General features: G+C 36.9%; 4 protein-coding genes across 4 annotated transcripts in view; 2 read left to right on the forward strand and 2 right to left on the reverse strand.

Moving 5' to 3' along the window:
- Positions 1-5,969: 5,969 nt before the first annotated feature.
- dctpp1 (dCTP pyrophosphatase 1) lies at positions 5,970-6,749 on the reverse strand. The gene has a single exon (XM_084096710.1). The coding sequence runs from the start codon at positions 6,664-6,666 to the stop codon at positions 6,115-6,117; it is 552 nt and encodes a 183-aa protein (XP_083952836.1). The 5' UTR covers positions 6,667-6,749; the 3' UTR covers positions 5,970-6,114.
- A 56-nt stretch (positions 6,750-6,805) lies between these two features.
- On the forward strand, positions 6,806-28,218 carry gatb (glutamyl-tRNA(Gln) amidotransferase, subunit B). Its single transcript, XM_084096699.1, has 13 exons — positions 6,806-7,044; positions 8,689-8,839; positions 8,980-9,093; positions 14,218-14,416; positions 14,506-14,628; positions 19,127-19,240; positions 20,217-20,301; positions 23,885-23,929; positions 25,238-25,430; positions 26,468-26,601; positions 27,077-27,155; positions 27,263-27,397; positions 27,570-28,218. Exons 1-13 carry the CDS (start codon positions 6,884-6,886, stop codon positions 27,693-27,695), a joined length of 1,659 nt encoding a protein of 552 aa, XP_083952825.1. The 5' UTR covers positions 6,806-6,883; the 3' UTR covers positions 27,696-28,218.
- A 943-nt stretch (positions 28,219-29,161) lies between these two features.
- On the reverse strand, positions 29,162-56,320 carry fhip1aa (FHF complex subunit HOOK interacting protein 1Aa). The gene is made up of 13 exons (XM_084096687.1): positions 56,080-56,320; positions 46,011-46,140; positions 44,183-44,391; positions 42,243-42,935; positions 39,495-39,653; positions 38,963-39,049; positions 38,710-38,877; positions 37,642-37,721; positions 37,197-37,396; positions 35,454-36,407; positions 34,571-34,749; positions 33,726-33,840; positions 29,162-33,073 (listed from the first exon to the last, which is right to left on the reverse strand). Exons 3-13 carry the CDS (start codon positions 44,285-44,287, stop codon positions 32,871-32,873), a joined length of 2,943 nt encoding a protein of 980 aa, XP_083952813.1. The 5' UTR covers positions 44,288-44,391; positions 46,011-46,140; positions 56,080-56,320; the 3' UTR covers positions 29,162-32,870.
- Positions 56,321-69,041: 12,721 nt separating this feature from the next.
- sh3d19 (SH3 domain containing 19) overlaps positions 69,042-72,089 on the forward strand; it is a 33,547-nt gene continuing 30,499 nt past the window's right edge. The window contains exon 1 of the mRNA XM_084107056.1: positions 69,042-69,198. Coding sequence (XP_083963182.1) covers positions 69,126-69,198 — 73 coding nt within the window. The 5' untranslated portion in view covers positions 69,042-69,125. The remainder of the gene's footprint in view (positions 69,199-72,089) is intronic.

The following is a 72,089-nucleotide window of genomic DNA, read 5'->3' on the forward strand; positions in this document are numbered from 1 at the left end:
GTGTTTTTTTTATGATGTTTATATGCGGCAGTCATCTGTAGGGACTGCCACTTTAATTTCGTTTTGTTGTTTGTTTATTTTGGGAATTAAAGTATTGTATGCCAGTTCCTGCCTCCTTCTTCCCTGAACTTTAAACCTGTTACACTTATCTTCTTCAGTGGTGAACTGAATTAAAGCCTGATCACATAAATCCGTATCTATTCTGTGGCTGCTCAATCATCTGTTTGAATGTATGTGATTCAGGGAAATTGGGAGAAATTTGAGAGAATGAAAAGTCTTCTGTAAGGGGCAGAGGAAGTTAGTGTTTTCATTCCCTGTGGATGCCTCATTCGGGGATAAAAATCAGACTTGATGATATGGTTCAAAATTGTCCCATTTGAGGAAAATTGTTGTGGATTTGGATAAATCTCTAAACACTAGGCCTTTCATCTCCAAATGCAGCTTTTTAAAATCAACATTTCACCAATTTCTAATTCTGAGACTGTTTACAGCTTTCAAGATAGACAGGCCATGAAAACATGTTGAATATTGACCTTTTCATGCAGAAATCAAAGAGTGACAAAGGTGGTGGGTCTTTTCCATACACACACTCAGGTCTGGATGACATCAAATGAAAAACAGATGCTGGGAAAATCACTGTCTGGCTACTAAAGACTGAGTGGCATGAGAAATCACTGAGCGAGGGGAAAAGCAGCAGTACGCCATCCCCTTTGGTGCAGGACGCTGACAGCTCACTCTGCCCCCTACTATGGCAGACACAGAGAGAGAGAGAGATACACAATAGATCAACAATGTCAGGGAGATTCAACTTCTGTTTGTATCTTCTTTATTATGCTTTAGCTGTTTTGATATTGCAATAAAAACAACTTATTTGCTAAGGGTTTAAACAGCAGTCAAAGATAAAAACCTCTGCTAAAACAGACTTTGGTAAATAGACCTCAAATCTTTTAAATCCGCAAACAATGAAAAGCTGCAGATGGCCTTCTTCGACCGCCAGCACTGAGTTTGGATAAGATCAAATATATTGATCACATACTATTCTCAGTAACAGTGCAGTGAGAGAGTGTAGTTCTGAAAAGAAAATGGTTTCCTGTAAAAATGTAATAAATATGAACTCTCTAAGGTACTTAGATAAGGTACTCTCTAATATCTATTTGCCACAGAAGTCTACTTTGCTTGTATCAGACACTTTCTTTAATAGTGTATCTTTCCTGGAGGTCCCTCCCTCAGCACTGCAGTGTTAAGGCATCTTACACTTAGCTCAGGAGATGAAACACTCTACTAATAAGCTGATGAATTGAATCAGGTGTCCAAACCTTTACTAGCTAATTAGAGGTGTACATACCATCAGAAAAACAAACATTACAGGATGATAACCAGAAAGCCAAATGTCATTCCATAATTCTCTGAAGGGTGTTGCAGGGATTATGTATTTTTGTACACTAAAAAATTTACTGTGAAATTTACAGTAACTTACTGGCAATTTTGGTTGCCAGTAAGCCTGTACATTTTAAAAAAGATTACCGTAAATCATCAACTACAATTAAACTGTAAAAATACAGCACACCTGTAAAAGCAGCAAAACAAGAGCAGCTGTGAATTTACAGTTCTTTACTGTAATCTTTACAGAATTAATTAAAACCTGTGTAAACTCATTTCATTTGAGGAAACCGATTATCTTAAATTGGTCAATTGCCATTTGATGGCAAAACAAAACGAAACAAGAGCAGCTGTGAATTTACAGTTCTTTAGTGTAATCCAGTGGTTCTCAATTCCAGTCCTCGTGACCCACTGCTCTGCACATTTTGTATGTCTCCCTTATTTAACACACCTGAACCAGATCATCAGCTCATTAGGAGAGACTCCATGAACTGAACTGAGTGTGTCAGATAAGAGAGACATACAAAATGTGCAGAGCAGTGGGTCACGAGGACTGGAATTGAGAACCACTGCTGTAATCTTTACAGAATGAATTAAAACCTGTAACTCATTTCATTTGAGGAAACCGATTATCATAAATTGGTCAATTGCCATTTGATGTTTATACTGTGATCTTATTTCATTTGAGTCCACTAAAAAAAGAATGTATTTAAATGAGTTAGCAAAACATCAGTTTAACTCAATCCTCTTCCAGATAATTGTTAGTCAACAACAGCACACATGCATGAGACGAAGAACTTAACAAAAAGATCATCAATGCATCAGCAACTACACAGTCACTGCCTTTAAATAAAGCAACATTCATCATATCATCAGTGTTTCTCTGCTCATCCTGAACTGAAGCACAGGCTCTACTCTTCAGCACAATGTGACCAACAAAACTCAACAGGAACGCTTTAAATCCCAACAGATCATTAAACACTAACAGATCTTCACTATATCATTATGTGCAAAAACACATAAAATAACACTTCATTTCAACATTTACTCTCCTGAGCAGTCATTCATATAAATATATATTCACATTTCACATTTATGTTCACATATATACAGAAAATAACTTAATTTGTTTAGTAAATTTGACTTTAAATTTATTTTAGAAGTTATTTTAGCACTTCCTGTTCCATTACCCCAAAGTCAGTGGGGTTTTAGGTTCTTAAGTAAATAACTTAAAAAAGGTCAGTGGTTTACATGAGATCAAGATATTTTCACATTTTATTCTGACATAAAAACATAATTAAAGCCCCCTTGAGATTTCATTAAGGGCGGTTGCTAACATATGAATAAATTGGACTACAGAAGTTTCAGGGGCATTTAACGTCACACACCGAATAGGAAAACTCATCTCCCTTGTTCATTTTCACACCCTCGTTGTGCTTATGGGTCAATGACAAAATAAAGCTTAAAAAAAAAATTTGTTTTTCAAAATTGATGTAATGCATATTTTTGAGCCAGGAATAATGTGTTTAAACAAGTTTCAATTGTTAAATAACATTTCAACATTTTTTTATTAATTTCTTTTCTTTTTTTTTTTGTCAGGTGGTGCAACCAAATATATTATAATTATGCAGTCTAGTGGCCAGTTATTTAGTATCTTTAGCATCCGAGTTTACTTATTTAAAGACAGAATACAGGCATTTTTTCACTTTGACTATTATTCGATAGTTTAAATCAAGAATGTAGATGGTTGTACTACCTGATGATAGTTGAGCCAACATTAATAATTAACATTAATAATTGACAACATTAATAATTACATGGAATATGCTGAATGCTAGATTCTTAATTTCAATTATAAAAACAAAATACAAAAACAAGTGTTTTAGTCAACAGTCTCTATTGAAGTAGTAAATTGATCAAAAACAAATAAATCACATGACATCACATTCGGAACATAGGAACTAGAATAGGTTACAGTGCAATATATGGTTACTGTAGATACACTGTAATCTATTTTGATTGAATAACAACAAAGTCATGTTTTATATTGATACAAAAATAATCATCAGCTTAATTCACCCTAACCCTAAAATCTCAAAAATGCATTTATCAAAATGTTTAAAACATTAAATGCATATCAACTTTAATGGAATACTATGGAAAACTACTAAACAAGATTCATCACCTCATTTTTATTTTTACAGGATATGATTCTCTTGCACTCTCTTGATATTTTAATGCGCTAAACAAAATTTAAATAAATAATTTAAATACAATGCACTTATTGTCTACATACATGTCTTACATTGTACTTATATTTAAAAAATGCCTGCATGTTACATCTGTAATTAATTTCTGTAATGGCATCTATAATTACACTGTTGACCCTTCTCTTACCCCTTAACACCTCAACCCACCCTGAAAGCTATACCAGTAAACATGTCCTTATCTTACCAGTATCCCACCTCAATAGCAGCACAAGTGTTTTGCTAACAATTTTATGTTTGTTTTGTTTTTTGGATACAAAATTATTATCATTAATATAATTGAAAGTGTAAAACATCTTTAACATTTTAGAACAATAATTTAAAAAAAAAAGAATAATAATAGACAATCTTAGTTTAAATGTATTATTTATTTAGCTTAAAAAATGTTTTTTATTTTATTTTATTTATTGCAGTTGCACCACCTGACTTCTGCAACTAATTTTACATTGAACAGGCTTCTACTTGGATGCCTGTTTTAGCTTTTGACTATGCTAGCAAGTTCATATGGGCTGCATCCGAAATTGCATACTTCCCTACTATATAGTGGGCGAAAAACAGTATTTGACAAAATAAGTATGTCCGAATCCACAGTACTCATAAAAGAGAAAATTGAAAAGGGAAGGCAAAAAGTACCTGGATGATCTACTACTTCCAGCGAGATTCTCAAGTGTGCATACGATAAATGCTTTACTATCCCATGAGGTCATGGGAGAGGATTTGTGAAAGGCAGTGAAGCGACGCAACTGATGCTGGTAGGTAGGTCATAATGACAACATGCCGAATGTAGTATACGTCCAGATTACATTCATACTACACACTTTCATACTATATAGAACCTACTTTTTTTAGCAGTTGATAAGTAATTACTTTACCAATTCAAAATAAGTATAAAAGAGTATGCGATTTCGGACGGAGCCAGACTTTTTAAATATAACAAATAAGTTTATGATGAAATAGCATTTTCCTAGTTTTACATTGGTTGTATCACCTGACATGGAGAGTGTACCAACCTACATATACTTGGAAGTAGCTATTTTTATTTAAGTGAACTACAAACCTTTTCAGGATGGGATCCTCTGGATGCTGCATTACCATGCTTACTGCTATTACCTTTCAAATTCAAAATAAAAGACCCATGTTTGCTGTTGTGCCACCCTGACATTTGAGAATTTACAAATTGCCAGACAAAAGTTTTTCAATTATCTCAACAGCTTTAAAACTACTGATATTTATAAAAATGTATGGAAAATGTTTCAAACATATTATGCCAAAGTATTTTATTTTGAATTTCTTATTAAAACACTATCTTAGTTTTCTGTTCATTTGTGCGAACAGTTGCACCATCCGACATTTTGGGGGTTTAAGAAACCAAGACGTAAAATAATATTTCTAATTTTAAAGTGCTGAAAATGAACTCAAACTAAATAGGTTTTATAGAATAAAGTGATACATGTCATGAATTTATCAAATTATTTTATAAGGAAATAATGCACTTGGACACAGAATATACATGTCATATCATTGACCCTTATCATCAAGCTCTTGCGCAGTATTTTAACTCTGAAAATGATTTTTCTGAACTGAATTGACTGAAAATGTTGTCAGAAGCTTTGTGAAGGTGAAAAGTTTATAAAAGTTGTTCATTTGTGAAGATTAACAAAAAATCTAAGAATCACTGTTGGTTTCAGTTTATTTTCTGCAATAATCCAAAAGCCAGTGGAAAGAAACCATATTGGGCTTTTGTTGAGAGAACCAGGGTGATACAAACTTGTGGGTTGGCCTACAAAAATATGCCAACACTGCAGCACTCAATTGGTTTTGGTTGTAATATCAAGTGTGCAGGAGGATGAACGGCATTTATGGATAATTCCAGCAAATGATGACAAGCAGTATAAAAAAAGTGTTACTGAACACAATTTGCAATGTCTGAAACTAAAAATAGCAAATGTTTTTAAATGTTATGTTTTTAACTTTTTTTTTTTAGTAATCTTTGACTTGAAGACCTTGATTTGCCTTTTCAGGCGTGTTTGATCAGGACCTTGAGGGCCAGAATCAAAGAATTATGTATCAGTGCAACTATATGCAGCTGAGCTTGAAAATGCCAGTTCGGATGTTTCCAGAGTGAACAGTTGCACAGAGACCACGTGTGCGGCAAAACAGTTTACTGTGATGCAAAAACACTACACAAGTAACTATATCAGCTGTTGTTTGGTAAAATAAAAACAGAAGAACTTTAAAACGAAGTTGCTTACATGTGCAAACATTGTTTCTTACAGATTCTTGCACACAAAAGCTTAATGTAAAACCAAGGATAGTAGTGCCAAACACAGGAGAAAAAATAAAATCAGCAACTAAGAGCCCAGTGGAATTTTACAGTTTGGAACTTAAGGCACTCAACATCAGTTCCCTCGTATAGTATATATACTGTTCAGTAACGATCGTCTTCTACAGCACGAAATCACCCACATCAGTCCTTGTATTCCGTGTATTTCTTGGCTGATCCATGAACTTTGCTGGCCGGGTACTTGAGTCGATTGAGAGCCATTTTGCGCAGAACAGCTTGAGGTAAATCAACGCGGCATTTCTCGGCCAGTTCAACCAGATAGATCAATACGTCGCTGAGTTCCTGAGCCAGGTGTTCCCGCTCCGGCTCGGTCCAGTCCGGTAGACCTTCCGCCACCTCCCCGCGCCACTGGAACAGCTCCGACACTTCCCCGACCTCTCCGACCAACGCAAGCAGCAGGTTCCTCGGCTGGTGGAATTGGTTCCAGTTCCTCTCGTCCGTGAACTCAGCCTGCATGTGGCGGATATCTTCAAGTGTCGGTTCGGGGGTGAAAGTGAAACGCTCGGCCTGATCGCTCTTGATTTCTCCGTTCCCATTTAAAGCTGGGTGATGACTGGAAGTTTCGCCGTTGTGTTTGGGCATTTTGGATGCGGTCCCGTTTTGTTGAAGTGCCATTGTAACTGAGACGAGCGAAAGGCTAGTACTGAAAATAGAGGGGTGATCACAAATGATCATTCACGTGCAGGACCATGCGTGAATCTCCCGCCACCAACTGCCCCACAGTTATGAGATTTCGCGGTTTGTGAATGCCGTCACAAGAAATCGCCGGAAACGTTGCCGTCAAGCCACTGGCATTGTGGGAGTTGAAGTTTTTTCTTCATTATCCTACGGTACACCAGCGGGTTCCTGGTGGCTCTGTAAAACTACATGCACCAGCTACACAAACACAAGCATGGCAGCCTCCTCTTCAGGATACAGCAGAATGCTCTTTAGCCTGAGAAAATATACTAATAAATCACAAAGTTTGTATCATATTGATACTAATTTCGTGATAAGGACAATATGGACATCCGGATCAAAAAAACAACTTAAGCCCAAAGTACAGACAAAAAGGTAGGCATCAAATACCCCCCAAAATGCTGTCTACTGTAAATAGGAGGTTCATATATTTGGAGACGGAGATACAGGCATTCTGACATTTGTCATCAACATGACACACTGAATTTGAATAGTAGTCTTTCTCTGGTTTAATCGAATTAATGAATGGAGTATAGGTGTGCTGACAGACTGCAAGTCCACACTTGATTGCTGACCTTGACTTTACATGTGTGCTCTGAAAAATTTACAAAATGTAAATCCCATTAACAGATACTACAAAGAAGAACAGATGGTGTTTGATAATAGTGTGTTTGTTAAAAAATAAATAAATAAATAAATAAATAAATATATATATATATACGAAACAAAATAAAACAAACGGATACTAGTAATTAAAATGAATTAAAGTACTGTACTTAGAAATTATTACAGGTGAGTCCATCCTGGCTAGTTCTCACATTTTTTACTCCAATTAATAATTCTTAGGGTAGGTGTATTTTTCTCAATAGCCACATAAAATCTTCAATGCAAAAAATTGGTATTGATCAAATTTAATCAGTAAAACCAGCAAGTCAGTTATAAATATAGCCACATCCTGATATTTATGGAAAAACAGCATTGTCCTGAGAACACAGTTCAACAGTTTATTGTGTAAGCAAAAATATAACAATAATGGAATTTTAGTTTGGGTGACAGAATTTACTAACACATTCTATTTTAAGAGGGCTTTAAACTACACTACCGTTCAAAAGCTTATATTAGTTTATATATATTTTAGAAGAAGTCCCTTATGCTCATCTAAGGTGCATTTATTTGATACAAAATATTAATAACAGCAATATTGTGAAATATTACAATTTAAAATACCTGTTTTCTATTTTAATATATTTGAAAATGTAATTTATTCTTGTGATGACAGTGTTACATGATGCTTCAGAAATCATTCTAATAGGCTGATTTGGTTCTCAAGTAACATTTCTTATTATTATCAATGTTGAAAACATTTGTGCTGTTTATTATTTTTATGAGAACATGATAGATTTTTTTCAAGATTCTCTGATGTATAGAAAGTTCAAAAGAACAGCATTTATTTGAAATATAAATCTTTTGTAATATTAAATGTCTTTACTGTCACTTTTGATCAATTTAATGTGTTGTTGCTGAGTAAAAATATTAATTTCGTTATAAAAAATGTCTTGCTGAGTACTTACACCAAGTTTTTGAACGGTAGTGTAAGTATTTGATACCAACATACAAATCCACTACTATTGGACTTCTGACTCGAAGCATTATAGTAACTGAGATGCACATTTTTACAAGTCCTTTTTATTTTTTATAATTACATATTTTTAATTGCATAAAAAAAAATAAAAAAAATAACTCTCTCTTAACTAGTTTGACCAACTAGCACTTAGCCAAGGGATAATAATCATAAGACTTATGATAATAAGCCTTTTTTATTTATTTATTTAAATTAGACCAGTCTACCTTTTATTTAAACTTTGATTTATATATCTTCATATAAACTCATAATTTAATGGAATTGAGCTACTGATTTTTAAAGCATTATATAATTGTCTTTTAATATCCTATGTATTAAAGTAACTGTATAGTCACCAGTTCTCACCAACTCTTCATCCCTTGTGCTATGTTTTCTAGTCTTCCTCAAATGGTTGGTGTTGTGGGTCTGGAAATCCACGCTCAGATTCAGTCCACATCAAAGCTCTTTTCTGGATCTCATGTTAGATTCTTGGCTCCACCGAACTCGCTTGTCTCATATTTTGATGCTTCGTTACCAGGAACACTGCCAGTAAGTAAATCAATTGAATTAACATAAAAATAAATACAAAATTTGATTCTCAATGATATATTAATATAAATCTACACTATATATGTTGTTTCATTGCATTTATAAATGCTATTGAATGTCTTGTTGCTTCATTTCCTAAGGTGTTGAACAGAAGATGTGTGGAGGCTGCTGTATTGACAGGCCTTGCTTTAAACTGTACCATCAACAGGAAGTCACTGTTCGACAGGAAGCACTACTTTTATGCAGACATGCCTGTGAGTTCCCTTAGCTGCACACACATCTGGGTGCTTAATCAATTTGTCTGTAGTTTTATCTTCGTATTCCAAAGCATAGAAGTGCTGATGATACAAATGCAATAAACAAGAACATCTTTCTTATGCTTCCAACTCTATGTGGTTGTTATTTTTGATTAGCTGCTTTATAGATTCATCGTTTGTCAAAGAGACGTGCACATATATCCAGTACATCTCTTTTCCTGAGCTTTAATGAAGAAGTGATGGCTGTCCATGCTGAACAGGCAGGAAACAGAACAGCTGCCACTAATGTAGATGAATAACAAGTGTCAGCTCTTAAAAGCTTAAAACATTCAAGCTCTGGTTTGAGCAATGTTTCAGCTCTGGTATTCAGACTTGTGAGGCCATATAGTTGTACGAGTGGGGTGGGGGGGGTTCAGTTTTTGTATACATTTAGGAACATAAATATGTTCTTAATACTGTCACCACCAAACAAGCACTACAAACCCACCTCTTGTAAGTATTATCGAGTGCTTTATTTGAAAAATGTTTTCCCTTAAAGGGGTCATATAATGTCATTTTTGTACAAGCTAATATGATTCTTTAGGGTCTAAATTAAAAGTTTGTAATATACTTTAATTAAAAATTCTCATTAGTATTGTAAGAAAACACTCATTTTACCTGGTCAAAAACAGCTCTGTTTTCAGCACGCCGTTTCAGTGCATGTGTCTTTAAATGATAATGAGCTTTGCTCACCCCGCCCCTCTGTTCTGTGCGTACGCCGTTTGTTAACACAATAACACAATAACCATAACGCGTCGTTCATTATAAACGTGGGATTATGAATTATATTGATAACGTCGTACATAGAAAACATGCCATAATGTACCCTGAGTGTAAAAATAGCCACATTCATCGTGAAGCGTGCAAGCTATTTGCAAAGATTAATATAAAGATTAATATAAAGGTCAATAAAACGTTACACTCACTTGTTCTTCTGTAGGTTCAGCAGGAACACGAATAGTTGGTACTGATCCTTTTTTCAGGAGCAGCTTCTTAGCAAAAACAGCTTTATACTGACCCTCGTTTGTAAAGCAGTCTGGTGAAATGATTCGCGCAAACATGACAGCATTGACGTTGATCGTGGGGAATATTCCCTTCGAAAACAAACTCAGCCACTGCGTCTTCAGCTGTACGGATTTAGAAACATCATCAATATGACTGCTGTGTTCGTTATTACACCCAAGAACAGAACACCACAATCGTTAGACGCCATTCTACTCAGCACTCCAGCTATCAACAATGAACGCGCCGGTCGGCGCGTGCTATGATTGACAGCTCGCTCACGAGGGCGCGAGGGCGGGTCTGTGTTTGAAACGCTGCTGTCAATCAGCCATCGTGGGAGGGGCGTCGATGTTGTGACGTCACAATATCGAACAGCTTGATTTGAGACAGGAGGAAACATATAAGAAGATTAAAAAAAAAACACTGGATGGATTTTTATCATTTTATGATGGTTGTGTACAGGCACTGCCAACACACATTTCAGTACAATCAGCTTGTAAAAGTGCATGTACCATTATATGACCCCTTTAAAATTTGGGTTAGAATAGTTTGTAGGAGCACAATTATAAACAGTGAGGCTGTGAAAGCAAACTAGTGAGTAGATGAGTTTTCCTGTTCGGGGTGATGACATTTAATGTCCCTGACATCATCTGTAGTCCCATTTAGGCACCTTTTTTTCCCAGACAAGCAAAAGCTATAAAAAATAATGAGGGGGTATTACTGATTTATTTTCTGCTGTAGAATAAAACATGCAAATTTGTTGAGCTTGTGTAAACCACAGACCTTATTTCAGGCATTTAACCTAAAAGCATAAAAAAATGTTTTTTTAAAAAAAACATTGATTTCAAGATGATGGAAGTGCTAAAATGCTTACTTGTTTTCATGTTTTGGCCTACAAAAAATAAAACCTACAAACAATTAGCTAAAAGTCTACAGTACAATATGCAGTATATACAAATAGATTAGTTGAGATCTTCAAGTGGTGGAAGTTTCTGCATTTCTTACTTCCATGGTAACAACGCCTTCTCTTATTGGTAGATCTCTTTTGAGCAATGTGGGTAATGTAGTTCTCCATTGGGAATTCTGCAACTGAATATGATGTTCTTAAAATGAAATTGTGTAGCTCGTTTTGAAGCTATCTCTGAACAACCCTGGAGCTTAAGATACTCTGTCTGAAAGGTTATATATTTTATCATCATTAAAAACCTAATAATAAATTGGATTTGTTTTCCCCGGAACACGACTGTTGTGCTCTCAAGTCTTTTCAACGATCCTTTGGCTACAGTCCCTTTACAGATTGATTTTTGTTGTATCAGCGCATCATAATTGAAGACCAGATACACCGATATCTCTTGTGTAAAGACACAGTGTTTGAAATTAACTTGTAATTAAATAGCATTATTAGACTAAGTGCAAATGTCATTTTAGTTCCGACACAAAATAACCGCAAGACAAAATATTGAATTCTGTTTTGAATTCATACATACATTTGAACAGTTATACGAGTGATTTGTGAGCCATGTCCTCTTTTCTTGAATTATGCATTGTGTCTACATTACCAAATGGACTGCTAAACCAATTTTAAGCCAAAATAATCGAAGGTAATCAAGGACTTGCTTGAAAAATCAAAATCGAGTTGACATTGAGAAAGCTCAGATATTAAAATGGAGGAGGGAATCTTTGACTTCTGAGGAATCTGTCACTCTTCATTAGTGCTAATTTAATTTCTTAAGTGCTTACATTTGTTTGTTTTTGTGCTAGTGATGAAGTAGTTGATCAGGTACAACACACAGATGGTAATGGATAATTGCTTTTCCCCCTTTCCTTTAGTCTTTTGCATGCCAATAACTATGATACATTTCTAATGGCTTTTTGGTCATGGTGTTGCCATAGCAACAGTTACAAGTGCTCTGTTTTGCTTCACAGCTAAACTGAAGGAGGTTGAAAATGTATCCAGATCACACATATCTGTATGTGGTTTAATTTAGTCATAACCCTAATCCTGGCCTTTTAACCCTATCCAACCCCATATTTGATCCTGATGATGGTTCTTCACAAAAAACTACTGTGATTATACAATATTGATATTTTAAGGTCATTCAATTAGATTTCAAGTCAAGTCTGAAAGAGGTCTGACCCAAAGCACAGTAGTGGCTTTGATGCTATACAGTCACCAAACTATGACAGTCCCCTAAAATACAAAAGGCAATTATATTTTAATGTTTAAAGAAAGACCTCATTTATACTGTGTAAAAAAATATTATAAATACATTACCCTTCAAAAGTTTGGGGTTGATCTGATTTTTGAAATATTTTTGAAAGAAGTCTCTTATGCTTTTATTTAATCTGTGATGGTAAAGCTTATTTTTCAGCATCATTACTCCAGTCTTCAGTGTACATGATCCTTCAGAAATCATTCCAATATGCTGATTTGCTGCTCAAAAAGGATTTCTTTTCATTATCAGTGTTGAAAACAGTTGTGCTGCTTAATATTTTTCTGGAAACCGTGATACTTTTTTTCTCTCGTGATGAATAGAATTATAGAAACTTAAAAAGAACAGCATTTATTTGGTAACAATGTAAAAGTCTTTACTGTCACTTTTGATCCATTTAATGCATCCTTGCTGAATAAAAGTATTAAAGGGGTCCTATTATTAGGCTACCTTTTACGAAGTCTTGATTTTGTTTTTGGGGTGTACTAGAATATGTTTTCATGCTTGATTGTTAAAAAAACTCATTATTTTTCACATATTTTGCATTATACAGCTCCTCTCTCCCCAGTCTGGCTCAAATACGGCAATTTCGACAAAGCCCCTCCTTCCGAAATACGAAATGTGCTGTGATTGGTTAGCTGGCCCAGTGTGTTGTGATTGGCACCGCTTTGCATGTGTTCGAGAAATGTCCCGCCCCTCCATAACTGCGTGTTCTTCTCTAGTGTAAATATTAAGGTTATTTCAAACCTATTTGAGCCCGATTCAGACCCTGACAATGTTAACAAACAAGAGGATTGTCCAGAACGGATTTCATGCACAGACTTTGCAAGCACCGATTTCACAGGATGTTTCAGAGTGGTGTTTTTTGTAATTCTCTTATACATTAAATATAGATGTTTCCACCATTTAATCATGCCATTTGTTGGAAAACTAAGGTGATACAAACATTATTTGATCACAAAACCATGTTTAATTTTCCTGAGAAGCGGTGAAACCTCTTATAAAAGCGAGAGCTTACAAAAGCAACGGAAAACAAGCTGTTCTCCATAAAATGTGCAGCGCACAGTTAAACGTTGGAGTTATAATGTTCAGGAAAAGGATACATTTTTACCACTCTAAGTTCATCAGCCTTAGGAAGGTTAAACAAATGAGTTTTGGAAATGTTGTGGAAAAAACAGTCTCTCTTTGACATAGCGACTTTTCTAATGCAGCTCAACCAGGTCTCGTCCACTTTTTTGCACATTCCGTGGGCGCGGATTATTTAAATGAGTACCATTGTAACTTCATAAAATCTGTAAAATCACATTGTAGTTCAAACGAGCTGTTCGTTGTAGTTCTTGGAAAGTGGATTCTGTTATATAAAATATCTCCCTTTGGAGTGGACTTTGAGCTTTGTAACCTTGTAGATCTTTTTATGCTCAAACAGCAACATTACACACTAATTAAAGTTGAAAAAGTGGAAAAGCATGATAGGACCACTTAAAAAAAAAAAAGAAAAGTAAACGACCCCAAATTTTTTGAACTGTAGTGTATGTGTAAAATATTGTCTAGAAAATATTTATTAGTTTCTATTAAGTTCTATTAAATAACTGTGATTTAATATAATTTTTACCTATAAGTATTTAAAATGCAAAATGAAATTGTAACAATGACAAAATCTATCATTGTTTTATTATATTGTATTTGTTTTTATACATGGCTCTTCTAGGACTCTCCTGCTGTTTGGAAACCCCTGTCTGAAACAGAAGTACATTACTGTAACATATCTATTTAGGTCTAGATAAACTTCTGTGTAGCAATTCAAATGGTCTTGACACATACCGTTGCTTAGTTTTGTAACAGTTTTTTTTTTTATGTGTGCTTTCAGGCAGGCTACCAGATCACTCAGCAGAGGCTTCCCATAGCAGTGGATGGAACACTGGTCTATAGTCTTTTTGAAGGTCGCAGAAGGAATCAAGTGGTAACCAAGAGTGTGAAAATCAAACAGATCCAGCTTGAGCAAGACAGTGGAAAGAGTCTCCATGATAATGAACAGAGCCAGACTCTAATAGATCTCAACAGAGCAGGTGCTGCTTCTTTACTCTTATACAGAAACATAATGACTGTATCTTTGTGGACAGTGTCTGATATGAAGGCTGTGTCTCTCTGTCTGTAGGTGTAGGTCTGATGGAGCTGGTGATGGAGCCTGAGATGTGTTGTGGAGAGGAGGCAGCAGCTGCCGTCAGAGAGCTTCAACTCATCCTGCAGGCTCTGGGCACCTGCCAGGGCAACATGGCTGGTGATTTAATACACCCCCTACAGCTAACATTGATCACAGCCTTTAATGTCTACACACATTTATTCCCATGAATTGGTCTCAGGCACAAATCGCATTGCTTGCACCAATGTTATCTGAGTTAGTAATCCACCCATTACCCATAAGGATGGGCCATATGGCTAAAAATCGATGTCATAATCTTATATCAGATGAACCATAATTTTGACCAAACAGCCCCTGTCACTAGAGTTCTGTTGTAGAAAATATTTAATGCAAGATGTGAAATACAGGAAATCTAAATAAAAAAAAAAACCTAAAACTAAATCGTGCTAATATTAAATTAATATTTTAACAATTTAAAGGGATAGTATGGTAACCAAACAGTTGATGGGGACCCATTGACTTCCATAGTATTCATACTATGGATGTCAATGGGGTACATCAACTGTTTGGTTACCCATATTCTTCAAAATATCTTCTTTTGTGTTCAGCAGAAGAGAGAAATTCATACAGGTTTGGAACAACTTGAGGGTTTCATTTTTCGGTGAACTATCCTTTTAATACATTATTTGCCATGCAAACATTTGTGAGTAGGCAAACGAGTTGTTGAATCAGAACTAATTCACTGAAAAGGACAATTTGAACTAATTCACAGAGATTAATTGAACCTACCGACTTGATTTGGTCCCTGAACTTTAAATTAAAGATTTGCTTTTAATAAGACCGGTAAAGATTGCAAAAGTAGTCCAATGACACAGTGTTTATAAAACATAATGGCTAAAAAAGAATGTTAAAATGATCACAATAATCATAATGCTACTGAATTTTACATCGGCAGCAAAATCATTGCAGATATTCAATATACCGACCAGCCCAGTACATAGTGTGCCATATGTAGGCTTGGGTATCGAGTATCGAGTATCGATTGGAACCGGGACTAGCTTTGCGATTTTCCCGGAATCGTTCAAAAGTTTAAATTTCGATTCCTAGTTTCGATTCCCAGTCTGCCGACCGGAAGAAGACACCGCTGTTAGGGGCTGTTTACACCTGGTCACTTCATGCGTTTTCTCAGATTGGATAGCTATCTGATTAATCAAAACGATTCCATTTACACCTGGTCACATAAATGTGTTTTTGCGAAACGGATTTAAATCCGATCTTCAATTCCCGCGCTATATGCAGATTGTGCACGTCACTGAAAGCAACAGATATGAGCTGCATTTTATTGATAATCAGCTAATTTCAAAATCAAAGACCGCAATAAGAGAGAGTGACAACAGCCCTGGTAAGATCATTTCTTTCTTTACTTTTAATGATGATGATTATGTGTTAAGCGTCTGCGACTTACTTTCACTTTACTTTGCGATAGTTTGCACTTTGGCTTAATGAACAGATGCTCAGCTTCTCATCTGCGGTGACGCGCGTGTTCCAGTATCGTCGTATCTGGCTATTACATTACATAGCCTATAACACGCTCTCACACGTTTATTTATTTATTTTTTTGCATTTTTGGGAGGAGGACAATTTACATATGTGGTTTCAACAACCAGATGCATTTACACTTGTCCAGTTTCGTCTGGAATGCGGCCCAGGCCACCTCCTGAAGTGGTTTGAGCGATCGGATTCATTTTACTCACGTTCCCCTATTAACTCACAGTGCCTCATAAAATGTATTCAGAGCAAACAACCCTGACGTTAAACTTTAAAAACGTACTTATATGATGTTTTCTTATTCTTCGGTATCTTGCAAGTTACAACCATATTCTCTCGTCCTCTGCTCGTTCGTTTGAAAACTGCGCGCGATGCCGGCGAACGTAAAATAAATAAATAAATAAATGATGAAAACACATTTACACATGAGTGTAAACAACCTTATTTAGCCTATTTTACCTGATAGCCCATTTAGGTCAGACTATTTCCTTCAGAAAGACCGTTGGTTAGCTAGCTCATTTAAAATATCCTAAAAAAATTGTTTAAAATAGATTTGATATTTATATTGTACTGTAGTTGAAAACAGCCCTGTGAGAAATTCATAGTAAAGTTCATAAAAAGTAAAAAATTCATAGAATTAAAATTGATCTAAACTTTTTTGACCCTACCTCTTAAAAGAATCGGAATCGAGAATCGTTAAGAACCGGAATCGAAACAAGGAATTGGAATCGGAATCGGAATCGTTCAAATTCAAACGATACCCAACCCTAGCCATATGTCACCAAGATGTATATTAAAGAGCGCATGGTGGAAAGCCACTAACGCTAATTTTTGTGTTCAAACATCCGATAGACACATGTGGACTCGCCAGGCACGGCGTCATGGGTGGGCCTGACGGGCCTAGGCCCACCCACTTTTCAACAGGCCCACCCAAAAAATAACTAAAAAATTATAATTAATATATTCTAATTTTGTCAAGAATTATAAAAAAAAATCGTCAATAAGCTCATAATTTGTACTAAAATAGTCTAAATGTTTAGTTTTAAAAACAATTTTAAAAAGCTGGCTGTCTATTTTGATGTTTCTGCGCAAGTTCAGCAGACAGTTCGGGTTTGTTCCGATCAGAGCTCGTGAGTGGAGAGCGCATTTCTGAATATTCCGCTCAGCTCGTTCATTCCGCAGGGTCGCTCGCTCAACCCAGAAGAATGGCCTGCTGGTTCGAAAATATGTGGAATAAGGGCTGCCTCCGACTAATTTTTTTTTCTAGTCGACTAGTAGTTGTTCATTTAAGCCATTCGTGGACAAATCGCCGCTTTATATTAATTTAATTACTTAAATAGGCTATAGCCTACAGGATAATAAGCGTTATGACCGCACGCATAAAGCTTGCCACAAAGAACCGGTTAAAGTAATGATTATGAATGTGTCTAAATTAGCAAGGAGACATTTAACTGTTTAGTAATAAACTGGTGTTTTCTGTGTCGCTGCAAAGATGAAGTTGACGATGCGGACTCGCCATGAACGCCAGAGAGAAATGCACATTTCATATGGATTATATAATCAGAGAGTAGCCTATAGCCTATTTATTTTGGTTTTAATATTTTCGTTTAAAAGTAGACATTTCAAGCTTTCTGTAATATATAGCCTATATTTCTCAAATCTGTGAGGCACAAGCTGAGTTTCGGCGCCTTCCAGTTCACATGCAATGCAAGTGATCGTGTCGGCGCCTTATTACATTGTCTTATTTATTAAATACGGGCAATTGATTGATAAAACATTGATCAAAATTAAGATACAATTTATACAAAACGAAAATCTTTTAAAAAGAGTTTTCTATAAAACAAAACTTAATGAAGTCGTCAAAATCATGTTTTACCAAAAACAGCGCCGTTGCTAGGAGGGCGCCAGCGCCTCTGCCTCGCGAGTGGATGATAGCCCTGAAGACGCCTAGCAATGATATACCTTTAATGGTAGTATACCTTTAGTTAAGTTATACCTTAAGAGTCTTCGTAGCGTGCTTAGAGACAATGTTATCGGAAAATGCAGCCCAGGTATGATGCGTATGATGCGTAACGGAGATTCCAATTCCTTCTTTGGTCAGAACCATAGAGCGATCGCGGATAGGTCTGTCCTATGCACCGAAACTTTTAACAATGCAACAAAATATTTAAAGAGCATCAAGCTATTAAAATATATATTATGTATACGCACAGATAATATAACAGTAGGCTATATTAGTCAATATTTTTTTATTAGGTTAAGCATTGATTGGATAACGTTTTTTTTTTTTTTTTTTTTTTTATTTAACGTTTTTAATTTAAGGCCCACCCACAATTGGTCTGGCCCATCCAAAACTGGAATCCTGGCGCCGTGCCTGGGACTCGCGTACGTCTTGAATCATGAATATTGCAGAAATGTCTGCTGAATGCCATTCTGACATCTTAAGATGTATTGTTGATGAGAAAATGTTCATACATAAATACATAAAAAAAATACATAAATAGAATGTCTTGGCATTGTAACACATTTTTTCAGGGCTAAATGAATAGCCTATATAGCATAAAAGGATTATAGGTGGCCCCCCGCATCAATGACCCTCTTTTCCCAACCAATTTGTAAACACCTTTCCCCCTTTCCGACTTCACTAGAATGTGTGCTTCGGATGCACTGAGATGTTCTTGTATCTTAATATGAGTAAATCATAGTTTCAGTTACACACTTTAAGTAAGAACATTAAGGAAATGTAGTGTTTGTGTAAGATACACAAATTCAAATAAGAAAATAACTGACCTGTTCCTCAACCGTTTTTAATGTGTCACTGATAAATAAACCTGTTGTCTTCCTGTAATGAAAAATTCAATAGCTCTTGTTTAATCAAAACCCCTTGAAGCAAAATACAGCAAATTGTTTATTTGTTTCAGACTATTCAACGGTGCTCTCCAGAATACAGTATTTCATGCAAATAAATCATTCAAATTCAAATGTATGCACTGTTTGTTAAGCAGGGGTTTTGAGAGCTGTGGATGGTTGAATTGTAATGACTGTTCAGAGTGATTCTCATTTGATCCCTCTTTCTCTCCTCTCACAGAGGGACAACTTAGAGTTGATGCCAATGTATCCGTGCATCGACCTGGAGAGCCTATGGGAGTGAGGACAGAGGTCAAAAACATCAACAGTGTCAGGCACATGGCCAAAGCCATAGGTGAGGATATGTCTAACTGATTCTGAGAAAGAATTTTATGGATATCAAGATCTGCCTGTTGGTTTGGAGAAGGTTTTTCTGGTTTAAGCACAAGCATACAGTAAAATCTCCTCAGTACAGCAAGACGTGTCGAGGGCAAGAAATAGACTTTCAGCCAGTGGGTTTCAGAAATCTTTTAATCATGCTGCATTCATATTCACACACACACACGCACTTTAGAAATAGCTGGAAGTCACTTTTCTTGTGTGGTTGTCACATTTAGCCCAGCATCAGTTGGAGGGAATGAGTGTCTGTGTGTAATTATGCCAGAGCTGAAAGTCAGACTGCAAACTCCAGATAAGAAACACGAACAATAAGCATTTTCACCTCACTCCATCTCTGTCTCGTGTTAAATGCTCTGTCAAGATGTGCACCGTTGAATAAAGGCTGCAGAAGCAATCATCTCTACTGCATTAACACACACACACAATCACAAAGTTGTTTTTGAAACGAGGAGTTTCACTCAAAAGGAAATCTGACTGATTTGATCCAAGAAAATAATGAGTGTTGAAGACCCACATAAACATGCCTGTCAAGGACGAGAAGATTAAATAAAATGAAAGCAATTTTATTCTTTGTCAATGAAAGCAAGAATAAACATTGAAAACATGAAAATATTTAATCGCTGAATGTGACATGATGTTTTACACTGTTCCCCCTGAGAGAAAGTTGTGAAATTTAATTAATATTTATAATGCATTTTGTTTTGATGTCTTGAAAAGTCAGTTATTATACTTGTTTAATACTGCACATTGTCCCAAAACTAAAGGACTACCAGTGGTTTTCTACACTAGTACAATTTCCCCCAAAAGCACATTTAAGCAGTCATGAGGAAAAATGCTGATGTGCAGCCATTTCAAAAGTACTTTAGGGTCTTTTTTTGGCAGAAGGTTGTGGTTAGAGTTTGATTGGTCCTCTCTTGATACATGTTCCATAGACTACGAGATCCAGAGACAGATGGAGGTTCTGCAGAGCGGTGGGACGGTTCTTAATGAGACCCGAGCATTTGACAGCAAATCTGGGTAAGGGGGCCCAGAACAGGCAGATTTCTACAAGAGCTGCATTCTCCTGTGATATCAACTGGAACAGAGCAATGCAATTAGACGATCTGAGTTTTACATGGTTTGAGTCTCAGATTCTATATTGGTTTCTTTTTGAATTTTAAACCCACTGCCACTTTAAATTATTCATGTCAGATTAAATGTTTAGCGTCTCATGGCTGATCACACACATTGAGCTTTACGTTGAACACATTGAGCTTCTGCTTCAGGTTTAGTCAGTGTTTCTGACAGAATTCTGTTTTTGCAAACCAATAAGAATATATTGTAATACAATGCCAAAAAACAATTTATAACCGAAAACTTATTAAAAATCAACACATTTTCATATGAACAACCAGTCATAATGCTGCATATGCATAAAGTTTCAAAAGTTATTGCTTTGATTCGAGCTGGACATCACTTAAAGTCAAGACTTGTGCTTTGGTAGGTACACTACCGTTAAAAAGTTTGGGGTCTGTAAGATTTTTTTGATCAAAATTAATGGTAAATATTTCAAATAAATGCTGAACATTCTATTAATCCTGAATAAATGTTGAAAAAAAGAAAGAAAATCAAGTTTTCATAAAAATATTAAGCAGCACAACTGTGGTTAAAACTAGAAATATTTCCTGAGCACCAAATCAGCACTTTTGAACAAGTCAGGAACCTTAAAGGATCCGTCATACTTATTCAAACCAATAACGTTCATTTGTTCGTGAATCTGGCTACGCTTGTCATGCTGTTTTTTGTGTGCAGCCAGTGAAGACAGCACAATGTTGTCTTGTCATTTTTTTGTGATACACTGTCTTTTATCTCATTTTCAATTCAAACTGCAAACGGTTTTATTTTGTGGCGCTGTAGATTCTGCAGCACTGGCAAATAGTGATTCTGGAAATATTGTGTTTAGTCATGGGCAGCATACTTTTCCCTTGGTCTTTTTCCTGTCCATCTGTGACCAAAGATGAATGTGGTCATTTGACCTCAGTAGTTCTGTCATGTGTTGACTTGTACACATGGCAGCACCAGACACACACACACACTAACTCATGCTCTCTACAGATGACAGAGCAGTATTATTGTGAGCATCTGCCCATGAAATAAAAGCCTCATCTCACAGCTGTGTCCTCCTGCTCTTGGATATGATCTGCTAGCACAAACCACCAATATATAAGAGCTTAGTACACAACCTTCTGTCCTGGCTTACTTTATTCTTATTGGTCAGTCGTGGCAGTCTGTCGTCAAATATCTTTCTAAAATGGCCGCAAAACTATAATATACTTTGGTAATCTCATAATTTCAACAAAATTTTGAATCCATTTATGTTTTATTTGGTTTGTTGTCATTCAATTTACATGATACAGGATAATTATTGTAAAATGCTTGTAACTACAACTTGTAAACCTGTAACTTTCTGAGAGCCTCGACTTGTACCACCTGACCACTGCAACGTCATTCATAATCACTCAAAATGGCAGCAGTTTCAGAATTAAAATGTAGTTATAGTAGTTAGCAGTTATTTAATAATAATTCCTATAATTGACTATTGTTAATGTCTTAATGCAAGATTAATCTGAAAATAAATAAAAGACATACAATACAGTTTAACGTAGCTTGCACAGTTGGATAACTAATGTCAAAAAGGCATTGACATAATGACTGTTACTTGTTATTGTGCTTTTGTCTGTTGATTACTGAAATTACATATTAATTTTGGCATTAATAGTGTTGCCATTAAGTCCTGGTTGTCATCTAGTAATTACTCTAATTATGACACGCTGAGCGCATCACAACTCCTGCATGGTAATAATGACCAGCTGACTGAACATGTAAACTCTAAATTCTCTGTAAGAACCTTCTATCAGAACATACTTTGCTTGTAACTTTTTATTTTATTTTAAGCTACAGTCAGGTCCATAAATATTGGGACATCGACACAATTCTAATCTTTTTGGCTCTATACACCACCACAATGGATTTGAAATGAAACGAACAAGATGTACTTTAACTGCAGACTTTCAGCTTTAATTTGAGGGTATTTACATCCAAATCAGGTGAACGGTGTAGGAATTTCAACAGTTTGTATATGTGACTCCCACTTTTTAAGGGACCAAAAGTAATGGGACAGATTAACAATCATGAATCAAACTTTCACTTTTTAATACTTGGTTGCAAATCCTTTGCAGTCAATTACAGCCTGAAGTCTGGAACACATAGACATCACCAGACGCTGGGTTTCATCCCTGGTGATGCTCTGCCAGGCCTCTACTGCAACTGTCTTCAGTTCCTGTTTGTTCTTGGGGCATTTTCCCTTCAGTTTTGTCTTCAGCAAGTGAAATGCATGCTCAATTGGATTCAGGTCAGGTGATTGACTTGGCCATTGCATAACATTCCACTTCTTTCCCTTAAAAAACTCTTTGGTTGCTTTCGCAGTATGCTTCGGGTCATTGTCCATCTGCACTGTGAAGCGCCGTCCAATGAGTTCTGAAGCATTTGGCTGAATATGAGCAGATAATATTGCCCGAAACACTTCAGAATTCATCCTGCTGCTTTTGTCAGCAGTCACATCATCAATAAATACAAGAGAACCAGTTCCATTGGCAGCCATACATGTCCACGCCATGACACTATCACCACCATGCTTCACTGATGAGGTGGTATGCTTTGGATCATGAGCAGTTCCTTTCCTTCTCCATACTCTTCTCTTCCCATCACTCTGGTACAAGTTGATATTTGTCTCATCTGTCCATAGGATGTTGTTCCAGAACTGTGAAGGCTTTTTAAGATGTTGTTTGGCAAACTCTAATCTGGCCTTCCTGTTTTTGAGGCTCACCAATGGTTTACATCTCTGTATTCACTCTGGTGAAGTCTTCTCTTGATTGTTGACTTTGACACACATACACCTACCTCCTGGAGAGTGTTCTTGATCTGGCCAACTGTTGTGAAGGGTGTTTTCTTCACCAGGGAAAGAATTCTTCGGTCATCCACCACAGTTGTTTTCCGTGGTCTTCCGGGTCTTTTGGTGTTGCTGAGCTCACCGGTGCGTTCTTTCTTTTTAAGAATGTTCCAAACAGTTGATTTGGCCACACCTAATGTTTTTGCGATCTCTCTGATGGGTTTGTTTTGTTTTTTCAACCTAATGATGGCTTGCTTCACTGATAATGACAGCTCTTTGGATTTCATATTGAGAGCTGACAGCAACAGATTCCAAATGCAAATAGCACACTTGAAATGAACTCTGGACCTTTTATCTGCTCCTTGTAAATGGGATAATGAGGGAATAACACACACCTGGCCATGGAACAGCTGAGCAGCCAATTGTCCCATTACTTTTGGTCCCTTAAAAAGTGGGAGGCACATATACAAACTGTTGTAATTCCTACACCGTTCACCTGATTTGGATGTAAATACCCTCAAATTAAAGCTGAAAGTCTGTAATTAAAATTCATTTCAAAATCCATTGTGGTGGTGTATAGAGCCAAAAAGATTTGAATTGTGTCGATGTCCCAATATTTATGGACCTGACTGTATAACTTATTTATTACCATCTCTCTTTCTCTCTCGCCAGTAACACAATTCCGATGAGGGATAAGGAAGGCCTACAGGACTACAGGTGAGTGTAATGCTCCATTGAACCCTGCAGGTAAATGAAATCTGCTCCTGTGGAGTACTACAGGGAGTAAAGATAAAGAAAAACAGGAGAGGACATTGGAAAGAGTGATGGAGTAAAGGGAACCTGGACAGTGCAGGATAAAAGGAAAACAGGTAAAAGGAAAGCAGCAGAAAATACTGTGTTTCTATAGACAACAAGGGAGTAGCATGGAGATGGATGAAAATGAATATGGTGCTGTAGAGGAAAGAGAGTGATTGGGCGAACAAAACAGAGGAGGAAGAGGACAGGAAGACTAGACAAGTGGTGATATGAAGGACTGAATATGCATCAGCTGTGCTCTGATAATGCGGCTGTAGATCCACATAAAGGGGGAGAGAGGGAAGAGTGGGTGGATGTACTAAAGAAATGGAGCAAATCATGCAGTGCCATCTACAGACTGAGACCAAAAATAAACATTTATAAATCATTGAAAGCCACTTTCCATCTACACACATATTTTAACTATATATAAAAAAAAAATATCACGGTTTTCACAAAAAAATACTAAGCAGCACAACACTGTTTTAACACTGATAATAATATCAACAAAAAAAGTTTATTTTGAGCAGCAAATCACCATATTATAATGATTTCTTAAGGATCATGATTAAGGATCATGTGACACTGAAGACTGAAGTAATGGCTACTGAAAATTCTGTTGAATAAATAAAACTTTGAAATATGTTAAAATTAAAAACAGTTAGTTTAAATTGTAATAATATTTCACAATATGACTTTTACTGTATTTTCAATCAAATAAATGCAGTCTTTCAAAAACATTTTAAAAAATATCAGACTCGTACAGTATTTATGATTGGTTAACTATGCAGAAGGAAGTCATTTCTCAGTTTTGCCTTTTCAGCTGCATTCTTTGAGAGAAACAAATGTAAATGTGAATATCCATTCTGATTGGTCATTTTGTTCATCTGAGATGTGTTCTCTGACATTCATGCAACGATCAGAACTCAGCTACAGTACGCTCAGCCTCCATTGCCTCTGATGGTCTGCCACTGGAGAGGACACTCTCAGACACACGGAAGGCTGGACATGTGTGGCCGGTTCAGGTCAAAGAGATATGAGGAGGGTGTGACAGAGAGACAGAGAGGGCTGGAGATTAGGCCTTGAAATGACACACGCTGTCTGAACACTACAAACGCTGGCTTATCTTTGCACCTGATAAGAACACGCTCTTGTGTTCCCCCACATGACCTGCTTGAATCACGCCTTCTGTTGTGTTGTATGTACATACATTCTCTCATTATCTCCCAGGTTCATGCCAGAGCCCAACTTGCCGCCACTGTTTGTTTATGAGAGTGAAGCTTCAGTGCCTGCTGGCGTTGACTCCGCCCAGGTTGTGGTGATTGACAGGCTGAGTGCCCAGTTGCCAGAGCTGCCGTCTGCGAGGAGAACGAGGCTTGTGGAGACGTACGGCATTCTGCGAGAGCACAGCTTGACGCTGGTGGTGAGAAAGTTCACATTCAAGCTGTGCGTGCTTGTTTTATGGCACACATTTCCCATCAGGCACTCTGATTCTTTTAAGATAATTAATTCCAATTGCATTTTTTACTTTGTCAAGTAGTAAGCACTATGATTTAACATTCATATGGTCATGTCTGTGGTGATGAAAACTGAAAAAAATTCCAAAAAAGTTGCAATATTATTTCTTAAAATTGTGAATCATATCATCATATCACAATTGTGACTTTAATTCTCGCAATTGCGTCGTTATTTCTTTTAATTGAGAATTCATATCTCACAATGGCAACTATTTCTTGTAATTGCACATTTTTTCTTAGTAATTGCAACTTTATTTTAACTGTGACTATCTTACAATTGCAACTCATAATTGTTTTTATATCTTACAAGTGTGACTATTTCTCATAATTGTGACTTTATTCCTTGTAATTGCAACAATTTCTTGTAACTGCGACTGCAACAGTTGCAGCTTCTCATAATTGTCAGTTTATCTCACAATGGCAAATATGTATTGTAATTTCGACTTCAGCTTACAATTGCAACTATTTCTTGGAATAGCAACTTTATTCCTTGTAATTGCATATTTATTTGTTTTAACTTCAAGTATTTTTAATCACAGCTTCTCATAATTGTCTTAATTCCTAACAATTGTGACTATTCCTCGTAATTGTGTATTTCTTGTAACTGCGACTATCTCACAATTGTGACTTCTATTTTGTCTTTATTTCTCACAATAGTGACTTTATTTCTCATAATTGCAACTTTATTTCATAATTGTCACTTCATGTCTCACAATGTTACTTAATTTCTTAAAATTGCATACTTGCTTTATCTCACAGTCTTATTTTTTTTTGCTCTGAGTTGGAAACAGGCTTCCATAGTTTTGGGTTAATCTTGTCATTTGTTATACTTTTTTTTTTCTTTTTCATTTCACGTTTTTTCATCACAGATATTTCATATTAAAGGGATACTTCACCGATTAGCATTAAGCTTTGCATTGATATGATAACTATTCTGTTTCAGAATGAGGACGGGCTTATGGACTTCTTTGAGAGTGTTGTTCAGATGACCAAGGTAGAACCGAGGAAGGTGATTGGCTGGGTGATGAATGAGCTGATGGGAAATCTGAATCTTCAGAGTCTGAAAGTCTCTCAGAGGTGAGCCAGCACTGAAAACAATCATTCAACAGCTCCAATACATCCAAAACATTGGAAAAATAAATTAGAATAAATAATTCCAAGAAGTAGGGAGAGAGGAAGTGTGCGTGTGTGCGCCGTAGGCTTTTTTCCAGTCTGTTTGTTATTCCTTCTCTCCAATATTGTTTCCTGTCAGTAAATAATAAATAATGGCGGTTGTGTTCACTCCATGCCTAGGGATATATATACGGGAGTGTTTTTCTGGGACTCCTCCAGCTCAGTGATCAGAAACTGCCTCAATGTTCATCTCTTGTTTTCTTGAGTTCACTAATATGTGAGTGGGGCCAAATTGTAAGAAAGAAGCCATGTTTAACTTATCCAGTAATGAGTTGGTCTCCTTGGTCATATTGTTTTAAAGTAAAGTCTTGCTCACCGAATTATGTATTGTGAGTGTGAAATCTGTTCTTTCTAACTAATCTCTCCCTTTCTTTCTTAGTCCCATCTCTCCATGTGCTCTTGCTGAGCTGATCAATCTTGTGGAATCTGGTCACATCTCATCCTCGACTGCCAAACAAGTAGGAGAGAAAAACAATCCTTAACTTGGCTAATTGACAGACGTACAAGCCATATTATGTGAGGTTCTCCTTAAACCACAGGCCTGTTTTGTATGTGGTGAGCGCAGGTTTTCCAGGAGATGTGGAAGGCTCCAGAGAAGACAGTGGGCCAGATAGTGAAGGAGCAGGATTTGTGGATGATAAATGACAAAGAGGAGCTACGAAAGATCTGTCAGAGGATTGTGGACCGTTACACTGAGGAGGTAAATCCAGACATTAATCCACCTTAAAAACCTAGTTCGTCTTCAACTATTTTCAGCTTGTAGAAATAAAATAAAAACGTATAAAACTATTTATTTATTTGTTTGCTTATAAGATTAACTGCTAGCCAACGATAATCTGTACACTAATTTTTGCAAATGAATTTTGTTGCAGGTTCAGATTATCAGAGGGGGTAATAAGAAAGTACTGAACAAATTAATGGGTGAAGTTCAGAGAGAAACTAAAGGCAGAACTGATCCGGTCCAAGTCAAAGCCATTCTAGAGGAAATGATCTCATGAACTGCCCAGCATGCCTATTTTGTGGGTTAATGCTGTGTTCTGGACAAGCAGCTTAATGGAGCAATGGAACTAACATTTAATAGCCTCTGTACGTTCCAGAAAGGTGTCTCCACTGTAAAATATATTCATCACACATTTTGATAAACAAAGGTGTTTCATGCAATATTACTTTGTGTTGTTTTACTTCTAAGGATTTCAGTATTTAATTAATCACAGCTCATTTAATTCTGGGCTCTGAGACATTTATCACTCAATGATCATCGATTCATTAATAGTCAAGCCTTGTGAGAAAATCTTTTGTGTGTGCACAGAATATTTTTGTGCTGCTTTAAGTTGTTTGCAGCTCTGTATGGATTTTCTATTATAATTGGGTTTTGTGGGATTATTCGTCACTTTTAGAATTTAGCAGGTCAGGCCAAGTTTGCCTGAAACTTCTGGTGTGTAATCACCATTAGCCATTGCTAGCACAGCCGATGTCTGCTGGCATGAGTGATTGAAATAAAAGGAATGTTTTTGTGTACTACTAAGACTTGCTTTTTGTCAGACCCAAAGTATTTAAGACAGCAAAAAAAGTTTTATAACTTGATGGTGGTCTGTATACTTGTGTCATATGATTAACTAGCGCCCTCTGGTGGAGTATGAATTTCATATGCCATTATGTCAAGACCTGTAAGTCAATGCTCAGTTACCATGGTCAACAACATACTTTAAATTTTGAATTCAACTGAATTTGAAATGTATGTGAAATTTGTTCAGTTTATGTTACTTTTTATTTTAATACAAATATCTACCCATGTTAAGAAATGTGCTAAAAAGCAGTATGACTCTTAAGAGACAAGATATTTTAAATAAAGTCGTCTTATCCATTCAATAAAAGTTAATCGTGATGGATAGATAGCCCTTTAGAAAAAGGTTTGATGATAGAGACTATTGCTGCTGCCATTAGTGAAAATGAACTGAGGAAGGACCCAGTTTTAAACAAAAAAACCCCTTCGGCTGAAAGGACTATCTGGGGAACAGGAGTTAAATTGTGTCAACAGTGCATGTGCATACATGAGTATCCATGAGTTAACATTACCAAACATACAGATGCAACTTCACCCAGAGCTGTACATGTAGTAGGCTAATGTTAACAATAAATTACAATACAAACATTTGATGCCACTACCAGCCCTTAAGATTATATTTACAATAGCATTATTTGGGAGTAGGCACCTCATGGACTATTCTATAATGTTTTATTTAGGTATAAAAAACCCTATCTGTTTATTTATATACAGTATATATACAAAAATTACACACCGAGCAACCTAACAAAGGAGAGAATTTATGTGCTGTGATTATATATGCATTATGTATTGGAGCTGTAAAAACAAGTATATTAAACAAGCAGCAGAAAAGGGATGTTCGTATCAGTTAAAGCACGGAAGATTGACAATGTTATTGCCCACTAACTCAAATGACACTTCTGTTAGTGGACAAGATGTCTTTATTCAAGTCATCCTGCTTTACATTTCTGACATAGAAACTATTGCCATTTGAAACTATTGTCATTTGAAGGTGAAAATATGAGCTGGTGACATTTCTACAGATTTAGCATTTCTTTTTACAACCAAGGCATACAGAACTGTACAATTTAAGTAATGCTTACCACCAGTAAAGGCAATTTAATCTAGAATTTCTAATCTATCCCTTGTTCACCCCCCTTACAAAAAAAGTCGCCTTCATTACATAAAACTGCATATAAATATCTTTGGACTGACAAGCTACATTGTGGCCTCCGGATGTTTGGTAATCAGGTTTTGATTGACATAATTTGTACAAGGGGGAAAGCAAAACATCCACCTTCAAAAAATGACCACTGAATATGTTGAAGACATTTAATCAAATATGTCAAAAATATACATTAAAATGTCAAATTTTCTCGTAAAACTATTTAAAGCATAACCACCAATGTTCATGATCACCTGCTTATGGTGTGTTTTGCACTAAAAACAAATGTGCTCAGGGATCAGGTGAACTTCCAGAGTTTCAATATACATACATATAACAAGACCCCTGGAGATAGTAAAAATACTTTCAAATCAAGGCAACTTTTATACTAAAAGACACTTTCTCTTTTGCATATGGGGTGTTTAGATACACTGGAATTATATCATTTGCTTTCTTTTATACATTTAAAATATGTGATGTACAGTATGCATAGTCTCTCTGATTGTGTTTCAGCTAAATTAATGCCATTCATGACCATTGCAAACAAAGTCATGGGGATTCAAGAGAAAGAAAAATAGTTTAAAAAAAAAAGAATGTCTTAAATCATTTTTGTGAAGATTTTATGTAACTCTATAATGGTTTTAATACACTATCGGTCAAAAGTTTGGTGTTGGTACGTTTTTTTTTATTTTGAAAAATTCTCAAAAATGCTGAATTTATTTGATCAAAAATAAAGAAAAAAAATCAGAAGCATTGTGAAATATTATTACAATTGTTTTTTAATTATTTAATTGTTTATTTTAATTACATTTGTAAAATGTAAGTTATTCCTGTGAAGGCAAAGCTGAATTTTCAGCATCATTGCTCCAGACTTCAGCGTCACATGATCATTCAGAAATCATTCTAATATGCTGATTTACTACTCGACAAGTAACATTTATTATTATTATTATCAATGTTAAAAATAGTTGCTCCGCTTAATATTTTTGTGGAAACTGTGATGTATTTTTTCAGGATTATTTGATGAATTGAAAGTTCAAAAGAACAGCATTTATTTAGAATTTATATACTTAAAAATCTTAAAAGTCAATTTTGATTAATTTAATGCAATCTTGCTGAATAAAAGTATATATTTATTTCTAAACAAAAAATCTTACGACCACAAACTTTTGAACGGTACTGAATGTCTTACCTCACTAAAAAAAAGACATCCTGATTTACAAGTAGGCGTGTTGCTACTTTCAAACATGTTTGTTAACAACTTAGTTCCTTTCACATTGTAATAAGTTAATATCAGTGATGCTCTACAAGGAACCAGAACAACTGTTTCTCAAAATCCAGCAATTCTACAGGTCAAGTCAAGTCACCTTCATTTATATAGTGCTTTTAACAATATAGATTGTTTTAAAGCAGCTTTACAGTGATAATAGGAAATTAAAGTAACAGAGATTGTTTTGGCTTTACAGCAGCTCTAGAATAAAGTTATTGTCCAGCTAAAGTTAGTTTTGATTGATTCACTTCCGTTGCAAAGATGATTAGTTATTAACTTAGGGGCCGCTTACACGACACCGTTCTAACAGAAAACACTTAACACGCTCCGGCCCGCTCATTCACACAACAACAGTGCCTGGTGGCTCGAGAATGCAAACCTTGAAATAGGTTCCAAGGTGCAAGTCTTGAAACATAAAAAAAAAAGTTATCTCTGCGCAAACTTTACAAAACGCAAACCTGTGAAAACGCTGACGGCGTGCACATGTGTATTACGTGTTTAGTCAATAGGTATGCACGTTTGAATATATATGTACGCAGGCGTGTAGTCTTTCTTTCCAAATTGACCTCAACAAATTACTTATCTGGCCTTTAAAATTATAATACAGAATTTTGTATTGCATCCACGTAGCCATGTGAACTGGAATTATTTTGACAACTTTTTTTCTGTTAAAGGGAAGGGAAGGCACGGAAAGGAGGTCTTCACATGGGGAGAGACTAGTTGACACTTCAGAACTGCGTTGTCGTAGTGTCCAGGCGCATGTGACATGTCCTTCATCAGATCTAGATATGGCCTGGATTCGGCGGACTGCGGTAAACCTCGGGATAAACAGAGAGACTAATATTAGTGTAGACGCCATTCTTCTTATGATGTAACGAGTACATCAGGATTTATGTGAAGTGTTCCCGGTTCCGGCTGACCTAATCTATGCAGCCTAACATTGAATTATAGAAGTTTATAATGTGTTATGTGTATGCTAGGTCAAAGAGATGTGTTTTTAGTCTAGATTTAAACTGACAGAGTGTGTCTGCTTCCCGAACAATGTTAGGAAGACTGTTCCAGAGTTTTGATGCTCAATAGAAGGATTTACCGCCAGCAGTCGATTTTGATATTCTAGGTATCATCAACTGGCCGGAATTTTGAGATCGCAATAGACGTGAAGGACTATAATGCATTAAGAGCTCGCTCAAGTACTGGGGAACTAAACCATTTAGTGCTTTGCAAGTAATCAGCAATATTAATTTATTAATATTTACTTACTTTAATTTATACCATGTTTAATTGGGAGCCAATGCAGTGTTGATAGAACCGGGCTAATATGGTCATACTTCCTGGTTCTGGTAAGAACTCTAGCTGCTGCGTTTTGGACCAGCTGTAGTTTGTTTATTAAGCGTGCAGGGCAACCACCCATAAGAACATTACAATAATCTAGCCTTGATGTCATGAACGCATTAACTAATTGTTCCGCATTTGTCATTGTGAGCATATGACGCAATTAAGATATATTTTTAAGATGGAAGAATGCGGTTTTACAGATACTAGAAACGTGACTTTCAAATGAAAGATTAGTATCAGGTCACTTGGTCAGTTGTATAAAACGTTGACCAGTGTCCAGGTTTACAAAGTATGTTTACTGTATAGAAAACTGTACAGACATGTTGAAAATTAAGTACTAAAGGAATAGGCACTTTTAGTATAAGGCCATCAGGAGAACAATGCAGCAAGAGACATCAGCATCACTGAACAATCTGCAAAACATTCAGTCGTCAAGTGTTGTTATTAATGTCTAATGCCCTGCCACCTCTTAATGCTCATGGCTGTATGACCGTCACTCTTTGGTTTTGGCCTGAAGTTAGGCAGGCTTTATCATTTAGCATTTATGAAGTGAAGGCACATCAATTTATTGCCTTATGGCAGGACACACTGGTTTTATGAGTGATGATTTGTGCTGTAACTGTATTTGCTGGGAAATGAGGCTTGGTAATGCATAAATAAATGATGGAAGTACAAAAGACTGTTTCACACAGCAGACAAAAACATGCTGAAAGAATCCCCCATCAAAAATATATATTAAAAAATTGTCCAAAAAAATCCCACATTAATTTAGAGGTTTAGTACTTTCAACTAAAATTCATTCAAAATGTCAAAAGTTTCCTGGAAACATTAACAACAAACAAACACAGAATCAAAGGCTACTGGTCTGTTGGAAAATGAGAAAGAATGGAGTGTTCTTGTGCAATGGCTGCCAGTTCTTTTAGGAACTCTGTGAAAAGAACTGTGGCATATACCTCAGTTTTGTTTAGGGGAACCACAGTTTTAGGTTGGATTTGGTTCTTCTTGATTCTGTCTGCTTCAGAGCCATGGAGCCAATCTCCAGTCTGTGGACTCTGAGAGTCTAGATTGAAATGGAAGAAAAACCTAGTCATTGTGCAATATTTAAGCATTTTCATAACGTCTATCATTCAAACCAATAAAAGAATGAGTAACTGAACAAGTCAAATAAAGAAGATGAAGCAGTTTATATTGTCATACAAAAACAGCAGCTATGTACCCCTGAAACTGAGAAAAATAACTTCAATATCAAATAAATTAGATTCAGAGTAAAACAAAATGTGTAAATCAGAGGACAGTTTCTTCCACAGGTCTATATTATATTATATTATATTATATTATATTATATTATATTATATTATATTATATTATATTATATTATATTATATTATATTATATTATATTATATTATATTATATTATATTATATTATATTATATTGGGTAATTTCGATGAAAAAATTTGATGTATGCGATTTTGTTCTCTCAATTTTCATAATTACAGACCCTGTGGACAAACTACAGTACACCTGTTGTGTACAACAGTCTTCTTCAGAAAACATTCTGCTGATACAGGAGCAGACGCTCACGGTGGGTCATGTTTATAAAACACGTACATATTGTTCATTCTTAAAACAGTTTTGTGTTTATTAAACTTTGATACATAGTGTCTTAAATATAAAACAACATGACTAAGAGGATATGAACATTCTCTGACCTCTTAATGAACTCTCTCTGGCCAATAAGCAGTGCTGAGCAGCTGTGAGGAGCTCAGGGAAGTCTTTATTATTCGCGGACCACTGCTCTATCTGGTTCTTCACTGAGGCCAGTACCTACAAAATTCAAAATGGAAAGGCAAGAAGGGAGAGAGAAATTAATGAATAAACAGATTCCACATTCCTACTGATACCATGTATTAATGACCAAGCTTCACTGAGATTTTGAGGGCTACATGCTCATTTTGGAGAGACTTTTCCACTCTTTTACTGACAAAGGGGAAATCTAAAAAATACCATAAGTATTGAGTACAAAACCTTGCACTGACACTGTCATTCTGAGATGTGCCACTGAGTACTGTGCATCTGAATAATATTAGAGTTATAGAGACAAATGCAACATTCACACCACAGCTGAATGTGGTCCAAATCAATTTTTTTTTATCCCCCAAATCCGAGGCAATGTTCACAAGCTCTTAAATGTGCCCCACATTAGACATTGGTCTGAACAGGTGACATTTCTAAACGGACCTGCAAACATAAAACACTCAAAACATCTGGCATGTTAATCTGAATCTGAGAGAAATTTATTGAGCTTGGTTGTGTTGAACCTGATGTTTAGTGACATTCCAGGGACTCATTATTTTCTACATTAAGCATGCAATGACAGTGAATATTGAGTTAGTGTGACTTAAAAAGTGAAAGTGGGCCAAATCCTATTTGAAAATATATTAATTAAAAAACAAATTGTATTTGGGCAACAAATATTGCCTTACTGTCCATGTCAAAACATAGAAGAACAGAGATATGTATGCAAGTAGATCAGATAATGTGTGTACTTCAGTACCTGGTATAGTGAGCGGACGCTGGGCTGGAACACCATGTTTGTGTTGAGAAGGAAGGAGCGCAGCAGAGGCTGAGGATAAGAAGCTAACTGAGCCAGGATGCCGGTCAGAAGCAAGTTCACATGGAGCGCGTTACTCGCCATGTTTTCTAGACGAGACAGCAGTACACTCACAAACGGCCCTAAAAGAGACAAGAAGAGTAGAACTCAAATAAATAGAACAACACAAACCCAAATATCATACAGAATATTAAACTGAAGTTAACACTAAATAATTCCAAAACTCTGCATAGTAGTTTATGGGGGCCAGAACTGAAGTCACACTTCATGAGATATTTTAGAATACTTTAGAATAGAATCAGCAACATCAGTTGCAATCTTTCTTGACTCGTACTTTGATTTAATTGCCATGCAAATGTAAAATGATTGAACAAATGGTGTATAGATGCTAATTGTTGAGTTGAACAGGCCATGTGACATCAGAAGCAGAGTACTGCTGAAATTATAGCATACTGCATACTGTTTTACATGAACAGGCAATATACATTAATGCAGTGTTTCCCAACCCTGTTCCTGGAGGAACACCAACAGTGCACATTTTGGATGTCTCCCTTATCTGACCCATATACAGTATTCTGGTCTTGGAGTCTCTACTAACGAACTGATGAGTTGAATCATTTGTGTTTGATTAGGAAGAGTTGGAAAATGTGTAGTGTTGGTGTGCCTCCAGGAACAGGGTTGGGAAATGCAGTATGCTAGTATTCCATGTCTAATACAACATTTGATTAATTGTTTCAGGTATAGAACAAAAATTTGACTCTGGCTGTATCCGAAATCACCCCATAAGCCTCTCATTATGAGTCCATATCAAAATATGTTTTCTGACCTGTAAAAGGCACAGAATGACCCTTGCTCCCACTGCGAGGTTTGGTCCCAAAAGGAGACAGCAATGTTTCTGCCTCTGGTGTCTCAGGTGAGAAAGAGTTAAAGTCCATCTCATCTTCCTCGTCATTCATGAGGTCTGTAGGACTCTTGAGTTCACTGTCTGCTTTTGCTGGACTACTAGGCTGTGCACCCAGAGTTCTAATCAGTTCCTCATACTGGGCCATGAGGTCCTCCCCTTCTGGACCCATTGACTTGTGGTCTGATTGTGACCCTCTCTTTTGACTGTCCATTTCATTTACTGAGGAGCTCAAGCCATTGCTCATTGAAGATTCTGAATTTGTAGTCTTTTGATCAGTTACTGGTCCATCTAACACCTCCTGCTCTGCTGGTTCAGTAGGTCTGGATGAGACATGATAGTTGCTACCAGAGTCATTGGCATCCTTCTGAGCTACCAGGTCATAAACCATAACATCATTCTGAAACTCAGACTCTTCAATGTAAGAGCCCTTCACAATCATAATAGCAGTTCTCCTTAGTTCTTGAATGTGCTTTGGGGGTTCTTCAGGGATGGGACGAGTCTCCTGATCTTCCTCTGGATGCAATTGTGTTGGACAAGCATCATAGCTATCATCCCACTCTAGCTCCAGCATTCTGGGAGTAGCAGTGAGATCTTTGAGGGGTGGACCGGAGCGATGCATCTGATTTGGGGTTTTCCTGCTGGCAATTGGTTGCCGAGTCCTACCTGCTTCTTCCAAGGTACTACGCTGGTATTCCTCTGGAGGAGGGTTCTCACCGTCGTATGGGGCAGACCACACACGGCATGCTCGCATACAGTGACTGATGCCGTTTTGTGCATCGTACAAGTAGTGCAGGTAACTGACATCCAGGTAGATCTCTGAGCCAATGACACAGGAGTTACCACAGTCGTCCTCCTCTGATAGGACCTCCTCTGATTCTAAAGGAAGATATACAAGCAATTTTAAAACTGTTTTTGACACACATCTCATTACATTTCATGACCTCTTTTTCACAAATACTGATCCTAACAAAAGTAGTTCTCTGGAATTTGTATCAGCTTGTAAACACTTTAATAACAGGCACAGACATTAAGCGGATTACATGTCTGGAATGAAGAAATGAAGTTGATGCAGTGAAGTATGTTGCAGATTTAATCCATAAGACGGAAGTCACTAAGACGTGAATGGCATTTCAGTCTACAAACAGCCCACAGAGCAACTGGAGTCCAGTCATCTGAACCAATTTTGATCAAGTTTGATCTCTGTCAACAAATCTTCAGCACATATTTTATTGGAGACCAACACAAAAAGATGCATGAAATCTTCTTGTCTCACTTTTGACATTGAAACCTGGAAATAATTTGATAAAACAACTTTAACAATTACCACTTCTAATGCTATGCAATAATCTAGGACAGGAGTGTCCACTTCTTGCTCCTGGAGAACTAATGCCATGGACAGTTCAGCTTCAACTTGCCCCAACACACATGCCTGGAACTTTCTAGTCAGCCTGAAGACCTTAAATTAGCTGGTTCAGGTGTATTTAATTGGGGTTGAAGCTAAATCACAGGACAGTGGCCCTCCAAGAGCAAGATTGGACACTAATAACCTAGGTCCTTAAAAGATTTAAAAGTCTTGTTATTACAATTATACATTATGCACACTGCAACCTCAAATGACATAATATGGCAAACAGTTCCACAGGAAGTAATGAAACTACATGATACCTATTGTTCCTGTATGGAAGCCATCAGTGACTTTTGACCACAAGATGGAGTCCAGTTTTCTAAGTGGCGGGGGGATGATATCTGGAGAGCAGCAAGAGGGTGTAAGGGCTAGAAACTTGGCAGCCGATACAGAGTAACAGTCTCTTTCTCTCAGGACTCTACGCTGACTCAACATCATATGGTTACAGGGGATCAGGTACCTGTAGGGGGAGGAGAGAGACAACTTATAGTGCCCCAAGATATGCACTTCTACACCAAAAAGGTAAAGTGATTAACATGTCACAATGAACAACTGATACTGTGAGACTGTGGTTTACAGAACAGAGACTATGGTTAAGTTCACACTGCAGCCTTTGAGAATATTTAAAATACATATGATGAAAATCTTGTCAGAAATAGAACAAATGTGTAAATAAACATGACGAGGCAGCAGAAGTATACTCACTTGAAAATCAACTGGAGCATGACATCCTCACAATATAAGCCAATGAGAGTGCGGAACAGAGCCAGAGATACAGTGCCAAGCTGTAACATAAGCACAGTCCATAAAAACAGCCTAATGAAGACACTGAATGTTTAAAAATAATAAACCTAGTTGATGTAAAACATTATTCCATATTAATCTTGGATAAAACAAAGTTGACTTTCTCGTGGGTAACAGGATGCTTGAGGCTCAGTGCTGTAGGGTGTTTTGTTTGAATACACATGCTGTGAAAACTAATATTTGACTTCAAATATTAGTCTCATGTAGCAGAGTCTGCAATTGGAGAACAATTAAGAGTCTGCAATTGGAGAACCTTTACCTTCATCCCTCTACCCAATATACCAACCACTTCTTACAGGAATAGTTCACCCAAAAATCATCAATTAGTCATCCTCATGTCATTCCAAACTTATTACATTAGACTTTATATGGCACCAATGAAAGAATCAATGAGCGTGAGAACCAATGAAGTTTGTTTTTGTGTGTCACACAATCATGTTTGAGCTTCTGCAATAACTGATGAGATTTGTTCTCGCAAGACTTGAGATTTGTTCTCGCATGTGCTCTATGTATGTGCACTGATCAATTCTTATAAGTGTATAAAAGCATCACGTAAATCTGTTTATTATATATATTGATTGTCTCTTCAGCAGACTTTGATAAAACAGCTTAATTCATATGGATCACTTTTATTATGTCTCATGAAGCCTTTGAAACTTGAAAGTTTTGGTGGAATGAACTTTTAATGGTGGGACAGAAATCTCTCAGGTTTTATTAAAAATATCTTCATTTCAGTTTCAAATATGAACTAAAGTCTTTCGGGTTTGGAACAACAAACATTACAAGTGTGTAATTGACAGAATCTTTATTTTGGGGTGAACTAACTCTTAAATTCTTTCGTAGCCTGTCTTCACCCTTTAATACAGTAGTGTTACTAACAGTTGTTCAGTTGCCCATTTTCAAGTATGAACTGTTTTTTTTAGATCGTTTAATATAAATGGCTGACATTCAGAATAAAATTGTGATTACCTGAAAGGGAGTATTGATGCGGCTGACTAGTGTGTCCAAAATATGTACACTGTCATGGCGATGGAGCAGAATGAAGCTGAGGAAGGTGTGCAGTAATGCAGGTTCAGAAACACTGCGTATAAACAGGTCCAGGTATGCTGTTGTGGTCATCACCTCTTCAAGTGTCAGCTACAGAAGATTAGGTTGCTTGAAATTAAATCTTTTTTATATCAGCTGTCGGATCTAGAAAAAAAATGTCTCATGGCTCACTAACCTTGTGTAATGCCGGTGCTAGAACAGGTACCAGAAAACCATTATGGATGTAGCCAACCAGCTGGTTTCTGATGGAAGGATGGGCCACCTGCACACAAAGCAAAGCTAAACTGAGACACATTCACACTATATAAATGTGTTTTCACTTCCTTTTATCACCTTGGCACATAAAGATAAGGGACCAACAATAATGTTTATTTAAAAGCTCAACCTTTGTCTCCTGACATTAACTTCCTCTGCAGATTTTTAAACATTCTTCCTGAAGTCTTGTGTCTGATTGTAAAATGACTGATCATTTTTGCTATAGACCAGGGGTGTCCAGTACTCTTTCTGTAGGGCTATCTTCAAGCTAATTTTAGCTCTAGCCTAATTAAACACACCAGCTGAATAAGGACTTCAGGATCTCTAGAATTTTCCAGGAAGGTGTGCTGGAGCTAAGCTCTGCAGGAAATAGACCAGGAGCAAGACTGGACACCTCTGCTATGGACAAAAACTCAGTAGTGCAGTAGAAATGAAGTAGCAATAGCACAAACCTGTATGACGGCATTGCAGAACTCCAGGGAGTTAAGAAACTGCACAAGAGCGGGCAGCTGCTGCCAGTCTTCACGGTGCAAACAGTGCCACTCCTCACTTGGTACATCTAACTTGGTAGGCAAAGACGAGTAAAGCCCACTCAGACCTGTAGCCAAAACCTTTAATCAAAACAAATGACGTGTTACTCCTTTTCAATCATCTGCAAACATTCAAATCTTCACCTGGGAACAACCTGCCAGGATTTTCTTCTCCTGGCTTTGAAATCAATGAGAAAACATAACTGGATGAATTATGGATGAGCACTGCTGTGGATGCCAGGTTTATAATGTATGAATATTGAGTAAATGTAATAGCCAAATAACTCAAAATGCAACGTGTGCACATTTGAAGAGAGACAATCATTATGTAACAGCACAACAATCTTTAGTTACAAGCTTCCTGGCTTTATTCACTGGCAGATGCATGTGAGGTCACATAGGGCTGAGAGAGCATGTGAGGCTGAGAGTGCATGTCTGCTGCCAGACTCTATTGAAGTTGAGGGTGATGTCATCTTAGTAAGAAGGGTACTCATCTATGGTGTAACGGATTATGCAATTATCTCTAATTACTTTACATAAGCACATACTGTGCTGCTGGAGGCCCACAGTGACAGATATTCGAAAGAAATTCAGAAACAAATTCAGGCATTCACTAAAGCAGTTTGACTGTCCAGTTGGCTTTATTGACTATGTGTACATTCAGTTCTGGTTTTGTATTTTTTTGTTTTGTTCTGTCACATTTAACATTACTTGGCCCAAATTAATGAGCTGTCTTTATGGATTAAAAAATTTCATACAATACTAATAAAGCGTTCAGTGTATCGGTGATAAAAACAAAATCTATTGGTCTAAAAAGTTACAAATAAAACGAAGAAAAAAAAAAAAAAAGGATTTTTAAAAGTTGCAAGTAAATTTAGGCATCTCAACATGCATATTCATTTTGAAATGTACTAAAGATTACATTTAACAGTGTTATTAAATATTTACCTTTTTTTTTAATTAAGATTAACATTTTAGATTTTTTTTTTTATGTGAGCAGAAGATGATGGCAAAAGTTATCTAAATGAAAAAAAAAAAAAAAAGTACCGCTATATTGTGTATCTTAGGCAACGTTCACACTGTCAGTCCAAATCTGATTATTTGTATATCTGTGTATCTCTAAATGATTGACTGGGCAATCCACACTAGGGCAGTCATGATTATGAAATTTGGGTGACGATTAGGCCTAATTGTCTAAGAAATTATGATTATGAGAATAAATAGTCTATTTTAGGGCTTTGAAGATTTTGATGATGAATTGTCTGTTTTAAGGATTTGTCATACTTTTTTGTGCGCATCGTTTATTAAATAATTGTCACAAATTATTGAATTTAATTGAATCCTTTGTAAGTTATTCAATTCTGTAAATAACTGAAACAAATCACAACAAAGTAGCCAATCACAGAAAATATATATATAATGCATAAACAAAAACTTTTATGTTATATGTGATTACTTGTGATTAATCATTTTGACAGCACTAATTATAATATTTATGCAATAAAATAATATAAATGTAATAACTTTGCTTTTCATTTATTACTTAAAGCCCACTTTAAGTTATTCGATACCACAGCAAAAACTACTAGCCTAGCCTTAAATAAATAATTAATAAAAAAAAATAAAGTCTAACAGTAGCATTCAGGTACAGAAATGGTACAAAACTGTGTTTTGTTTGAGTAACATTAATGACAAAGTGACAGCAGCCTATGAATACCTGCAGCTGTCTAAGACCGACTGCACGGATCAAATATAATGATACACATCCTATTTCTTTCTCAACTGTTTACGTTCACTTAAGACATAACCGACTGTTTACGAGAATACTCGCTGAGATGGGGTTTTTTTACCATAATTTTGTGTGTATGTGTCAGCGAAATGAGATGCGAAAGAGGAATCAATTCCGTGTTGGCACACTATCTAAAACATGCCTGTCTCTGTGTGTGCGGCTCTCACGGATCAACTGTGATCCGTTGCATCCCTAATTCTGCGTAAGCCACCAACTACAGATGTTGTCTTACAACATGACAATGTGTATATAACAAGACTATAACGTTTTATGAGGCAGCAGCAGAAACACAGGAGGCTGGCATGTGTGGCTTTATTCCCTGCTACTGTGAAGTGTGTAGACCAGGCTGACTAGCAGTACATTGTAATATTTCGCTCGACCTGCACTTCACAACAACTTTGTTTCTGCAATTACTTTCAGCATGTTTCTTACATGATTACGTTTTATGTGTCATAAAAGTCATTTTTAAAGTCAAAGTCAGGCAGAAAAGCAGTTTTGTAAAAACTGTATTTTAAGTGATTTTTTTGTCGTTCACACAGGCTAAATATAATTGGATTCAAATTGGTTTGACAGTATGAACAAGGCTTTGATTACATTGGGATTCAATACAGTATTTTGAACAAGTGAAATGGGAATGCAAGCCAAATGGAAATTCCTTTTTATGCACTCAACACTTCAGAAAGCACCAAGGTCCCTAGAGACTATTTAATTAAATGGTAATTTAGGCAATGCACAGCATTAAATAAAGTAAGCCTACCACAGCAGTAACTTGGATTCTGTCCAGAAGTGCTCAAGATTATCCAAGTAGCTTAAATAGAGAGGAAAACAAATAAAGAAAGACTATAAATAAAAGAGGACGACCTACAATAAGAGACTCATACCGGACAGAAATAGGTGTTCTCCGCAATGTGTTTGGCCACAACATTGTTCTCAGCAGAGAGAGCCATGATAAGCAGAAGCGCATCCCTGGCCTGCTGTCCGACTGACCCTTCCCGGTGTATGAAAGGGATTAGTAAGGAAAAGATGAGGAAATTAGCTGCTCCTTGGTCCTCACTTGTATGGAAAAACAGCTCCAGGACCGATGGGTCTTTAGCCAGGACACAGCACAGCTGGTTCAGGAGCAGCACAAGTTCTGTCTCCACAGTGGAAGAGCTCGGACCCGACGGCGAGCCAGAGCAGGATGACAGGAGCATCATCAAGGGCTTCAGTACAGGTTTATGATGAAGTAATGGCTGCTTGGCTTGTCCGATCAGCATCTCATACATCTTCAGTTGCTCTATTTTCATATCATCTGTGAATTCTCGCCTCAGGCTCCAGATAAACAGTCTCTCCAACACGTTCTCCATAACCACAAACTCCAGGATGGGCCCCATGGCTCCATTTTGACCACACTCCTCCTCCATGAGAAGGAAGAGCATGTGCTCTACATAGTTCTGCACAGCACTGGCCTCATCGCCAGGGATTGGACCAAAACGGAAGCTGCCGATTCCTCCGCCCCCACCAAGACCGTGACCTCCACCCAGGCCACCAACATTACTGCGCAGTGGATCATGCTTCTCTAGAATCTTTACCACCTGAGAAAATGTCAAGAGATCAGAGATAGTTCAAGCTGGAGAGAACGGTCAAAGTTAACATTTTAACATGCTAATGCTATAGAAAATTTTACTCTTTACAGTATGAAGTCGCCCAAAGTGTTCTTAAAAATAATTAGATGAATATAGTTGATATTATTATAGTTAATAGTTATTATTAATTCTGTAATATATTATGCTAATTAAATCAGAAGTAGGTGAAAGCTGCTAATCCTGATCATCTGAAACAATGAGCCCCCTTGTCCTTGTGCTGACCCATTAACATTGCGACAAAACTCCCAGTCAGGAGTGTCAGACTAAGATTTTGTTATTTACAGAGCCAATGAAGAGGAAGTGCAAGCAAGGGCAAATGGCATAATGCTCTTAGTGTATCATTCATCAATGCAAAGTAAGCAGGAAGAGGTGAAAGAGTGAAAGTGTTAACGAATGCAACGGAGTACTAAACTATTCAAATGATTTGATATGCTGTTACCAAACATACTAGCTTGCTTTCAGAAAACCACCCTAATTTCTGTCTTTAGAGTTTCTCTAATGGCCTGAACTTGTCTTCTGTACCCAAACAATGCCTCCTATGTTCTGGAGCATTCTGCTGAATCAACAGGAGAGGTCAGGAGCCTTATTCACAGTGTAGCATTACAACAGGATAGCCTGTCCTAAGACCAGTTCAATCCAGTTTAAATATACTTACTTTAATTATCGAAAATTGTATATTTTATTATCCTCAAAATAATACCATTTAAATGTAAATATTTTATTTTAATTGTTGTATCATGATGCTTCAAAACTCGTATAAAAAGTAAATAAAAAAACAACACTACTTGTATAATATTTGGTTTGTACACTTTTCAACTAACAACTTATTTGTATAAGAACTGTATATATGCTGTATATTCACAATTCATCTAATTATATACAAAACAAAAGTAGCAAGCAGGTTGTATAGCAGGTGGTAACGGTTATCTTCTGTCTGCCAGTTATATACTGCATAAAACAATATTTCCCGTACAAAAAAAAAAATTCTTTCTTGAGAGTTCCTTAGCAAAGAATTTTAAGAAAAATTCTCTGTAATTCTCATTTGGAGGTCATCACAATGATTGTGTGTTTTATTTTTTTATTTTGCCAACAATAGCAACATGTGTACATAAAACAGAAGAGAAATAGCACTGCATAGTTAAAGAGAGTGTTGTTTATATTTATGAAGAGCAAGATATTGGAAAGATATTGCGTACCTGCGCCCAGTGGTTTTTGAACACAATCATGCATGTTTCAGGGTCCACTCCTGTCAGGACCAGTGACTGGCCATCTCGGTTCCCATCGGCAACCATGGATGTCATTGTTGTGCCCTCACCAAACCATCATGTTCAGGTTGAAGGGTGGCGCTGATGCCAAATTTCAATGTGGACAACTGCACGGTACAGTAGCATTAGACACTGATCACCTGCAGATAAATAATAAAAAATAGGAAAAATTAAATGAACAGTTTCAATAAATCTGAAATTGAAAAAAAAAAGAAAAAAAAGTATTTATTAATTAACTAACTAATGTATTAAATCATACACACATACATACACGCATAAATACACACCATACACACATAAAAATAAAATATAAACATCTATACTTGCACAGCACAAACCAAACACAAATAGTAACATCAGAGAACCATTAGGTTGTGGTCTGTTTCAAATGTGCATCGCTTTCAGTAGATGTCTTGGCAACAGCATTGTGTCATCTTTAGAAAATCAAAGCCTTCCATGCAGGATTTGCTGGGATCATGTAGCTGCCTAAACCCTATACATAAGAAGGACCTCTTTATGAAAGTGAATGAATGCACTGCCATCACTTCTAGATGTTAATTAACAGCATGTGGATGTGAGTGTTATGCAATATCGTAGCCTACATGTTACGGCTTATGTAATGCTTTCTAAAAAAAAAAAATGTAGCAATACCGCATAGCTTTCTCTCTACTGTATATGCCAAGCTATTTTTATCAAATCAATAGGCAGACCCACAGCCTTAAGCATTTAGATAACAGCTATTGGTTTAAACCAAATGTGTGTGCACTAATGATTCTAGATGGACACAAAGGTAACCTTTGTCTCTAGTCAAAAATGCATGAGGGGAGTATTATCTAGGCTAAAGATTCATGGTGTGTGTGTCTAAAAGATGAGCAAAAGCATAAACAATGGCATTCTCCACAATCCATGTCGTCTAGAGTTATTTCTAAAGAAAGATCACACCTCCAAGAATGCAGTTGTGAAAATTAAGTTGTGACCAAAAATCATATATATTTGAGATATATTATTGCACGCTCAGGGTATTCTCTCAAGCTTCATGAGATGCATGCTGGGATGCCGTTTAAACATATAACATATGTTAAACATTTCCATGTAGGATGTTTGGCTGTTTTTCCTTCACATTCATTCACACTCATCAATTTAAAAAATATTTGAAATAAAATAATAATAATTTTCTTTTATAAAGTCATTAATATGTAGGCACAAACTGTTTGTCTAAAAAAATATTTCAAGCAGTTATGTATTTTATATTGACCTTTAGATGTGAGAATTGAGATTTGAGAATTGAGAAACTGATTTTTTTTATGAAGAGAACATTTTTAATATTTTTCCCTTTAAATAAATACATGATGCAATGCTAAATACAACACTATAATACTAACTAAAACACTATATTAAAAACATAATATGCACATTTTATTCTCATTCTTCTTATTAACAATGGTCAAACTAGTCAGTCTCTCTCTACATTAGATTCAAGTTTAAGAAGTGTTCTCAGCATAAGCATGTGTACAGTACACCTCTTCAAACAGGACCCTAAAGGAGTGCATCACACACCACAACTGAATCTTTACACTACACTAACCAGCCAATCAGTAGCCAGAAACCATGACCCATGCCTGAATTAGAACCAATCAGTGCAGAAAGCTCAATCTATCTCAAACATAAATGTGACAGAAATAGGCAGAGATACACGTGGGGCCATCCACTCTCACTAAAGAGGGGAGACCGTCAGAATGTTTTTTAAATTTCCACCTACCTCAGTCAGACTACTGCTGAAAGCTGCTGCCGGGGATAAAGTATTTTGTATGGCATAAAACATCCACATCTTCAGAGGTTTCAGGAGTCTCTCCTGAGACATGTAGACTGAGATCTAGTCATAGGGGGCTCTGAAAAAGATTTAAAAAGGAAAAAAAAGGGGCCAGGAAATTACTAGATGGATCAGAGCAGTGACAAAGAGCTTTAGAACAGTACTGCAGAAGAGCGGGAATGAGAATGAGGAAGACACCAGAAGAGGTGGGAATTCAGAAACGCAGAGAGCGGGAGAAGGGGAGAGAGGGAACTAGTGTCTGTGAAAAATTCCAAAGTGCAACTGCATAAAATCCTCAAATAAAGTTACTCTTAAATCCCATTTAGTAAATGGACAGACACAAAGAGCATGAAAATCCTGATCCCATGAGCCACTGCAGCTTCAAGAGATAATGTTTAAACTGCTGGGGATAATTTTTCCCTTCCTTTGTCAGGACCAGCCCTGCCAAAAAAATCCAGGTTCCCATAGGGCAAGTTATATATCTTGAGCACCAAATGGGAATATTTGAATTAATTCTGATGGATCAAGTGACACTGAAGACTGTGGCCAAAGACTATAGAATAACACAGGACGAGTCACTCGTATTGTTTTGAAAATGGAAAAGTGCAAAGCTCAATATGGCGGAGTAGTAGGGGGAGCCTTCTAAATAAGAGCCAATCGGCAGTTGGTAAAGTCATCGCATCACTGCAGCTGCCGTTAGAAGCTCCGGTTAGTCAGATGCGCACTTCTACTGCGCATGCGCATTGGCTTGATCCAGCCTGAAAATTTGTTTTATAGCAGTGGTTCCAAACCCTGGTCTAGGAGCACCCCCAGCACTTTTAGGGGCCTCCCTATTCAAACACACCTGATTTAACTCATCGGCTCATTAGTAAATACTCCAAAGCATTGTTCAGACTGTCAATCCAAATCCGATTTTTGTGCATATCCGTTTGAAATCCAATCAGATTTAGCAAGTGTGAATGGCAAAAAAATAATAATAATTATAATAATCCCATGAAATGTGGAATAGAGCCACACATACCAGCCTCCTACAGTTCTGCCGCTGCCTCCTAAGATGCAGTAGTCCAGCGCGGCGGCTACACATTGTCATGTTGTAAATAAGACAACATCTGTATTGCAAACCCCTCCATGTTGCGGTTATTGTTGTTATTTTTGGCGTACCTACCAACGCAACGTCATTGCCATAGAAATAAATGCAGATATTCCAGGAAACTAAAGAGCGGCATGGGACACACAAATCGGATCTGAACAGTTGCGATACACAATGTGGACAGTCAATAATTTTAGATCAAATTACAATTGGATATACAAATATTTAGATTTGGACTGACAGTGTGAAAAGTAGCCCAAGACCTTAAATATGTGTGTAAGATAAGAGAGTGAATGTGAAGTGTTGGGAGTAGCCTACTCCAGGACCAGGAAAAAATGTATGAACGGGAAAGTATTTTGAAGAATGTCAATGTTCAGCACAAGAAAGAAATGCATACAGGTTTGAAACAACTTGAAACAAGGGTGAGTAAATGATGACAATTTCTTTTTTTTTAGTGAACTATTCCTTTAAGTTCACTTAAATTTGTTGTAGATCATTATACATGAGGTTATGATGCCTTCGGAAGTTTCCTTACATAATGCTTTCATACAAAAACATTGTCACTTAAATCGTAGACTGGGTAGCAAGGCAACCATCTTCAGTTTCAGACACATACTGCAACTGTGCATCAATGCCCAAACAATGTACCAGTGTGACAAGTGGACAAGTACATCTACTGTTAAGCATATGAACCTGGCTAGTGACTATTCAGCAGCATTTCGCCACATGCCTGACCTTTACTGAGCGATCCAGTTGACTAGACACAAATCAAATTCAGTTATATTGTCTGAGTGCTGTGTAATATGAGCTTCTGATAAAACTTGCAGGAAATGACCAGGGTAAGCGTTCTGTTATCAGAAAAACGTGACCCAAATTGCACATACACTCATTAATCAGTGTGAGAGAGGGGTGGACAGAGTAAACCACTGGAGAGGAAACTACACTGGATTCTTGATCTTATTCTACTTCTTCAAAAAGATCAGAGGAGATACTGGGACAAAACTGGGACAGAGGCACTACAGATATTAGGAAATGACTTTCCTGACAGAGCAGCACAGATGTCTTATCTTAGTAATGGTCTAACGTGTGGGTGTATGAGAATGAGGTCACTCATGATGAGCACACAGGATCTGAGTTTACCTCAGATTAACAGCACTTATCCAATTAAGGTCATTTAGTTAAGTATGTTAATTAGATACTTTCCACTTCCTGAGAAATTACAAACCACAAAAAAAAATAAAAAAAATAATTTTAAGGTAAATGTATAATCCAAAAAGACAGTCTCACAACACTTCTCCATTTTTGCCTGCTTAGGACTGAGAAACTGAATTTTATCTGAGCACCAATGCTGGTCACATCCTATAAAGCAGGTATGAAATGACATCACCCTATAAATGTCATGCCACACCACTGAAAAACAGGTTTCATGTGTTTGTAGTCACGCCAAAACTCACAGGACCTCATAAGATCACCTGTTCCCATACGAGAAAAAAAAAAAAATCACTTTAAAAAGTAATGTGATAGTGGTCAGGGCTGGACTATTTGTTTGGAGTCCCTTTGTGATTGACTCTCCTTTGAGAATGGGTTGGGTTTCACGCCCCGCAGGCCAAAAGGAGTGTCCTTGGAGCTTTTCATGCTGAAGCGAGAGGTTGAGTAAGACAGTCCCACCCTATCACAGGGCTGTCGTAACTTGTGTTGGAGACTGTTCTGTGCGCATTCATTTACTAGCACTTGCCTGACACATTCCACACCATATGTTCGACTGCCATATGTCAGATCAGTAGCTCAGAACATTCATTTGAAGCAAGGTTGAAATGAGGTCGGTTAAATGAACAGCAGCATTACTCAGAAAAAAACCTCATTAAGATATATGTAGACTTTTACAAGTCATTGAAATTTGGCATTAGGGTTAAATATTGAAACGGAACAAGAAAACATACTGAGTAAAAAATCTATTCTATAAAACTACACTTTAAATTCTATTCTTAAAAATAGTTTTAGTGTATTGAAAACTAAAATGACTCATTTTAAATGCCACATGCAAATTAAGTGTTGCATGTAGTGTGAAAATGGGTATTCACTGGGATTTGCTAAAGAAAGAATACATTTAACAAGTTACTTTTTTTTAAAGATTAAATTTAAATGAGTGGTAAATGATGGCAAATATAATTTAAATGAAAATAGGGGCAAATGAACAAGTATAATTAAATATTCAATATCCAATCATTTCATAATTAATTAGCTCTTGCAATTCATTTGATTAAATGTTTAAATAGACTGATAGCCACAGGCATGAACATTTCAGAAAAATAAAATAAAACCACTAAAACAAAATAAAAATCTATAGGTAAAAATTACCAGTATCACAAAATTACCACATTACCAATAGACAGTAATGTTTTTTGATCTCGAATGACTTTGAAGATGGGAACACCTGGCCCTTCCTCTTTTCTCTTTCACTCTCTCTCTTTCTGTCACACACACAGTGATGCACGTACACATGAAGGACGCCCAAGCAAATCAAAGCAGGGACATTTGTCATGATCAAGCGCTGTCTGAAGACACACAAGGGAATTCACCAGGAGTCCTGCATGGTGCCCATGGTGACTGGGTGACGTGAGGGCTATTACAGTGACAGAGACTACTGAAAAATTTACAATGGATGCAATGAGACAACTACAGCCTCAGGTACTGATCCCGGCTCAGGTCACGATTTCTGACCTGAAAGCAAACCCACACATGGAAACACATTTTCAAAAGCTACACCTGCCCATGGAATCATAAAGGGCAGCAATGCATTAAGATCTTTAAATTATTTGTTTTTGTTTTGCAAAATGCAGCAGATAACCAGAACCCTTATCATAATTTTATGGCCTGTGAAGGTTTTACTGTATGCACGCTAGATCCAAACACGTGCTGTGCGTTTATACTGTACTGTCTGTTCCCTACCCAGAGTTCAAAGCACCTGATCTGCATAAATATTATTAACACACCACCTGTCTCTATCTCCTGACTGTTGGGAACTGCACAGGCCTAGAGGTAACTTGGGACCAGTAACTATGGGGACATTCGCAACCCGAGTGTTACTTGCAAACAGGGAAGTGGGTTGGGGAGACAACGACTTTACATAATGCAAGAACCCATGCAAATATGGCATGTTTGCATGTTTTCATACAAAACATGGTTGGTGTTCATCTTCTGTTTACAGAGCGTGACTGTTTCCACACTTACAAGTAATAAAGAAAATCTGACACAACAATCCTGACGAAACACACACAGAGAGAAACAGAAAATCTGTGACACCAAGCAAGGCAATCCTTCCCAGTTCCCACAGAAGAAAGCTTTTCAAAATGAAAGGATTTTATGATGCTGCCTGTTACACTGAGATAAAACAAAACTATGGTGGCCCCATTAAGTCAAACAAAGGAACAGCAGTCAGGTGTTTGCCTTTTGTGATAAAGTACACCATTATGTGAGAAATCCTGCAGGCTTAAAGGTGTGCTCACTATTTAAAAAGTAGTTTTATGCTACACAGAGTGGGTTTTGCTCTCATGGGAGCCAGCAATAACATTTACAATTCCTTTTTGTGGAATATTACAGCATTTATTTTAAGTGATTTATCCATGCACACATCACTTTTTTTTAATTCATGTGCCCTCATAATCTTTAATCTGAATAACTTCCCCTCCCTCTTGAAACAACATCTCTTCTTTTTTTTGATGATGTGTTTACTGGCACGAGGGTGGGACATCCTGTCACTCACATTAGATCACAGCAATAGCAAACCTCAGCCACCCAATCATCCAATCAATTCGCAATAGACCAAATCAAGTCCTACCCTATACTTTTTTTTTCTTGCTGTTTCACTCAGATATACATCACAACTTCTGTTTCATGCAGACTTTAAGATGACATGACCAACTGTGTCACGCAATGTACTGGGCTACTAACTACACACTATTTTTTCAGTGTTTGGGTAGTTTTTGTGTTGGTTATAGAGCACAGGCTTTTTGCATTCTCTTCAGAGAGCAGTTCTCAGGGCCACCAAATTGGTGAATTTTTTTGGTGAAATACATGTTTGCGTATGTTTTATTTCATTTATAAAATTGTTACTGTGCTGTAAATCATTTAATCTTATGCAAAGCAACATACCCTGTATGCAAGTCACCTAAACGACAGTCGCACCGGAATTGAAACACCTGATTCCTTGAATAAAATAAATGATTTTATGCGCAAAGATACTGAATCTAACTGGGCACTGTTTGTTTATGGGCAAATTATAAATTCAGTCAAAGCATATTTCAGCTATGAGCGAAACGCAGGGTGGCGGTCTGAAGTTAGCAGTTCTCCAGCCGAACACAGTGGAAACGGGATAACAGAGACTGATTGATTACACTTGAATTACTTTTAATGTTTAATTTTTACTTCTTAAATGTTTGTTAAACTGGCAATAAATTAAATGTTGGCAATATCGTGTACATGTTTTAAAACTGTATAAAATACTGTATTAAGAACTACTCATTGAAAAAAAGGAAGATATCATGTAGACCAGTGGTTGTGTGAGTATTTGACAAATGTTTAGATGATTTAAGTTAATCTGTAAACTACTAAATCATGCATAAAGTAAATAAGATAGTATTACTGTAAAAATAAATGAATAAAAATCAAACTATTATGCTGGGTTAAACAAACCACACAGCTTGCTGGGTAAGATTAGCCCAACATGTGTTCTGTCCTTTATTTACCCAGCAGTTGGGTTAAAAACAACCTAAATAGGCAAAATACACAAAGTGGCGCATTCCATAGATGAGAATCCATTAACCACATTATTAGACCGTTTTATAAGGCTGCATGGTATATTAAAATAATTTAAAAATCATAGTATAGCATATAGTGCTATTGTGAAATCACAAAGGCTGCGATTCAATTAAATAAGTATATGCCCAGCAGGTTTCAGATTGAAGCGCGACGCTTTGTTTACAGCGTGTAGGTTACGCGTTTCTTCCAGTATCTCAGAGCAGCTCCGTTCACAGTAAATGCTGCTCCACATGAACTCAGTGTATCTGCATGCGCTGTTTGTTTGGGTTTCTAATAACATGCATTTAGGAATGCATATAAAGTCTGACGTGCTTGGTGTTTCATAGCGAAGTGTTACTCCGTTATCATTTACATGTGTGGAGCGAGCGCGTCTCAAACTCCATCTCTGCATATTCTGTGAGTTTGGGAACGTTCATCTGGGAACGCAACGTGCGCCATTTCACCAGATTTGTTATGTAAATCATTTACAAACCTACGCCAACACAGGAGAATACATCAGTAGGTTTCTAAATATGCAAACTGTTCATTGCCAGTTTGCATGTTTTGATGTCCACATGTTCTTTGTAATGCTGTAGCATTTCTATCGTAAAGAAGTGACCAAATATTAAAGACTAAGCAGACATTTTAATGAAATGTTTGGCCAATATTAAACAAGGATTTGATCTGCTGTAAAGTGTAACAACAATCACCAGGCCGTTGGCGCCTCTGCAGGCATTTGTTATAATTTGTAATGTACATAATATGATTGTGTTTATATTATGTATATTACATTATGCAGTTTAACAGTGTTGTTCAACAAAATCATATGATTACTTGCTTTAGATACTGTGTTTGAATGAATTACTATTGCCTCATTTTTAAAATAAATCTATTTTAAGTCATTTTAAAGGCTATTATTGTTTGCATAGGTCTATTTTTAGTACCACAAAAAATATCTGATTACTCGATTAATTGTCAAAATAATCGACCGGTTACATGATTACCAAAATAATTGTCACAGCCATAGATTAAGAAAAAAACATTTCAAAGTGCACCTGCATTGTATTTTTCCAGTATTATATTTAGTCATTGAAGAGTCCTTAAAAATAGTGTTAAAATATTGTCTTGTTCTCGTGAACCCAATATTGTGTATCGTCTCATCTTGTAAGTGAAGAGTATTGTCACACCCCTAATAAATGCATATGTAAACAATAAGAAAAACAAATGGTTTCAAATCCTCATAAGACACACCTAATTCGACAGCGTAATCTAGCAGGATGGCATGGGCCTGTATGAGTGCCATTCGCCTGTCCAAATAGAATAAGTGTAAGTACAAAATAAAATGTACAAACAAGCAGTGCCTGCTGGAGAGATGAAACTGAGAAAATTCATAGCTCCCAAGCTACAGATTGAGGATAAACAGCAAAACATCAAGCACAAACAGGACAGCTACAGTGAAATGCAGCAGCCAGCTGCATTAACCATCAAGATTATACATTTGTTGCGATAGAATCTGAAAATGTAATTTATCAAACGGAGAAAAACTGGGGAACAAAACCCAAAAGCAAACACAAAACCCAATTTGATGGAAAGGGTAAAAAGAGAAAAACAACAAAAACAAAATGTAATTTTGTGTGAAAGCAGAAAAATGGGCAAAAAAGGGTAAAAACTAAATGTAATAAAAAAAAAAAAAAAAACGAGCCTACCAAGCCACAGCAGTTGATAAGTTTCATGCATCCAAGCCAGCAGGTGTTGTCATGTAAATGAATGGCCAGAACATTAAATGTTTTCCGTTTTCAGTTGAAACCGGTGTTGTGTAAGCGGCCCCAAATAACTAATGATTTTTACAATGGAAATGAATCAATCAAAAACTTACTTAAGCTAGACAATGACTTTCTTCTAGAGCTGCTGTACAGCCAAAACTATCTTTGTTGCATTCATTTCCAATTATCACAATTAAGCTGCTTTGAAACAATCTGCATTGTAAAAAGCGCTATATAAATGAAGGTGACTTGACTTGACTTGACTAAAGCCCAACACCATAGGACGAAGAAGAGAAAGCAAACAAAGGCTTACTGAAGGCACCTTTAAAATGATTATTGACCTTCTCTTGGCGTTAAACTTAGGCTATTCAAGTTCAGGATGTGTTCATGAGTACCAATCTCGTAATTGAATCATCTTCTGAAAATGCCTAAGGAAACAACATAAACACTGTCCTGACATGATTCTGATATAACAGGCATGCTACATCATTGTTGGTTTGCTAGCATTTATCAAAACGTGTGAGATGTTATAATGAGCAAAGGCTGTTTGTGTATGATTCAAAGGGGAAGGGCAAACAAAATGAGGCAGATCGTAAAAAATGATAGAAAGAAGAGGGAATGTTTGCACACAGAAAACCCTCACGACGTGGTTTGTCTCACAAAGCAAAAGAGATGCACGCATGCTCCAGTTACACAAGTCAGATCAAACGCAGAGATGAGAGAGACACAAAGTGCTTTTTGAAGTCTGAACGCTCTTTGCAGTCCCATTGAGACATTTTTTCCTGTAAGCATTCAATGCCACTCTTTCACCAGGAGTCTCTGATGATTCAGTAAACACGATTTATGAATAGAACATAATAAACCAGAAATTAGTGAAATAACTGGAGGCAGGGACTCAAAATTTTGTTTGCCCAACATTGTGACATTCATAGTTAAAGTGATATAATAATCAGTCACTATTCCCCCAGCATTCCCTAGTGACTCTAATGTCACAGCTATGCAGTACTGAAGGTTGGTGTGTGTGTGTGTGTGTGTGTGTGTGTGTGTGTGTGTGTGTATATGTGTGTGCGTGTGTGAGATTTAATCTTCAACACAAGACAAGGCTGAACCAGACAGGCAAGCAGAGGGGAGGAGCTACAGCTGGAATTGTAGGCTATACTGAAGTTTAGAAACAAGTTAAAGCTGTTAATCTGTCTTCTACTGCAAATCCACATAAAAGTAGCATAAAATCAACCTGAAGGGTTTCTCCTTTCAAAAACCATACAATCCATTATATTCAGCTTGGCAGCTACCGGAAAGCATCATGGACAAGCTTTGAGATGACGCATTTTAGAGTTACTGAGACTATATCTATGACAGGCAACTGTGGGGATGATAGCATACGTCAGTGTTTCCCAACCCTGTTCCCGGAGGCACACCAACAGTGCACATTTTTGGATGTCTCCCTTATCCGATCAATATATTTCTGGTCTTGGAGTCTCTATAAACAAGGGTTGGGAACCACTGGCATATGTGACAACAACAGTATTTTTTGCTGCTGTAAGCACAAATAAAATTATTTTTTATAAAATTACTTATCTATTTCAACTTAGCCATAAAGTCACATGGTTCCAACTTCCATCACAGGTGCAACCAGAAAAAAAGCTTCAGATGTGCAACTTCTTCACTTGTTGCTGAAGAATAACATCACACGCAGGGATCTAGAGCATTCTTGGAATTCTCACACTTTCATACTAAATCTAGCAGTGATTTTCTCAGACCCTCCCGCTGTTCTGTCATATATTTTGGTTTCTATGTCCGTTTCTTCTTCCCCCTTAACTTACATTTCTGCTCAGCTCCCCTTTAATTTTTATTCCCACCCTTGTTAAAGTTTTCTTGACTGTCTCCTTATCAGTGTATAAACGTTTGAATTCCAACTTCGTTGAGCCAATCCCAGCATACACACAGCATTACATTTTAAATAAAAATGATCCATGTGTAAAATATAGGTGTTTCCTGTGTGACCAAATTCAAACAAAACATCTGTTGCATTTTTCATGTCATGTCAACAAAGAAACTTGGTACACTACACAAGAGGAAGATCTTTAGAATGGACAATGGACTGGGTGTATAAATAACTAGGTAGGTTATTAACTATGTGGTTATGTAAATAACTAGAGTTTTGTTTTAGTAGTCATGGCTCCATTAAGAGTCCACGCATGTTTTTAACCTAGATCAATCTGTTCATGTTCGGGGCTGGATTGGAAACAAGGTAGGCTACAACTTCGATTTCGAGCAGAACAACACAATAACCCGGTAGAATATGCTTTTTTAAAAATCATAAAATAAAACAGCACCAACATAGACAACATTGTAAAATAGCACATACTTCGCCTTTAATGTCCAAACGCTTTTTTTTCTTCGACACCTGTCAAAACTTCGACTAAGCTGCTCCGTGTCCCTGTGTTATATTCCTCTGTCGTTGAACCAATCATAATACCGTCTCTTTTTCATATTTCATAATCGTGGCTCAGTGCAAATCGCCGCGACGGTTCTATTTATCTGTCAGATCTCACGTTAAAGATCCAGAGAGCTCTGACGCCACGGTTCTTGCTCGGTCACCTGAGTGTGGATTAGAAAGGTGAGCTCCAACACAAGCCCCGCCCCTACTTTCTACACCGACCCGGATTGGCTGCTTGGGAGATTGCTCTCTCCTATTTGAATAATTTATTCGTCTCTCTCAGTGCGTCTTAAAATAAATAAACAAATAAATACCGGTAAATAACATTCATAACTGCGTGCGTAGAGACATCCCAAGCAATGGCGTATAGCCTAGTCACAAACAGTAACAATATCTACATGGGTAAATGTTTTAATACATTTCTTTTTGCATAGGCTATATAATGTCGCCATCTAAATAAAAGAAGCCTAGATTATAATGCCTTAATTATAATTGAGTATAATGTATTCTGACCTGATTCTAACACACTCTTGTTTGTTTTAAATATAGAAAATATTCAATTATGCTACATCTTCAAATTTAGATGAAACGTATTACTATTATTACAGATGGTTCCATCCTATAGCAGGTCTCTCACACAACTACAGCAATACATATTCCCATTTTTTAATGTCATATCTGTATTTTAACTGAATTAAAATCAGTTTTGTTACCCTTCACTGGGTGGAGGATGTTCAGGCATTAAATGTGGTAATGTACTGTCTCGTTTTCAGCTTTAATAAACATTTCAAGTGCAATATTGTCTATATATATATATATATATATATATATATATAGGCCTAACATATGAAATTATTTTGAGTTCCTTAAGAACCATATAGTAGGCCTATTATTATCAGAACAGGACACTCGTTTATATCATTCACTATTTACTATAGATAAACATAAATCAAGAGAATGTATGTTTATTGCAATTAAGTTGGCTAGAGACAGATGAGTTGCCAATTTGCCTATTTTCATTGTCCATTGCGCTCGTTCCTGTTGTGTGTGCTCAAACTGGCAATGTAATTACAAGCTATAGCCTATGGGGGAAGTCAGCCTTACAATGCTAAATCTTCTTAAAATGGTCCACGACAAGAAAAGGTATGCCACATTAAAGTATCTCAGAGTAACAAATTTATATAGGCGAAGGCTATCCAAATTTAAGTACATAAATAAAACTTTAGCCTAATTTTTCCTTCCCTTGGTGCTCCCCACTAGTGGTGGGCAGATCGAGGCTTCGTGAAACAATGAAACAGTTGAAGCAAATGAGCCAAACAATCCGACACCCGTCTCAACGGTGACACCTAGTGGTCACTTGTAGGTGTTGATCTGAAACAACCTTGACAACGAGCCATTAAAAAAAATAGTTTTTTTATTTTTTATTATTGTATTTTTCTAATATGTGAAGCTTGTAACCTGTAGGCTCCTCACTGTGCACAATGTTATTTTGTTCATGAAAAATGAATATTAATAAAAGAAATCAAGCCACAATGTCTCACTTTTTTATAGATTTTTATTCAAAAATATTAATTTCTCTGCTGTGGAAGGACTTAGCCTACTTCTCTTTTTACAGATAATTTCACCAGCCTTTGAAAAAATCCTCTCACAAGGGACAATTGTTGCTGGCATGCAAAGATATTTTTTTAGCAAGGAGGACATACAAATAATTATATTTCAAACAATGCATACCTTGCTTAGATGGCCCAGCAGTGTCAGTAGCAGGCCTAGGTACAGGGGGAATGCTACCATCCTCTGCACCCTGCAAAATGGCAGGATGAGTGCTCCTCAAATGGCGCATCATGGATGATGTATTGTTGCAGTAGGCTAGCTGCCGATCACAGTAGCCTACATACATCTCACTTTATTGGGGGTTTCCAAATGGAAATGCTCCCACACCACAGATGTACGGCATCTCTTCTGTGGAGCCTCCATTTTTATGTATCTATCTATCTATGTATATATATATGTATCTATCTATTAATCTATCTATGTATCTATTAATGTATCTGTCTATATATTTCTATCTATGCATCTATTAATGTGTCACTATATGTAGGCTATACTCTGTCTGTCTCTAGCTTATCAGTCAATGTGTAAATTTAAATGTAAGCCTAAATATAACTAAACAAATCGCACTATAAATGTCACAATATCACCAAAAACCCGCTATCTCAAAATCAAACTCCTCTCACAAAAACCCACGAGGTCAAGATGCGTTGACTTCACTTTTATACAGATGTAAAAAAAATATATATATATATTCAAACCGGTTACTACAATAAATATTAAAAAAAAAAAAAAAAAAAAAAAAACTTGTATACAGATGTGCAATTGTGTGGTCTTTTCCCGACCCTGACAACCTGTCGAAACACTTGTGAAACACTCCGAAGCTTCATTTAGCCGTAATCACGTGACATCGGTGTTTTGAATCACGCTTCGGGTCACTCCTGCCCAGTTAGTGGCGCTAGTAGGCCTAAACCAAATACCAACTGCGAATAAACGAAGAAGAAAGAAGAAGAACAAGAAGGGTGAAGATCATGGTGAAGATCTGTCATCACCTTTTTACAGTCTATGGTCATCACCTTTTTACAGTCTATGGTCATCACCTTATACTGTCTATGGTCATCACTTGCGCCATAAACGTGTCTCAGTTTCTTATTAGCCTAAACTTTTGTAAACAAACATTATGGCTTCGGGAAACATGATGGAGATTAATGTAACATTAGATAATGTCTCACGAAGAAGGTATAAACAATATCTAGTTAATTAGTGGGTTTGTCGATGTAATTCTGTTTTTGGTTCTGGTAACAAATTTGACAGTGAAAATGAAAGTTATGAAATTATGAAAGTGTATGTGTTTTATAAAACAGGAAGATTGTGTAGCAGTGATGGTCTCATTGGAGAAAGGAGGCTTAGTTTTTGAACGAATCAATAAACAAATTAGTCCAGTCATTTTATGAAAAAAGGTTGAACAAATTGCAACAGAAGCAAACTCAAGTGATTATGTATCCTCAATATGTCATGAGTAAGGAAAAAAAAAGCCCCGAAGAATCCCATTAGGGGAAGTTTCGAAAAAGACCCAAATATAGCCTATTCATACGCCTATTCATTCTTCTTCTTATTTGAATTGGGTAAAAATTTTAACCTTTAGATATCACCATGAAAATTACTGAGTTGATTACTTACATCAAGACAAACAAAAAATGTATTACAAGTTTTTTGAAATTGTTTGTTAACATGAACAAACGGTGCATAATCTAATTATGTATGTGCTAATTTGCATAAATACCACAACAAATGTCTTGTTGAATCTTCTTGACACATAACAGTAAAATACTTAATATTAAGGTCTGAATGGAACCCATTTAGGCTATCCATGAGCATTAATACATAGAGGCAGGAAGAGGCTGTTTCTGGGGATTCACTTTTTATTTTGCCTACCTTTTGTCTTCTGCATTCTCCTTAACCTTGTCTCCTGTTCTTCCCTCAGACTCGTCCCCCAGAAACAGTCCCACGGACCCAGCCCCAAACCCAATCTCTTAATTCATAATTCATCAGTTGTATGGTCGATCTTTCTTTTTTTTTTCTTTTTTTTTAAATCATTGCTGTTGCCTCAAGCTCTGCATTGAGGCCCAAGATCCAGAAATCTTTTCGGTGTAGTGTAATGTTTCCTGCTTGAGAAATTTTCTCATCTTTTTTACTCAAAACCTGGTCAAGCTTTACCACAAATAAAGGTAAAGATACCAAAATTAAATTCAGAATATACAAAATCTGTTATAAAATATGTCAAAATCAAACAATATTACCATTGCTGACTGCCTTTAACTTGGCTGGAAATCCTAATAACTTCTACTGGCAGACAAGTGTTTGATGTCACAAACCTTTCCTGATGCAATGTAAGACATTTTGAAATCTTATTATAATACAAAATAAAACTTAAAAAATGTGTTACTGCTTCACAACTATATCAGTGTGTGCTGTTAAGGAGGGCCACCAGGGGGCGCAGAAGGAAATTAATGTTGGGGTGGGTGATGACTTGGCATAGGCCCTGCGTGATGATCCAGAATGGGCTATCTATACGTTCACACAGTCCAAATCTGATTTTTGTGCATATACGATTGAAAAATGATCGGATTAAGCTAGTGTGAATGGCCAGAAATCACATCAAATGGGATTTTTAAAAATCCGTTTCGAGCTACATTCATATGTGGTTTGAAATCCTATTTCTATTGCATTGAAATCCATTTCAGTCTGACCGCTCTGATCGTATTTCGTGTGGTTAATGTGACTTTCTCAATGTAGTGGTACATTATAATAGACTCAAACCATTATGTTCTTTCTTCTCTCTCAGAAACAGCTGCACCCTTGGTCCTACCGCAAGAGGGAGCTGAGTCCCAGTGCTCAAGTCGGAGGGTGGCTGACCAGTTAGATCTTCCTTTGGGGGCCAGTTGAGCTAATAGTGTAATGTGTGTTGCATTTTGGAATATTGCCTTGGCAACAATTTAATGGGACTGATTGGGGAATGAGGAACACTGGGGCAGGAGCTGTGTATTCAGAGAGTGGAAAAAGGCTTAAAAAGAGTGCAAAAGACAATGGACGAGGGCTCGGTTACGGTTAAATTATAAGAGGAAATAGGACGGCGGCACTCACATTGTCGGGAGGAAGGTGTTGTTCGGGGTCGGTTAGGGTTAGGGGCAACGAAGATAGATAAATAGCGGGGACGAGGCGGGAGTGGATAGGGACGGGGAGTTAGGAGGGCCATCGTTCCTTATGTGCTGAATGTACCATATGTGCTGGTGACTGATGGGATCCCAGTAGTCGCTGGCATGTTAAATATTGTGCTGCTGATGGGGTCCAAGACAAGTAATCACTGGCATGGTCGCGACCCCTGGGATGGTAAATGTTGCACTGGTGACTGACAGCATTATGCATGATGTGGGAAGCTGCTTGCATTTACAAACATCTAAATGATTTTGAAAATCAGAGAGTGGTAATGTAGTGTAATATATATATTACATATGGATATTATATATGGAGAGGGGTTTTTTTGTTGGAGTATTTTCTGGTTTATTTTTCCCTTTTGTTGTTTCTTTGGTACTTTGGATTTTTTGTCATTTTTGTGGGCACTTTCTACACTGTGCATCGACAAACCTCTCTGACAATGTAAATAAATTCCACCTTGCACAAAGTGCTTCCGCGAGTGCGCCATCATTTCTACATCCCTTTACGGACTCACATTTCTCCCCGAAGGCGAGCTGGTGGGCTCGTCTTCATCACAGAAATCATGCAGAAAACCAACTAATTCCAAATGGACTACGACGAATACTATTTCTTGCCACCTTATATTAACAAATAACTGCCCACATATAACCACATTATATTAACAAATAACCACATTCAACTGCCTTTTTGAAGTGAATTTGAATGTGTGCATTCAATTTGTCTCATCTGGCTGGTTTAAAAACAATGGCAACACATATAAGTTAAAACAAACAGCTGCTAATATATAATTCTCTAATAATAATAAAAACTTCTTAAAATGCAAACATTTCTCCAGAACGTGAACTTTCTCCATTTTCAGGGGGATCTGATAAATATATAAAAAACAAATAAAAAACGTCATTCGATCATGTTAACAATAGTTAAACAGAGAATAAGCATAAGGGTTATATTAGGGAGACCGGGGATGGTTGTAACACTTTTTGCTTCAGCACCTATAACTCGCTGAATTTTTTAGCTTGAGTTCTCAAACCTTTATACAAAGTACCCACATTTGTTTACTATAAATGGAACCAATTCAACCCTACCGGCGTAGGTTGTTGTAACATGATGCTGGGGTAAGTTATAACATTAGACAAAAGAAGTAAAAATTGATTTATTTAAATAAAAGAACAATGTCTCTCTCTCTCTCTCATTAACAGACTATGGGCCCTATTTTAACGATCTGAAACACAAGTATCAAGCGCAAAACGCAACTTTTTGGCGCTGTTGCTATTATACCAGCGGGATAAATGACTCTTGCGCCCGACGCAAATCTAAAAGGGGTTGGTCTGAAGTAGCTTCATTATTCATAGGTGTGGTTTGGGCGTAACGTGAAATAAACCAATCAGAGCGACATCTCACATTCCCTTTAAGAGCAGGCGCTCTTGTTCCATGGCAGATTGCTATTATAACGGCGGATTTGCCAGGCGCACACCAGGAGCAGTTCACAGCCGAGGAGACCGACGTTCTCGTCAGGGCCGTAAAAGACAGAGAAGTGACATTGTATGGGGATGGGAGAAACCAACCCAAATTAGCTTCGGTTAAACAGGCGTATAATAATTTGGGTAAATGTGTAAGCTAGATTTATGCCTATTTATCTTCATGGGCACAACAATGATTTCCCTCGTGTGTTAATATTGGTCCTTGTAATAATGTATGGTTTTCTAAAAATGAGAACTGCTGCATCTGTGTGTAGATGAGATAAGCAAAGTGCATGCGCGTTGTGCACACGCTACATTGATTATGGCCAAGCATTCACCCTTAAAATAGCATATGAATAACATGCGCAACGCGCCACTGACTTTAGACAAGGGGCCCTATTTTAACGATCTGAAACGCAAGTGTCAAAGCGCAAAGCGCAAGTAACTTTGTGGGCGGGTCTCGGCGCTGTTGCTATTTTCCCGGCGGGATAAATGGCTCTTGCGCCCGGCGCAAATCTAAAAGGGGTTGGTCTGAAGTAGCTTCATTATTCATAGGTGTGGTTTGGGCGTAACGTGAAATAAACCAATCAGAGCATCATCTCACATTCCCTTTAAGAGCAGACGCGCTTTTTCCTTGGCGTATTGCTATTATAACGGCGGATCTATCTATCGTTTGTAATAATATGATTTGCAAAAATGAAAACTGCTGCTTCTGTGTAGATTAGAGAATCAAAGTGTATGCACGTTGTGCACGCTATACATTATGGTCAAGCATGCGCCCTTAAAATAGCATAATGAACAACGCGCAACGCGCCACTGACTTTAGACTAGGTTTTTTTCTGGCCAGTGGCGCAATTGTTTTATGGAACAGTAAAATAGCACCAGGGATTGTTTGCGCCGGGACACGCCTCCTTTTTTGCGCTGAACCGCCCAGGGAGCGCAAGTTCATTCCCTAGTTTAGCGACGTGCTTTTGTGGAGGGAAAAGCGCGCTTTGCGCGGGTGCAAAATAGGAATGAAACATGCGTCGGTGTACAAAGTCAATTGCGCTGGGTGCAAGATAGGGCCCTAGGTTTTTCCTGGTCAGTGGCGGAATTGTTTTCTAAACCTGCAAAATAGCACCAGGGAACGTTTGCGCTGAACCGCCCCCGGGAGCGCAAATTCATTTCCTAATTTACCGACGTGCATCTGTGGAGGGAAAAGTCCGCTGTGCGCGGGTGTAAAATAGAAATGATACATGCGTCGGTGTACAAAGTCAATTCCGCTGGGTGCAAGATTGGGCCGTATGTATGTTTGACTCGCGCACGTGTGTGTGTGTTTAAATTTGTCTACTAGAACAAACTTACTTAACAGTACACTTAATAATAACACTAGGCAACTACAATGTACCTAATTAAATAACATCTTTGTACATCTTTAGGTCTAAAAAAGAAAAAAAAGAAAAAAAAAACCCACATGTCTGTGTGTGTAATCTACTAAACAAACATACTTAACGGCATACTTAATAAACACTACTACAATGTACCAGATAAGAACATCTTTGCACATCTTTAAGTCTACCCACATGGAAAGAACCTATATGAGGATATATGCGCATATATGAAACCTATATACAGCATATATGCTGCATATATGCGTATATATGCCACATATAGGCAAAATTGAGGTGCATATATGTGCATATACAGGCCATATAGGTCTCCTGTATTGCTTCTTTATATCCAAATATAAGCCCTATATGTACATACAAGATATGTCTCCTATATAGCTCATGGCAGGATCTGGTCATTTTGTAGCTCATATCTCACTTTGGCAACTGTCATATGATGCCTAGCTCAGATAGGCACATCTATCAATTTGAAGCTCACGGAGCTGAGAAGATCAAAAAGATAACATATATTATAGATATATGATATATGTATATATAGATACATATATATATACATATATTTTTTTCTGTTCAGTTTTTTGTCTTATTTTTGTTCTTTTACTATTTGATTGTTCTTAAGTAAATAAATAATGTAAATTTCTACATTTTGGGCTTTTATTTATGTTGCCTATGGATTTTAATAATTTTACTAATATATAGGTAAACATATAGGTGCATATATAGGTGAACATATAGGTGCATATATACGTGCATATATGCACACATATATACGTGCATATATGTACCTATATAGGTACATGTATGCACAAATATATATGTACACATATATGTACATATATGTGCATATGTACATATAATATAGGAAAACGGCCAATTTTATATATGTCACATATATTAAAAACCTATATTAAAACATATATGTTTATATAGGTTATTTCCATGTGGGTAACAACAAAATAGCATGTCAATGTGCGTGTGAGTGTGTGTATATTCTTAATCAAAGTCACAGTTCTGACAGATGAATGATGCTGGTAACCCTGGAGTCCAGGCTTGATGGGCCCAGAAACAGCATAGGGCGCATTTCATCCAAACCTTCTTTGGCTTTGAGTTGTTAAATGGCTCCATGCAAACCACTTTATTTAAAACACTGGCAGAGACACCTATATGTCAGTCTTTCTTTTCCATGCCCTAGTTATTCTTTAAAAACATTAAAATCAAGAAAATTCTTAGTTATATTCTTAGTAAGGGGATGGTTGTAACACTTTTAAATAAGTGTTACAACCCACCCCACCCCTGTCAGCCAATATTTAACTAGCTGTATTAGCATGGTGGTTTGAAATTAGCAGGGGGGAAATGCATCACATATTGCCTAAGAAACTACTATTTAATCTAATATAAGTCATACAATTTTAGTACAGATACTAAACAAAATATAGTATTGGTCAAAGCCTTTACTTTTTGACCACAAAATCAGTTTTTTTCTCTATATAATTTGCATGTGCCTGTTTCCAGCCTTGACAATCACCATGCTGGATCGGGGAGGAAGTAGGAAAATACTGAAGTGATCACATGACTCACGCCCTCAATGGAATTGATGGTGTTACAACTCTTCCCATGTTACAATCATCCCTGGTCTCCCCTACTTATTTTCTTAAATCACTCCAGTGCCGTTTCTGTCATTTTTAAAGCATTTTAAAGCTAATAGCAAAAATATTCTGGCTAAAATTTTCCATCCAAACACAAGAGGGCAGAAGAGCATCACTGCGCTCTTCCCTGAAAAAAAAAAGACCTCAGAACTCCAAAACTTTTGTTTGAAATAAATAATGTTAAAAATACTATAATAATAATAATATAACAATAACTGTTCAACAATAAGTAAAGCAAAAATTAAAATTAAAATATAGCCTCATGCACTAGGGCTAGGCTAATCATCGGGATCAAAGAATGTCTCATGTACAGTGATACAATTTCCATGTATCTTTTCAAATTGAACGTGTCATTAAAAAGATGTAGCCTATCTTTAAGTGTAGGCTATCTTTAAAAAATATTTTACACTATAGACTATAGCTAGTATTTTAACCTCCTGAGACCCGAGAGTTTGCCTGGTGTGCATTTTATAATTGTTCTTGCTATTTGGGATAAGTAGGACCTAATAAGTATAATAACTAAAATTTGTTTTTGTACAGGAAGTAGTTTTTGCAGAAAAGGATGTCCTCATGTGAGGACAGTGGGTCTATCATAACTTTATGAAATATTATTTGTTGTTGGAGGCCAGAAGGTCCTAATTAGTCAAAATTTCAGCTTAATACAATAAGTAGTTCTCTCAAAAATGAATGTCCTCATACAAGTACAGTGGGTTTACCTTACTGTATGACACAAATAGACTCCATTGGTAAAAAAGTTCATTTGACACATTTTCACAGTTTATTTGAAAATGTAAACATCAGAGTGTATAGCCTACATAAAATGTAAACAGCCTGAAACATGGCTAATAAAAAAGCTAAAGTGCAAATTGTAACAGTCCAAAAACAGTTGAATTCAGCAGAGCAGCCTTTGAACTGTGGCTTTTTTTCTAACTAGCTCCCTCTATCTTTCCAGCCTGTCTGGAATAGCCCCTATTGGCCGGTGTGAAATGCTGCAAAGCAGTTCCGTTCACTTTGCAAGCACAGATGCACATTGCATGTCATGCATCGCACACGGGATTTCCCAGTGCAGCCTTCTGCTCTGCAACGCATGGGGTTTTTCAAGGCCACCATCTCCGGGAGATGAGCAGCACTGGAACGGACTGAGATATGGGGGATTGGAGCGACCCGAGATTTTTTGCCTGGTGGTGGAAGGTGTCCGTTCTCATTCTCTTCTTCTGCGACATGAGCACCTTCATGAAGAACATCACACTTGCTGAGGAATACCTGAGCCACTACCATGCGAAACTCAAGAAACTTCAAGATAGATTTCCTTGGGGTGCCATTTTCCTGGTTATCTCTGCGATACAGCAGCCAGCTGTTGACAAGGGCAAGATCTGTGAAGTGCATCAGCATGCGAATTGTCCACTTCTTCATCCGCACAGACATTCGGTAGCTCATCAATCCTATCTGACATGTCAACACCTCCCATCTTTGAGTTGTACTCGTGCACGATGCTTGGTCGTGTCACGGTCACATACTTTTTTCCCTTCTTGGACCACCGCTGGCAAGTATCTTCTGGCTGCTCTGAGTGAACAGTGGAGAGCATCACAACTGGCTTGTTGTTGTACCACTTGACCACACATATAGTTTCCCATCTGCCCCGGTTACTGTGGAGACGGCACCTCTCCCTTGGTGTTGTCATTGAGTAACTTGTTCATTGCTTGTTTGACTCGGCCCTTCATCACTGTACCAGTAAGATAAATATCATCCTTCAGCATGTGATCAACTGCTTGTATGGTGGTAAAGAAGCGATCACAATACACTTGTGTGCCAGCAGTGAGGGTTTCAGAAAGACGTTTGATGACTAGTGTTTCTAGACCCAATCCATCTGAGTCCTGAACCTTCGAAGCCAGGGTTTTTGAACCTTGACAGACTTCAAAGTCTAGCACGAGTCCATCCACAGATGCCAGCACAAAATTCTTCATTCCCACTGGATTTGGCTTTAGTGGCACGTATTGTCGGAAAGGACAGGCCCCTGTAAATGGGATCATCTGCTCGTCTATTAAGACGCATTCTGGACGAGCCTGAAGGCGGCAGCCTGTAAGTATACGGTCCATAAAAGGCCTCACCTTCCAGAATTTGTCGGTTTCCCTCTTATCTTCTGAGACATCATAGTCAATGACTACTTTCAGATGGCTCCTAAGTTTGAAGAAGCGATCACGTGACATTGTGTTACTAATGGTGGGGATTTGTAGGGCATTGGACCAAAACATCCTTATCTGTGGATAAGGCACGCAAGACATCAAGATTGCTGCTCCAAAAAAGTGATGCATCTCATCTACCGAAGTTTTGAGAGATCTCCCACCGTTACCCAGTGACATGGCATTTGTGCAGTCAGCAATGAGTTTCATGATTTACCAGGATTCTAGCATGCATGATTCACCTTGATAAACCATATTGTAGTATTATTTACTATGATTTACCATGTTTCAAGTGTGATTTACCATGATTTACTCTGCTCACACACACACACACACACACACACATACACACACAGACAAATGTTGTTGTTTTTTCACAAGTTTAGCTAACCACATGGTAGAATAAATAACGTTATATAGTCCCAATGTCCTCAAACGAGTGCTTCACATTTACTGATGTCCTAGAGTGCTACTATTACTAAAATATGTCAAATTTTAATCCCCATATGATGATAGAGACAGTATTGTACATAAATACATTTGTAGTGAATAGATTTTTTACCTGGGTCATTTTTCTTTCGGGAACTGGTGTAGAAGTGTTTTGCTGATATTCCAGCCATTTCCTTCTCACTGACATTGGTGTAATGTTGTGATATCACCACAAGATGGTGTGGGCAGTGTCCCTAAATGTGGCCAACAGGGCTAAGATTTACAAATTTGACTATCATTGTGTCAAGAGAAAAAAATGTAATGTCCTCATATGAGGTCACAGGGTCAGATTGATCTCATTGTTTCCTCATTTTAATTAGACATCAATATGTTCAATATATCTGACAACTGACAAATACAGTATGTTGGCAATATCATCAGGACAAAAAATAGGCTATATTTAATAATCTATAAGCATTCTGGAGATCACAGATTTCTTTACAAACTAATTATATAAAACTTAAGAGGTAATGTGTACCACAACCAATGGTATTACAAATGAATTTCTATGCATTTTTAGTACATTTGTAGTGGTACATTCAACCGTCCACAGAGAGACCATAATGGATTTCTTATCCTGGCCTCTGGTGGACAAAATTAAAGTTTTCTTTCCTTTAATTTAGTAGGCTACTGCAGTCATGTCATGGCATGGAGTCACATATACAGGTAAACAAATAAAATATTAATCTTATTTTAAGTGTTTTCTAATTTCTTATTTAATCTTATAAATCTTCTTTAATCTTATCATTATTACCTTTTTTTTTTAGTCTTTTCCGCCCTCTTCTGAACAGCATGTACAGACGCGCGTGCACAGCACACTCATCAGCTTGTTATGATGCTCGCGCAAAAGCGCCAAGCGCAGTGTTCAGTTCATCAACAGTTCCCGTTTAACAGACACAGGTCTGCGATAACTCAAACTATACAACTGACTTTTTATTCAAACAAAACATACCGTTAGTGTTTTTAAAGAGAATTCAGACATCTTCTCAGTTTTGTTTAATATAGTTAAAGGTCTGGATTTTAAACACGGACATAGCCGTTAAACTAATGGCTGAAGCACGGAATGATGGAGATGAAGAATTTCCAAATGTTTCTATTACGAGGAGAAGAGGTTCAACAGGTAGGACAATTATTACTGTTACAATTACTTCTGTGACAGATTTAAGATTCTGTAGTTTCACATCACAACACTGTTATGTTTTGCGACTGTTTGAAATCTTAGCGTGGTTCACGGATTTTGCAGACAGCGGACAAAAATGTCACAAATTCACCTAGGCTACTACTTTTGAAAATAGTCCACTTTATTAATCAGAGATTATCAATATAATATTCTTCACGCAAATTTACCATTACATTTAATTTTCTCTTCATTCACTTAAAAAGTTAAAAACTTTTTGTTTTTGCAACTTGGTCCCTACTTTTTGTCAACACTCTTAGATAGGCTATGCCTACATGAAACATACAATCAATAAATATCAAAATCATCCTTCATCCTGATAGTCATCTTGTTTGGTTATTTATTTACATAGGCTATAAATATATATCAACTTAGTCTATTTGTGGGTTTTAGACGATTTCTCTAATTTTCAAATCCTCGTTAAATAGGCTACACCAGAAAATATAAAAATTGGCTTATGCATGTCTGAAATAAATTGTTAACACTACTATTTAAAAACCTCCAATTAATTAACTTATTAAAGTGAATGCAACTTTTGACAATATTAATAATAAATATTTGTCACATTGTTTATTTATCCAGTGGTGCTGCTGCTGACCCATATAGTGAGGAAAAGGAAAACACATTCTGTGAGAAAATTGAAGGAATTGCACCCAATCATTATTGGCCTATACCTCTGGTTCACAATATTCAAGAATTTTTTTTTTGTGTGTATTATTATTTAGCATAGGCAATTTGTTAATAACATTGAAAAACATCAGAAAGTAAAAACTGATCTGTGGAAAGTTCCTCTTGCTCTCCTCAGCATTAGTCTGGGTGTATATCGGTGAGTCAGCTGTGAGTGGGAGGAAAAACAGCAGGTTACAGCTTTTCCCCTATGTTGACACACAACAGGTGACACAACTGAGGAAACATGAGGCAGCAGTTGTGCTTGCAGCAGCCTGTGTGAAAGCATACCACCTGTGCAGCGTCATATGTGTGTCCGGACAGTTGGCATACTCAACATATTAAACTGTCTCACATGTTGTTCAGTCTTTCATATGATTTTTTTTTTCTTATGGTACAAAAACATAGGCTTAGTTTTGAACCTTGAAGCATTGTTTATAGAGGAAAATATGAAATTGGTGTCAGTGGGTACATGTCCTTATAACAAGTGTCTATAGCCTTCCTACTTCCTGCCTACCCCTAATCTCATCTACTCAAAGGCATCATAAAATCAAAATGGACAATTTTATATGGAATGTTGCAGTATATATTATGAAGTATTTATCCGTGCACATCATTTTATTTTTTTTAGTCATGTGCCCTCCTTATCTTAAATAAAAATAACTTTCCCTCTCTCTTGCAACAACATTTGTTCTCTTCTCTGATGATGTGTTCAGCGGCGCAATGCGAGACAACCTGTCACTCAAATCAATAGCAAAAGACAACCATCCAACGAGCGAGTCATTTCCCGATGGACAAAATCAAGTCCAATCCTACATTTTTTTTTTTTTTTGGGTTTCACCTGGATATACAACACAATAGGGAAGAAAAGGCGATTGAAACTTCCGTTTCATGCCGACTTAAAAAAATGTCTCTTGAAGTCATGATGAAATGCTCCAGTTTCAACATGTTCCAGCAGACTGTTATCATAGCATTATCTACGCTCTGCATTGGGCAGCACCTAGCAGGAAAGTCCCGTTTTCATTAAAATTCTTTAACCGTACAGTTCAGCATTACACAATATTAGTTCTTGCCCTTGAATTTGATTGGTTGAGTGTTCTGATATGCACTGCTAGTGGTGGTGATTTTTTTATTGACTCTTTCTGCACGTTTTATTATTCCAGTAGATGGCGACAAGTAACCATCTTTGAGTAAACCATTGATTATTCACTTTATCATTTCAACCAATTAGTTGAACAGTGATTCATTCAGGAAAAAAAAAAAAAAACACTACTACTGTGTGTTTTTCAGAGATGTGAAACACATCTGTTTCTCCAACAAAATCAGTCACCTTTCCAATCATCTTATGATGTTTTTGATGTTTTTTAATTGTGGCCTATTTTTCTAACGGGGAAGTTGTGCTGTGTTTAATTTGACTGCAAGTTTATATATTGTATTAATGTTTAATGTTTTGTATGCCAGCGTGCATTTTGTTGTAGCTCATTGATAATCATTAACCCAACTTACTTAAGTAAATATGGGTAAATGTGCTGTAAATAATATAGTGGGTGTGAAAGCATGCATTTATATTTTTACAACTTTTCCAGTGTTCCAGTGTGCTTGTTTTGTCTTTTGGGAACGTTCTGTGAGATATAAGAGTGCAGTGTGACTCTTACTTTGACATGTTGTTTAGTCATCAGTGACCTCACCGGCCGCTGTGTCAGTGGCATTTCACATTTAGAGGACTGACATCTGTGCTTTTGCCTGCTGGCTTCTCTCAGACTTTTATGTCAGTATGATCTTTTATTTAATATTTATGTAGTACAAAAAAAGAAATTGCACTTACAAGTAAAACAAATGTACATATTTATATGTTTATATATAGGCCTATATATATATATATATAGTTATCTTTCTATTCAAAAATATTGTACACTATGTTACTTTATGTATTAAAGGGATAGTTCATCCAAAATGAAAATTCTGTCATCATTTTAACTCATAGATTTTAGGTTGTCGGGGACACATTAAATGTCATCTGTCATCTGCTAAACTCATCTAGGCTTACTCACTAGTCCGCTTTCACAGCCTCGTTGTGTTGATAATCATGATCATGCAAACTATATAACTCGAACTTCCAGGGAAATAAACAAAGATTTTGTTTGAGGGGGGCGTGGCCAAAAAAGTTT

The sequence above is a fragment of the Abramis brama genome (assembly GCF_963993115.1).
Source record: "Abramis brama genome assembly, chromosome: 2".
NCBI classification, from domain to species: domain Eukaryota; kingdom Metazoa; phylum Chordata; class Actinopteri; order Cypriniformes; family Leuciscidae; genus Abramis; species Abramis brama.

Excerpts from the sequence above, each read along its gene's own strand:
- dctpp1 (XM_084096710.1), bottom strand. The coding sequence starts at position 6,666 with ATGATCATTTGTGATCACCCCTCTATTTTCAGTACTAGCCTTTCGCTC.
- gatb (XM_084096699.1), top strand. The coding sequence starts at position 6,884 with ATGGCAGCCTCCTCTTCAGGATACAGCAGAATGCTCTTTAGCCTGAGA. Across the intron at positions 14,417-14,505 it reads AATAGATCTCAACAGAGCAG|GTGTAGGTCTGATGGAGCTG; the intron begins GTGCTGCTTCTT and ends CTCTGTCTGTAG. Across the intron at positions 14,629-19,126 it reads CTGCCAGGGCAACATGGCTG|AGGGACAACTTAGAGTTGAT; the intron begins GTGATTTAATAC and ends CTCCTCTCACAG.
- fhip1aa (XM_084096687.1), bottom strand. The coding sequence starts at position 44,287 with ATGACATCCATGGTTGCCGATGGGAACCGAGATGGCCAGTCACTGGTC. Across the intron at positions 39,050-39,494 it reads TCTGCAATGCCGTCATACAG|GTGGCCCATCCTTCCATCAG; the intron begins GTTTGTGCTATT and ends CTTTGTGTGCAG. Across the intron at positions 37,397-37,641 it reads ATGCTCCAGTTGATTTTCAA|GTACCTGATCCCCTGTAACC; the intron begins GTGAGTATACTT and ends CTCCCCCTACAG.